We start from the raw sequence: 72,089 nt of genomic DNA, 5'->3' as shown, positions 1-72,089 counted from the left end.
ATAGCCATTATAGAGTTTGATGCTCTCAAAAATTCCCCTCCTACACAAAGTATAATATCACCACACCAGTAAGTATGATGCCTCCGCAACCATCGCTCAGTATGATACCCCCCACAGCCCACCCACACAGTATCATTGCTCCAATCATCCACAATGCTTCAGCTGCCCCTCGGTATGATGTCCCCACAGTCACCAATCAGTATGACCATCCCTATCGGTATGATACCCCGCACACTATCATGATCTCCACAAATACATATAATATATATAAATTAAAGGGAACTGAACCACCATAAAGCAACTTTGTAATAGAAAAAATACCATACAATGAAAAACAAAAAAATCACTGAATGTTTTTCAATAACTCAGCAGATGCAAAATGTGTTGGTCACTGCCTGTGTCTTATAAATTACAGCTTGTTTAGAGACACAGTTTTCTTCTTTTCAACCACCCTGGTGTTGCATAAAGGACAGCGGTATCAAACTTTTAGGAGTCATCCAGTCTCACACATCCCAGAAATATCAGTGTATAGTAAGTGCAGAAAAAAAACATGATAGTTAAGCTCTGCTAATCACTAAAGCATTGAGTTCTTACAGATTTACACTGAAAAGAAAGCCGTGAAAAACACACTCTTATTTATTTTAATGTTTGCTGTGTTCGATATAACTTAGAATTGTGAAAGTGGAGGCTCATTCACAGGAACACATGATTGTTTTGCTGGTCATTTTCTGGACATTAATATTCCACTAAAAGGTAGTATACTGTACATTGTTTGGTGATGTAACACAGATTCTATGGATAATGTAAAAAAAAATAGGAAAATGTGAGTTTGATCATCCTTCACTGCTGCAGTCATCCACAAGAAAATAATAAGAAACCAGAAGAAATCAATGTGAAAATTATCTAAGCTTGTAGCAGAAAAACATGACAACAAGTAGTAAAGGCTTGACCTCTTGCAATACACCTACCTGATGAAGGGTGGTTGAATATAATTGAGTGTGAAAAGGTAGTGGCACACAAAAAATTCACACAAGCTGCATCATAGCCATTTCATGATGTAAAAGTTGGCATCTGGTGCACAGCTATGGGTACACGGATTGTGAGTCCAATATTCTTTGATAAAAATGTAAACACAGCCTTGTACATGGATATTTTGAAAAGTTCTATGCACAGTTAAAGGTTTATTCCCATCTTGATTGATGTGTATTGTTTGATAGGGCTTGTAAAACTTTTCCCACCATTTCTCAGATAATTTCAATTTGTTTTGTTGTTTGCAGCCTTTTGTCTAGGTTACCAGTCACCTCTGCAGTCTAAGGGTACGCTCACACATAACATTTTTGAAAAATGCATAATTTTATTGTCTCGGCAAAGTGATTGAGATTTCTGAAATCTCATGCACATGTTGCTCATATTTTCTTGCAGATTTGAAGCAGTTTCAAATTTGCAGCATGTGAATTATTTCTGCGTTTTTGCAGCATTTTTCACCCATTCTAATATATTAGGAAAAACACATAAAATAAGCATGAAAAATGCATGCAAGAATGTGCATTTTTTGCACAATGTTTTTCTTGCGAAGGGACATGTTTTGATGCAGAAATGTCTGCAGCAAATGACTCACTCCCTGGGCCGTGGAGCACGCGGATCCGGGCAATAGGGAGACGCTGGGAGTAGTAGTGGAGGCCCGGCCCCGCGGCTCAGTGTGGTCAGACCAATGGTAGTCTGTTATGCACTATTGATAATGTCCGACTACGCCACCCGTGGATTGTGGTTATTAGGAACCGCCGCTGCATGCAGACCGCTGGGGCTGATGAGGTGTGCAGCTAGGGTAGTGTGACTCGCCACGGGAAGAGTGCGGCCCCAGGGCAGTATAATGGATGGTGGGAGTGATGGTGGTGAGAGTCCCAGTACCGGTAGTGCTGGAGGCGCGAAGGGGCACACATACAACAGGTTGCAGTCCAGGGTCTTTACTAAAACAGATAAACTGACCCATAAACAGTCCCGGCTAGGAGGGGTCCTGGATGTCTGAGAGCAATTGGGAGATTGGCCCTGGTCAGGGTGAGGGTGTAGGCCTACCGTGCTTTCTGCGCTCCTTCTGGCTATCTCCTCCTTATAGGATAACATCCCACGTTTCCGAGCTCTCCGTCTACTCTCGCCTGTATGGCCTGCAACGTGGGTTCCTTTCTGCTCCCGGCCTGGTACGGCTTTCCTGGTCCCTTCTGTTGTGGCAGGGCCTTCAGGCTTCTTAGGCCAAGGAATATACAGTCCCCTGCGGACTGGTTATCTGCTGGAGAATGTGGAATCCTCCCAGCCTCAGACACCAAAGTCTGGTAAATTAAGTCCTTTATCTGCCAAGACAGGCTCACTTCGCCTCTTGTCTCTGGCTTGTGGCTCTCCTCCTGCCACACTTCCTCTTAGGAGCAATACAACTTTCTGTCCCTGCTCTGCTCTGGGACACGTCTCAGTCCTGAGACAGGTCATCTGGTTCTCCCTAACCCTGCCCCCAGTACCAGCTTTTATAGGGGCAGCCAGCTCCCCCTACTGGCCTGAGACAGGAGGCATTGCATGCTAATGTTCCCCTGACTAGAGAACCTCCCCTTTGCTCTCAGACACAGCTTTATTACACTTGTGGCATCCAGGCCAGGGTGACACATTCCCCCCTAGTATAATTTTAGTACTCCGGGACTAAACAATAAACAAAGACAATATACATGACTATAAAACATTAACAGACAGCCGGCGCACAGATTGAGTTCTTAAGGTCACAGTGTGGTCTGTGACCGGGTGTCCATATCACCAACCCAATGGGGAGCCTTAACCAGGTGGGGGGTCTGTCCTACCCCAAGTTCCTGGGTTAGGCTCCAAACGCAGTCCATGCAAGGTCCCGGATATAAAAAGTCCATAACCTTTGAGTCCTTACGGTAGCTGCAAGAAACTGAAACATAGAATTACCAAACATGCGTGTAACTTGGCAAACATTTCAACATTTGGCAACAGGGTTATTTGCAATTTTAGTACACTCTATATTTTCCAGCGAGCGGGAATCTGCCCTTTTGTTCTCCTGGTTGATCTCCTTAACCCACTGTCTGGTGGTGGAATGACTTGGCTTTCCCCACTAGCGTTAGGGGTGCATCTACCAGCTGGGTGTACAGGTAGGGCAGCTGTCTGCGGGTCCTTTGGCTTACCGCAGGCATGGCAGGCTCACTGTCAGCAGAGGGTTGACTCTCCTGGGCTGCTGGTACAGGCTCTTCTGCCTCTGGAACCGCTTGCTCCTCTTCACCTTTCGGCTCTGGTGTTGGTTGTTGCTGTGCCGGTTGCAGGAAATGCAGGACGGGTACCACTATGGCATCATTTATGCGAGTCCAGGACTGAGGGAACTCTCCAAGAATGGTTTCTTCCTTGTCCTCTGCGGGTTCAAGGTCACTCTGATCCTCTTCTGCACTACGGAGTTGCTCGGGGCATCTTTTGAGGTGGTCTCTGGAGACGGTGCTAGTGGTTTCTCCTCCGTCCTTGGTGATTACGCACACCTTTGGGTTGTCGTGGTCAGACTGCAGTACGGTGTAGGGTTCCCTTTCCCACTGGTCGTCCAACTTATGTAGCCTTCTCTTCCGCTTCAGGACCTGCTCACCTGGTTCTAGGGGACCCGCAGGGGCGTGTTGGTTGAAGAGTCTTTCTTACCTCTCTCTCACCTGGGCCAGGCTCTTCTCCACACTCTCCTGTACATTCTTGTACTGCAGTTGCCTTTCAGTATCCCAGTCCGCATCCGGGGAGGTGTCCTCAGGCGTCAGGACTCCCATCTCCAGGTCTACGGGCAGCTTACCTGGTCTGGCTCGCATCAAGTAAGCCGGGGTGCAGTTGGTAGCATTCACCGGGATATGATTGTATAAGTCTATCAGGTCCGGCAGTTTTTCTGGCCACAGGCTGCGTTCCTCCAGGGGCAACGTCTTCAGGAGATCAATAACTATATTGTTCATCTTCTCACACATCCCGTTGGTTTGTGGGTGGTAAGGCGTTGTCCGAATCTTCTTACAGCCATAGAGGTTGCAGAACTCCTGGAAGATTTCAGCCTCGAATGCTGGATCCTGGTCTGTCAGGACCTGTTCCGGATACCCGTGTGGACGGCAGAAGTATTGCTGGAAGGCTCTGGCCGCTGTTTGGGCTGTCAAATCCTTTACCGGGACCACCACTAGAAAACGGGAATAGTGGTCCACGATTGTCAGGGCATAGATGTATCCTGACCGGCTGGGAGCCAATTTGACATGGTCCAGAGCTACCAGCTCAAGAGGCTGCGTGGTGACGATGGGCCTCAAGGGTGTCTTCTGGCTGGCAGGCTCCTCCTTCCTCCTTAGGTGACAAGGGCCACAGTCTCTGCACCATTTTTCTACAGCTCCTCTCATGCCGACCCAAAAGAACCTTCCCCTTAGCAGGAACTCCAGTTTCTTCCAACCGAAGTGCCCCGCTCTGTCATGGTAAGCCCCCAGGACCATAGCTGTATCCCGCCTTGGGACCACCACTTGCCAGGTCAGCTCGTGCGTCCGGTGGTTGACAATCCTTCTGCACAACTTGCCTTCGCAGAGGAACAGCTTGCTCTTCTCCTTCCATAGCTGCTTGGCTTCCTCTGGGGCATCCATATCCATGCGGGTGTCTTCCTGGGTCAACAGATCTTTCACCAGGTGGATGGCAGGGTCACTATCTTGGGTCTCGGCCCAGCTGTGGTGAGGTAGGGGATTGATCATCATGGTTGTTAGATCCTCCTCCTTCACGCGGTGGGAGTATTGAGTGGCTCCATACCGGTGAAACACGGGGAGTTCTACCTCCTCCAGCTCTTCTGGGTCTTCGTCACCTTCAGGTAAGTGAGGCATTCTTGATAGGGCGTCCGCGTTGGCATTGGTTTTGCCTGCCCGGTACTTGATCACGAAGTCATAATTCAAGAGTCGCGCCATCCACCGCTGTTCCAGGGCACCCAGCCTTGCATTGTCCAGGTGTGTCAACGGGTTGTTGTCCGTGTACACGGTGAACTTTGCGGAGGTCAGGTAATGCTTGAAGCATTCCGTCACGGCCCACACCACCGCCAAGAATTCTAGCTTGAAGGAGCTGTAATTCTCCGGGTTCCTCTCGGTGGGCCTCAGCTTCCGGCTGGCATACGCGATCACCCGTTCTCTGCCCTGTTGGTTTTGGGACAGTACGGCTCCCAGTCCCACATTACTGGCGTCCGTGTGGAGAATAAAAGGCTGGCCATAATCAGGGTAGGCCAGGATCTCATCCCCCGTGAGTGCCATCTTCAACTGGCGGAAGGACTCCTCTTCCGGTTTATCCCACTTGAAGGGTGGCTTTTGACTCCTGGACTTAGACTGTCCGATCAGGAGGTCCTGCATAGGAGCTGCCATCTTAGTGAACCCGGGGATGAACCTTCGGTAGTAGCCTACCAACCCGAGAAACTGTCTCGCCTCTTTGATGTTCGAGGGGCTTGGCCAGCTCTTGATTGCCGTGACCTTGTCAGGGTCGGGGGCTACTCCTTCCGTGCTTACCACGTGCCCTAGGTACTGGACCTTTGGTTTCAACAGGTGACACTTCGATGGTTTCACCTTCAGGCCATAGCCTGCCAGGGCTTCGAACACCTCGGCCAGGTGCTTTAGGTGGTCCTCGTAGGTCTTCGAATAGACGATCACGTCGTCCAGGTAAAGGAGGACCGTCTCGAAGTTTCGGTGCCCTAGACAGCATTCCATCAGCCGCTGGAAGGTCCCTGGTGCATTGCAGAGCCCGAAAGGCATGCAGTTGAATTCGCTCAGTCCCATCGGGGTGGTGAACTCGGTCTTCTCCTTGTCAGCCTCTGCCACAGGAACCTGCCAGTACCCGCTAGTAAGGTCCAAAGTAGAAAAGAAGTTAGCTGATTTTAGCGCTGCTAAAGACTCTTCTATTCTAGGCAGTGGATATGCGTCTTCGTGGGTGATACGGTTGGTTTGTCTATAGTCTACGCACATTCTCATGGTGCCGTCTTTCTTTTTCACCAGAACCAACGGGGCTGCCCAGGGGCTACAGCTATCTCGAATTACCCCAGCTTCTTTCATTTCTCTTAGCATGCCCTTTGCGTTCTTATAATGTGCAGGGGGTACAGGTCTGTGTCTCTCTTTTATTGGTGGGTGGTTTCCTGTGGGGATGTGTTGTTCTATCCCTTTTACTCTGCTGAAGTCTAGCGGATGCTTACTAAAGACTCTCTCGTACTCCTGTACCACCTGGTAGACTCCTTGTTTTTGGTGCAGGGGAGTGGAGTCAGCACCCATGTGGAGTTTCTGGCACCAGTCCTCCTTTTGTTTCTGGGAGCCATTACCCTCCGCCTGTGGAGATGGAGGCAAGGGTTCCACGGCCCTGATAGCTTTGTGTTCAACAACAAACAGTTTGGCGAGTGTAGCGTACCTGGGTAAGTGTATCTCCCTCTCCCCAATGTTGAGAATGCGAACGGGCACCCTCCCATGACGGACATCAACCACCCCCCGGGCTGTCAAAATGGTGGGCCTGCTGTCCGAGTACACGGGTTCTACCATGGCTTGGTAGTCTCTACCTCTCAACCCGATTGCAGTCTGACACCAGATCATCATTTCACTTATGGGAGGCATGGAAATGGGGAATGGTTCACTCTGTCTTACGCTACCGATCTCACCACCAGACAGTTCTACCTGCTGCCGTCTCAACAGGGCTTTTATCTCCTTGTTGAGGACTCTGTTGGCTGGAACTAGCATTCACCGCCACCTGTTGTAGAATTACAATTACCTCTGAAAGACAATTTTCAATTACGTTAGTACCCACAGTTATTTTAGGGTGACTTTCATGACGGTCAATGTCCACAATAATTACTCCCTGTGCCGGTAGTTCAACTTTACCAATTTTAATGGTCATCTCCTTGAACCCCATCTGCGGCACGGGTAAGCCATTACTGGCGATGATGCTCAAGTTACTGTCTGGATACCGTGTGATATCAGCATCAGTCCAATACTGCTTAAAAAGTACATAAGGGATAGTGGTTACTTGCTACCCAGTATCCAGCAAGGCGCTCATGGGGATACCGTCCAGCACCACGGGTAAAACCGGGCGCCCCCCAAAGTACTTATCACACCAATTATAAGGGCCTGGTGATCTTATGCCTGGGGTTTGGCCCTCTGCCCCAGGTTGGACCCTTTTAAATTACAGTACCTGGAAATGTGTCCGGGCTGGTTGCATCGACGGCAAATGGGCTGTCCATCCTCTGCGTAGCTGTCTGTGGGCCTCCCTCGGAACGACGGGATCCTCCTCTGTCGACGCCACGGGACATCCTCCGGACTTGAAGCCAACTCGATGGGTCTTGACGGGTCCACTTGTAACGCCTGGACGGTCCTGGTCAACGCCGCGACGCTCCAGGTCAGCTCCTGGACTTGGTGGTGCAGATCTTTCGATGGGGCTTGGTTCAGGGCCTGTGCATCAGCCCCCACGGGGTCCATAGAGGAGGGCGCCGCCTCCTGGTGGTAGGTGAGAGCAGGGCGCCGGGGTCTTTATAGCGCCTCTGGTTGCAGGTTCACGGAGCACCCTTTTGGCGCTGTCCTTAAATTGGGCGAAGGTCAGATCAGGGTTCTGAAAGAACATGAGGCGCAGTTGGGCCCTGTGGGTGCTAGACAGCAGACCTTCTATGAATTGTTCTGCTAGCAGCTTATCCGTTTCCTGCACACTGCCAGGGTCAGTTTGTTGGATAGCCCTTAGGGCTAACTGCAAATTTAGGGCATAGTCTCTGATGCTGTCCTGTGCCCGCTGCTTACATCCATAGAACCTCATTTTAATCTCAGTGGAGGTACGTGTGTCAAAGGTACCCCGCAGCCGGGCCAGAATACCCTTCACAGTCCTTTTCTCCTCAGTGGGCCATGATTTTACCTCCCTTTGGGCTGCGCCAGTTAACTGCCCTGTTAGTATGCTGACCTTCTGTTCCTCTGTCAGGGGGTAGACTTGGAACAAACTGTACAGCCTTTCCTTAAAGTCAGTTAGGGCATGGGGCTCCCCTGAGTACTTGGGCAGCCAGGCCGCTCCAGGGATGTAGGGCAGGGAAAAGGGCATCACCGCTGCTGCAGCTGCGTTGGTGGTAGTGGGCGCCTCTGTGTCCGACATCTTCCTCCCCCCTAGTTAAGCGTGGCCTACCTTCCGACGATCCTCTTCTGTAGGCCGCGGCTCCGCTGCTGCTGCTCTGGACGAGGACCTTGCGTCGCGTCCTGATGACGTCAGCGTCGCTCTCTCTCCCTTCCAGGACCTTGCGCAGCGTCGGTGCGTGGGGCGGAGCTTCGGATCTCGTGCTTTTTGGACGTCCACACCCCTCTTCTTCCCGAGCGGCATCCTGAAGATGGCGTCCGATGGCGGGAAAGCGGCTGAAGATGGCGGGAACCGATGGAAGATGGCGGGAGACAGCTGGAAATGGCTCCGGATGGCGGGAAACCTCTTTTCAGGTAAGTGCAAAGTCTTTTCTAGGCACGCAATACCCGTTTGTGGCGCGTTGGTTGCAATCCTGCCGACTACGCCAAAGCTGACTCGCCCCCTGGGCCGTGGGGCACGCGGATCCGGGCAATAGGGAGACGCTGGGAGTAGTAGTGGAGGCCCAGTCCCACGGCTCAGGGTGGTCAGACCAATGGTAGTCTGCTATGCACTATTGATAATGTCCGACTACGCCACCCGTGGATTGCGGTTATTTGGAACCGCCGCTGCATGCAGACCGCTGGGGCTGATGAGGTGTGCAGCTAGGGTAGTGTGACTCCCCACGGGAAGAGTGCGGCCCCAGGGCAGTATAATGGATGGTGGGAGTGATGGTGGTGAGAGTCCCAGTACCGGTAGTGCTGGAGGCGCGAAGGGGCACACATACAACAGGTTGCAGTCCAGGGTCTTTACTAAAACAGATAAACTGACCCATAAACAGTCCCGGCTAGGAGGGGTCCTGGATGTCTGAGAGCAATTAGGAGATTGGCCCTGGTCAGGGTGAGGGTGTAGGCCTACCGTGCTTTCTGTGCTCCTTCTGGCTATCTCCTCCTTATAGGGTAACAGCCCACGTTTCCGAGCTCTCCGTCTACTCTCGCCTGTATGGCCTGCAACGTGGGTTCCTTTCTGCTCCCGGCCTGGTACGGCTTTCCTGGTCCCTTCTGTTGTGGCAGGGCCTTCAGGCTTCTTAGGCCAAGGAATATACAGTCCCCTGCGGACTGGTTATCTGCTGGAGAATGTGGAATCCTCCCAGCCTCAGACACCAAAGTCTGGTAAATTAAGTCCTTTATCTGCCAAGACAGGCTCACTTCGCCTCTTGTCTCTGGCTTGTGGCTCTCCTCCTGCCACACTTCCTCTTAGGTGCAATACAACTTTCTGTCCCTGCTCTGCTCTGGGATACGTCTCAGTCCTGAGACAGGTCATCTGGTTCTCCCTAACCCTGCCACCAGTACCAGCTTTTATAGGGGCAGCCAGCTCCCCCTACTGGCCTGAGACAGGAGGCATTGCATGCTAATGTTCCCCTGACTAGAGAACCTCCCCCTTGCTCTCAGACACAGCTTTATTACACTTGTGGCTTCCAGGCCAGGGTGACACACAAACACTTAGCATGTGCACATCTCCTAACAGCAATTGTCAAACATGCCCAGTGCTAACAAGCTCTTTCTTTTCTATTGAACTTGTGTAACGTGGCGCAAGGCAGTAGCTATGGGCAACGTCCATGTCTCTTGCACCCTGGCAAGTTACATGACGGTGTGGGTCCTCGCTGAGCATGTGGACTAGTGCTGTGAGGGCGCTATGCCTGTGCAGGCCGCATGTGACCGATGACACTGGTTTGCCAGGACCAGATGTTAACCAGTTTATGAAAGGAGACCACCAGTTCTTAGCAAACGATGCTTTACAAAACCGCCATTGTGTGGCAACTATGTACACAGGATAGCAGGTTCATAACTTAGAGCATCTCAATACACAGTCTTGTTACTTCCTCGGCCTCACACATCGCTGCTTCCACTGGTATCATATCCTTCACCACCACCCAGTTTAGCACGACAGTCCGTGAAAGTAATTTCCTCTCCCCTAGGTTCTGTTTCTGATTGTCATAATAGAGGAGATGATTTGCCAATATGGCTGGACTCCGCTTAAAGCTCTCTGACGCCTAGAGAACTCATGAACGGGGCACTCACTTTGTCTCATGTTCCAATTCATCCTGGCTAGTGTTGAGCGAACATGCTCGACACTGCTCGGCACTCGCCCGAGCATCACGCTACTCGGGATGTTCGGCGAGCACCGAGCATTTCCGGGTTACTCGGGCGGGAGCTCGGGTCTCCGCCCTGCATGTTTGGCGCTCTTTACAGAGCCAATGCACATGCAGGGATTGCCAGCCAGTCACTGTAATGCTGCAGCCATGTTTGTGGGCATTACAGTGATTGGCTGGCCGCACAGCGTCACCTCGAGTATTTAAAACCGGGCGCCGCCATCTTGGACACAGTCGCTCCGGATCAGACAGTGTAGGGACAGCGCTGCTGATTTAGGGAGAGATATATCCTGCAAAATAGTTAGTGTAGGGTCTGTAAAGGCTGCCAGATCAAACAAACAGTCCTTCTCAGGACTAATATCCATCCCAGGTATATCAGGCAGGCAGGCAGGCAGGCTGTATAGGAGACGCAGTGGTTATACTAGCAAACGCTGCATTACAGTCCTGTGTGCTGCTCCTGTTGCTGAAATTGCTGGACTTAGCTCCAGGTCCCGGGGGCCAGGAAAAATCCTTTTTTTTTATCGAAATCCTCTTTTTTTTTTTCCTCCTTCACAATGTACAAATACCCATCTTATTAACCTTTTGTTGCCCCCCCCCCCCCAAAAAAAAAGAAAAAAAAGTGTGCCTCTGATTTTTCAGACACAAATATATCTGTTGAAAATAGTCTGGTGTAGGCCAGAGAAATAGAAGTGTGGTTTTGCAGTTCTATGGGCCATTTGTATCTAAAAAAAACAGTTTGAGTGTGTCGCTCACTGTTCAGCCGCAAATATATATATATATATTTTAAAAAGCCTGGTATACACCAGAAAATTATAACTGTGGTTTTGCTGTTCCACGGTAAAAAATCTCTATTATTCAGGTTTTGGTAGTTTTTTCCATAAAGAAAAACAGTAGTGTCTCCTGACTGTTGTGACACAAAAATATATCTGTTGAAAATAGTCTTGTGTAGGCCCGACATCCCAGTGTGGTTTCGCAGTTCCACGGGTCAAATCGCTGTACTATCCAGTTTTGGGCCTTTGGTATCTAAAAAAAAAAGCAGTTTGAGTGTGTCGCTCACTGTTCAGCCGCAAATATCTCTATTTAAAAAAGTGTGGTATACCCCAGTAAACAATAACTGTGGTTTTCCTCTTACACGGTTCTCATCTACTCTTTATTACCCTTTTTCCATTGATAGTGCAAGTGTAAGCTATTTTACTTCATTTACAATGGGCAAGGCGCGTGGCAAGGGACGTGGAAGCGGACGTTCTGGTGATGGTTCGTGCAGAGGATGGGGCCGTGGCCAAGGTGAAAATGTGCCACAACCAACAGCCACATCTTCTCGCTCCCACTTCTTGACCGAATTACTAGGGAAGCACAGAACAACACCAGTATTGAGAACTGATCAGTGTGAACAGGTTATTAATTGGATAGCAGACAATACTTCCAGTTACCTGGGCACCACCACCTCCGGTCTGTCTTCCACACGGTCAACTCTTAGTAGCCGTGAGTTTCGACCGCATACTCCTCCTCACCCTGATGCTCCTTCCTCCCACCATGCCGAGTGTCGTCAGACAGCAAGTGATCCCACACTTGGACACTCTGAAGAGCTGTTCACTGGTCCATTTCCATATTTGGGCCCCTCGCCTGATACGCTTGAAGTGGTGGAAGAGGAGATCCCATGTTGCGATGCCCAAATATTTGAACAGCCACAGGAAGTCGACGTTGGCAATCTGTCACAAGAGGTGGACGATGACGAGACACAATTGCCAGGAAGTGAGGAGGAGGATCGTGGTGCGCAAGTGGAAGAGGAGGAGGTGGTGGATGATCTAGTAACTGACCCAACGTGGAAGGAGGACATGCAGAGTGAGGCCAGCAGCACACAGGGGGAGGGAGGAAGAGTACCCCAACAGGCAGGAAGAAGCAGTGTGGCGGCCGCAGACAGAAGGCAGGCAACCGTTCCCCGTAACACCAACACGAGGGACGTTGCCAGTACAAGCGGTAGGTCTTCCAGAGTCTGGAATTTTTTTAAAGACTCTGCTGATAACCCCAAAAAGGCCATATGTTCCACCTGCCATGCCAGCATCAGCAGGGGTGACAAAACTACCAGCCTGACCACCACCAGCATGATCAGGCACATGCCAGCAAAGCACCCGACTTTGTGGGGCGAAACCCAGGGTCCACGACCAGTGTCAGCGGGTGTCACCACTGCTTCTTCCACTGTTGTGCGTGCAATAGAACCCCCTGTTGTGTGTGCAAGGCAATCCCCTGTCCATAATGCATGTAAAGATGCCCCCTCCTCTCAGTCTTCACTTGTTATGTCAGTTTCTCAAGAAACAGCATCAACGTCCACGTCCACGTCCCACCGCAGCATTCAATTGTCCATATCCCAGACCTTTGAACGAAAGCGGAAATTCGAAGCCAACGCCCCACAGGCCACAGTCCTAAATTCGCACATTTCACGACTGCTTGCATTGGAAATGCTGCCTTTTAGGCTGGTGGAGACGGAATCCTTCCGCAATCTTATGGCCATCCCTCGGTACTCGGTCCCCAGCCGACACTATTTTGCCCGGTGTGCCATCCCCGCACTACACAAGCACGTGTCCCAAAGCATCTGCCGTGGCCTCAACAACGCAGTTACTGGGAGAGTCCACCTGACAACGGACACGTGGACAAGTGCTTGTGGCCAGGGACGGTACATCTCTCTGACGGCACACTGGGTAAACATAGTGGAAGCCGGGACCCAGTCGGACCTTGGGACGGAACACATCCTCCCCACACCGAGGATTGCGGGCCCTATGTCAGTCAGAGTTGCCCCCACAGTGTACAGCTCCTGCGCATCCTCCTCCTCCTCCTCCTTCTCATGTTCAGCCTCCATCTCAGATATCACCACATCAGTTACAAGCTGGAAGCATTGCAGTACTGCCTCCGCCAAGCGGCAACAGGCTGTGCTGAAACTCATAAGCTTAGGTGATAAACCTCACACTGCTTGTGAGTTGTGGACAGCTGTGAAAGAGCAGGCAGATCTGTGGCTGAGACTGCTGAACCTACATCCCGGCATGGTCGTGTGTGACAATGGCCGTAACCTGGTGGCGGCTCTGAGGCGAGGTGAGATCACACACGTACCATGCCTGGCTCATGTGCTTAACCTCGTGGTTCAGCGGTTTCTTAAATCGTACCCCGAGTTGCCAGATCTGCTCATGAAAGTACTCCGCCTGTCAGCTCATTTTCGCAAGTCGGCTACAGCTTCCGCCGCCCTTGCTGTGTTGCAGCAGCATTTGCAGCTTCCGGCACACCGACTGGTGTGTGATGTCCCCACACGTTGGATCTCTACCCTCCACATGTTGCAAAGGATTTGTGAGCAGAAGAGAGCAGTTGTGGAGTACCAGCTGCAACAAGGCCGTCGATATTCAGGTCAGACTCCACACATAAGACCTCAGGAGTGGACCTGGATGTCTGACATATGTACCATCCTGACAAACTTTGAGGAGGCCACCAAGATGGTGAGTGGCGATGACGCCATCATTAGTGTCAGCATCCCACTTGTCTGTCTTTTGCAACGCTCTCTGCAGAGAATTAAAGAGGAGGCATTGCAGCCAGAGTATGATGAGATGGATCAAGAAGCCATAGCGGGCGATTACACACAGCCCAGCCTCATCTCATCCCAACGTGCATTGGGGGACAATGAGGGAGAGGAGGAGGAAGAACAGGAGCTGCTATCATGCGTGGTAGACGATAGTACCTGTACAAGTGTCATACCGTCGGTTCAGCATGGGTGGCCTGAGGACAGGGGGGAGGAGGAAGAGGAGGAGGAGGAGGAGAGCATGGTCTGTCGTCATCTTGGTGAGGACACGGAAATCTTGCCCGTTACCAGTCTGGCACGCATGGCTGACTTTATGTTACGCTGCCTTAACCGTGACCCTCGCGTTGTCAAAATGTTGGGTGACAGTCATTACTAGTTGGTGACACTTGTAGACCCCCGCTACAAGGAGAACTTTCTCTTATTCCTGAGGTGGAGAGGTCTACAAAAATGGGGCAATACCAGAAGACCCTTGCTGCAGAACTCTTAAAAAAATTCCCATCTGAACATGCTAGCGGCAGAGGTCACAGTTCGTTTCCCAACCAAGGCGTACAGGCGAGAGAGATGCAACTCCAATCCAGCAGAGGCAGGGAAACACTGTCAACGTTCTGGGACAGTTTTCTGACACCCGCCAAGCTTACAGGCCCTGAAGCGCGGGGTACTCTCACAAGGAGTGGAAAGTTTCAAAAGATGGTGAGGGGGTACCTTGCCGATCGTACCAGCATCCTCCGTGATTCCTCTGTGCCTTGTAATTATTGGGTATCCAAGCTGGACACTTGGAATGAACTCGCTCTGTACGCCTTGGAGGTCCTGGCCTGCCCTGCCGCTAGCGTGTTATCGGAGCGTGTTTTTAGTGCCGCTGGGGGAATTATAACTGATAAGCACACTCGCCTGTCAACTGACAATGCTGACAAGCTGACCCTTATCAAAATGAACAAGGGCTGGATTGGGCCAGACTTCTCATCACCACCAAATGACAGCAGAGTAACATAAAGTCAAATCCACTGTGTTATTTTGGGAGGTGTATTCACATGCACCGCTTCACACCCACACATGGGTATACGCTTCCTCGTTTCGGCTGTTTAATCTTCTTCTCCTTATCCTCAGCCTCCACCACCACTATACCACCAGGGTGCCAGCATTGCAAGTTCCTCTGTCCTAATTTTTGGCAGCTTTTGCTGGGAAAGCGTAAGCAAATACCATGGGACACCCACTCCCCAATAATGGGACTTATGTTTGTAGTATGCTGTACTGCATGGCTCTTGTAAGGGGCATTGCAAGTAGCTCCGTCCTAATTTTTGGCAGCTTTTGCTTGCAAGGCATAAGCAAATACTATGGGACACCCACTCCCCAATAATGGGACTTAAGTTTGTAATATGCTGTACTGCATGTGACGCGCCCCCTGGGCCGTGTGTACACGTGTGTGGGATACCTGGTGCCAGGTCTCTGGGGTCTGTAGTCTCCGTGGCGGTGACCCGGTCCCGTGGCTCAGGCTGGTTAAACCAGTGGCAATCTTTCTTAGGTTTTGAGGTTAATTGTCCGACTGCGCCACCCGTGGATTGCGGTCAGGGAATACCACCGCTGTGAGGCAGACTGCTGAGGCTGGTGTTGTGTGCGCAGCATAAAATGGGATATCTCCCCTCCGGAGGAGTATAGCCTTAGGGCAGTGAGTGTGGATGATGGGGGTGATGTTGCACGAGCGCAGCAGGAATGACTCAGAGTCTTTGCAGTGCAGTTCAGGGTCTTTACTGATGATTATAAGGTAGACCCTCCCGGGAGTACTGGCTAGCATAAGAGGCCTGGTCAGTCTGTGAGCAAGCAGGAGTTCCCCTGGCCAGGTGGAGTTGTAGGCCTCCCCGTCTGTCTGCACTCTTCCTGGCTACCTTGCTGTAAGCGGGTAGAAGTAGCCCACGTCCCTGAGTGTACCGTGTAGTGCTCACCCGTATTTCTGGTGACTTGGGGCCTTCTGTTAGCCTCCGCTCCACGACGGCGGTGCTGGTCCCTTGCTTGTGACTTAGCCTCCGGGCTTCTATGGCCAGAGGACCTGAAATCCCCTGCCGGCTGGTTTCTGCTGCTGGATATATAAGTCCTCACAGCTTCGGACTCCTGTGTCCGGCTCCTATTGTCTTCTGCCAGGGCGAGCTCTGCTCAGCTTCCAGCTCCTGGTCTTTAGCTCCTAGCTCCTACAGAGCTCCTTGCTGATACTTTCCCTTACTCTCACTCTGACACTGACTGTTCTCTGACTCACTCAACCCCGCCCCAGATCCAGTTTATTGGGGCAGAATTCTCCCCTCCCAGGACTGGGGCAGGAGGATGTTGCATGTTTAAGGGATCCTGACTAGGAAACCTCCCACTTGCTCTCCGACGTAATATCTCTATTACTGTGGTGACCAGACCCCTGGGGTGCCACACATGGCTCTTGTAAGGGGCATTGCAGTTCCTCATAATTTTTGGAAAGCCTTCCATTCACTGCTTAGGCCAACAGTGCACGGGAGACCCAGTTGCTATAAATCGAAAAAAAGGTTTAGTTAACGCCCTCTGACCTCCATGTCATTTCCAAGGGGCATTGGAGTGGCTCGAAATTTTTGGTAGGCATTGCACTCACTGTATGCCCTATAACTGTGTAACCGAACCGCTCCTTTTGTTACAGAAACCTATCCTACAAGACATATCTGGTTGACTGGCCTGATATTGATGTGAATGGTCCCTGTTCCTCCTGCTCTTTCTCCTTTGCCACCACCTCATCCATCATTTATCACCTGAAGCTTTGTTTTAACGGGAGTCATAGAACTGGGATAGTAGCAGGAAAACATCCAGCAATCCTCGGAGGAGGTAGGATATGCGCCAAAAACGCGGACCACCTCAGGCCTAGCCGCTACTACATACATGCGCTTGCATTCCAAGAAAACAAAGCAGATGCTAGCTTCTATCATCATCATCATGCTCCTCACCTAGGCACTCTCAACTCCCCTGATGGAGAAGCCAGGGCCCACCGAGGAGTCTCGTTCTCTGGTGGGCTCGTCCAATGCTGCCCTAAAGCAGGCCCGGCTAAGAAAAATGTGGGGGAAGGTGACAGGAGAAATCAGGGCGGCTGGGGACCGAGTATGGACACCTGGCCGCCACCTGGCGGCTGGGGACCGAGCGTGGACACCCGGCCGCCGGGCGGCTGAGGACAGAGTATGGATACCTCGCTGCCGAAGCAGCCATGAGGTAGTGGCCAGCTTCGGCCTCCTCCAAACTAAAAGGCCCCATTTCAAGTGAAAGCTAACAGTATGGTATTGCAGCCTGCGGGTGGGTGGGTGGTTGGCTGCATATTTTCGCTTGCATTGCAAGGAATGGGGGAGGTACAATTGAACACTGCAAGTGGGTGGGTGGTTGGCTGCATATTTTCGCTTGCATTGCAAGTGCAAGGGGAGGTACAATTGAACACGGGGATAGTTGCAAGTCTGCATCTTCTGATGCGGCAAGGATCACTTCTGATGGGCACACTTTTAGACTGTGACCTGGGGGTCAGAGATGCTTCCAGGGGTCTTCCCCATGCTGATCCCTTGTCTTTTCAGCACTGTATGCATGTGTCACACAGCACATGGCCAGATAAGGTTGTAAAATGTTAAAATGACATTTCCCGGTGAACGCATTTGTCACGGTTGAAAGCAATACAAAAGTACAAAAACGCATGAAAAACGCTACTTGTGAACATAGCCCAAGGTGTGGAGGAGTATTTTTGTTTTTGGTTATTTATTTTACCTTATACACAAGTTTTTACCCTGGAAAGGAAATTCCTTAACATATTTCACAGGAAAACCGTTTCAGTTTCGTTTATGAACGTTTTATTGTGAGCCCTCAAAAGTGGCTTAATACCTCTGACCACGTTGTTGACAGCAGTGACCTGGGGGTCAGAAATGCTTCCAGGGGCGATCCCCATGCTGCCCCCATGTCTTTTGAGCACTGTCACTATCGTTTTGGGCACTTTTTAGGCTTTCTACAGACTGCCGGGGGTGCTGCCGCAAAAATGCTCGGGTCTCTCATAGACTAACATTGGGCTCGTTGCTCGGGTCGAGCACCCGAGTATCACGGTAAGCTTGGCCTGAGCTTCGAGCACCCGAGCATTTTAGTGATTGCTCAACACTATCAGTCGTCATCTTGGTGAGGACCCGGAAGTCTTGCCCGTTACCAGTCTGGCACCCATGGCTGACTTTATGTTACGCTGCCTTAACCGTGACCCTCGCATTGTCAAAATGTTGGGTGACAGTCATTACTGGTTGATGACACTTTTAGACCCCCTCTACAAGGAGAACTTTCACTCTCTTATTCCTCAGTTGGAGAGGTCTACAAAAATGGGGCAGTACCAGAAGTCCCTTGCTGCAGAACTATTAAAAAAATTCCCATCTGAACACGGTAGCGGCAGAGGTCACAGTTCGCTGCCCAACTAAGGCATACAGGCGAGAGAGACGCAACTCCAATCCAGCAGAGGCAGGGGAACACTGTCAATGTTCTAGGACAGTTTTCTGAGACCTGCCCAGCTTACAGATCCTGAGGCGCAGAGTACTCTCACAAGGAGTGGAAAGTTTCAATAGATGGTGAGGGAGTACCAGCGTCCTCCGTGATTCCTCTGTGCCTTTTAATTATTGGGTATCCAAGCTGGACACTTGCAATGAACTCACTCTGTATGCCTTGGAGGTCCTGGCCTGCCCTGCCGCTAGCGTGTTGTCGGAGCGTGTTTTTAGTGCCGCGGGGGGAATTATAACTGATAAGCGCACTCGCCTGTCAACTGACAATGCTGACAAGCTGACCCTTATCAAAATGAACAAGGGCTGGATTGGGCCAGACTTATCATCACCACCAAATGACAGCAGAGTAACATAAAGTCAAATCCACTGTGTTATTTCGGGAGGTGTATTCCCATGCATCGCTTCACACCCACACATGGGTATACGCTTCCTCATTTCGGCTGTTTTTGCTCTTCTCCTTATCCTCAGCCTCCACGACCACTATACCACCAGAGTGACCGTGGTCCATGTTGCCAGCATTGCAAGTTCCTCTGTCCTAATTTTTGGCAGCTTTTGCTTGGAAGGCATAGGCAAAGACTATGGGAGACCCACTCCCCAATAATGGGAATAATGTTTTTAATATGCTGTACTGCATGGCTCTTGTAAGGGACATTGCAAGTTCCCCCTTCCTAATTTTTGGCAGCTTTTGCTTGGAAGGCATAGGCAAAGACTATGGGAGACCCACTCCCCAATAATGGGAATAATGTTTTTAATATGCTGTACTGCATGGCTCTTGTAAGGGGCATTAAAATCGTCTTGTTAAGCTACTGTGACCTCCACGTCTCTTCCAAGGGTCGTTAATATTGTCTTTTTATTCCACTGCGACCTCCACCACTCTTCCAAGGGGCATTAAAAGCGTCTTGTTAAGCTACTGTGACCTCCACGTCTCTTCCACAGGGCGTTGATATTGTCTTTTTATTCCACTGTAACCTCCACCACTCTTCCAAGGGGCATTGATATTGTCTTTTTATTCCACTGCGACCTCCTGCACTCTTCCAAGGGGCATTAAAACCATCTTGTTAAGCTACTGTGACCTCCACGTCTCTTCCACGGGGCATTGATATTGTCTTTTTATTCCACTGTAACCTCCACCACTCTTCCAAGGGGCATTAAAACTGTCTTGTTAAACCACTCTGAACTCCACAGCTCTTCCAAGGGGCATTGACATGTTGTTTTCAATTACCTCTAACCTCCACGACTCTTGCAACGGGCATTGCATTTCCTCCTAATTTTTGTCAGCTTTTGCTTTTCAATGCATAGGCGAACACTAAGGGAGACCCACTCCCCAATAATGGGTAGAAGGTTTTTAATACGCTGTAATCCACGTCTGTTTCAAGGGGCATTGCAGTGCCTAATAATTTTTGGAAAGCCTTCCACTCCCTGCTTAGGCCAACAGTGTACAGGAGACCCAGTTGCTATAAATGGAAAAAACTGTTTAGTTAAGACCATCTGACCTCCATGTCACTTCCAAGGGGCATTGGAGTGCCTCGAAATTTTTGGTAGGCATTGCATTCACTGTATGCCTTATAACTGTGTAGCTGAACCGCTCCTTTTGGTACAGAATCATATCCTACAAGACATGTGTGGTTGGCTGGCCTGATATTGATGTGAATGGTCCCTGTTCCTCCTGCTCTTTCTCCTTTGCCACCACCTCATCCATCATTCATCACCTGAAGCTTTGTTTTAACAGGAGTCATAGAACTGGGATAGTAGCAGGAAAACATCCAGCAATCCTCGAAGGAGGTAGAATTTGCGCCAAAACGCTGACCACCTCAGGCCTAGCTGCTACTACATACATGCGCTTGCATTCCAAGGAACAGAAAGCTAAGGAGGTGGATGGCCTCATGATCATGAATAATTTACTCGTTGTGTAGGAGGCCGACCACTGCTGCTGTCTACCTTCTGAACTTTGTGTTGAAGCCTGATTGACCCAGGACCCGCAATCCTCTATGTCTGGAGGACGTGTTGCATCCCAGTGTCCAACTGTGTCCCGGCTTCCACAATATTAACCCAGTGTGAAGGTGTCAGTGAGATGGACCATTCCTGGCCACATTCACTTGTCCACGTGTTTGTGGTTAGGCTGTCCTTCCCACTAAATGCACTGGGGAGGGCACAGGTAATGTTTTGGTATGCGCGCTTGTGTATAAGGCGCACCGGGACAAATAGGGGCGGCTGGGGACCGTTTATGGACACCCGGCCACCCCTACGTGGCTGGGGACTGAGTATGGACACCCAGCCGCCCCCTGGTGGCTGGGGACCAAGCGTGGACACCCGGCCGCCGGGCGGCTGGGGACTGAGTATGAATACCAGGCTACCGACGCAGCCATGACGTGGTGGTCAGATTCCACCTCCACATGCCTAAAAGGCCCAATTTCAAGTGCAAGGAAGCTAGCAGTATGGTATTGCAGCCTGGGGGTGGGTGGGTGGCAGGCTGCATACTTGCGCTTGTATTGCAAGTTATGGGGGAGGTACAATTGAACACTGCCCTGGTACAAGGACTTGCACGGGGATAGTTGCAAGTCTGCATCTTCTGATGCGGCAAGGATCACTTCTGATGGGCACACTTTTAGGCAGTGACCTGGGTGTCAGAGATGCTTCCAGGGGTCTTCCCCATGCTGTTCCCATGTCTTTTTAGCACTGTATGCATGTGTCACACAGCACATGGCCAGATAAGGTTGTAAAATGTTAAAATGACATTTCCCGGTGAATGCGGTTAAAAGCAATACAAACGTGCAAAAACGCATAAAAAATGCTACTTGTGAACATAGCCCAAGGTGTGGAGGAGTATTTTTGTTTTTGGTTATTTATTTTACCTTATACACAAGTCTTTACCCTGGAAAGGATGTTCCTTAACCCCTTTCCGACCTGGTCAGTAATAGTACGCACCAGGTCGGGAAGGCCGGTTCAGCGGGGGCTCCGGCGGTGAGCCCGCACTGAAGCGAGCACATGTCAGCTGATTATTGGAATCGCAATCCACCCGCGGCTGTTAAAATGTTAAATCTCTGACAGTGGCATTTAACTCGCGCTTCCGGGAGTCCTAAGCCCCGCCCATCAGTGACCCCGTCACGTGATCGCGGGTCACCAATGGGTGGGCATGACAACTCAGGGTCTGCAGCAGACGCCTATGGTTGTCATGTCTCAATTGCTATGAGAACCACCTAGTGGTCAGCGCTCATAGCAAGTGAGCATTTCTCCTGCATACAAGCGATCTGCTTATCGCTTGTATGCAGTAGAAGCAATCAGACAACTGCTGCTTCTAGTCTCCTCTGGAGACTATAGAAGCAAGCAGAAAGTGTAAAAAAAAAAAAGTTTTTAAAAAAATTAAAAAAATAAAAAATATATAAAAGTTTAAGTCACCCCCCTTTCGCCCCATTCAAAATAAAATATATATATATATATATATATAAAAAAAAAAACACATGCACATATTTGGTATCGCCGCATTCAGAATCGCCCGATCTATCAATATAAAAGAAGAATTAATACAATCAGTAAACGGCGTAACGAGAAAAAAAATTTAAAAGCCAGAATTAAGTTTTTTTTGGTCGCTACAACTTTGCAATAAAATGCAATAACGGGCGATCAAAACATAGGATCTACACCAAAATGGTATCAATAAAATCGTCAGCCCGGCACGCAAAAAATAAGCCCTCACCTGGCCCCAGATCCCGAAAAATGGAGAAGCTAAGAGTCTCGGAAAATAGCGGCATTTTTTTTTGTTTTTTTTAGCAAGCTTTGGATTTTTTTTTCACCACTTAAATAAAAAAGAACCTATACATGTTTGGTGTCTATGAACTCGTAACGACCTGGAAAATAATGATGGCAGGTCAGTTTTAGCAATCTGTGAACGTGGTAAAAAAAGGACCCAAAAAACAACTGTGGAATTGCATTTTTTTTGCAGTTTCACTGCACTTGGAATTTTTTTCCCATTTTCCAGCAAACGATATGGTAAAACCAGTGAAGGTGTTTAAAAGTACAACTCGTCCTGCAAAAAATAAGCCCTCACATGGCCATATTGAATGAAAATTAAAAAAGTTCTGGCTCTGGGAAGAAGGTGAGCAAAAAAGGAAAACACAAAAACAGAAAGACCCATGGTCGTTAAGGGGTTAACATATTTCACAGGAAAGCACTTTCACTTTCGTTTTTGAACGTTTTATTGTGAGCCTGTAAAAGTGGCTTAATACCTCTGACCATGTTGTTGACAGCAGTGACCTGGGGGTCAGAAATGCTTCCAGGGGCGATCCCCATGCTGTCCCCATGTCATTTGAGCACTGTCACTATCGTTTTGGGCACTTTTTAGGCTTTCTACAGACTGCCGGGGGTGCCGCCGCAAAAATGTTCGGGTCTCCCATAGACTAACATTGGGCTCGTTGCTTGGGTCGAGCACCCGAGTATCACAGTGAGCTTGGCCCGAGCTTCGAGCACCCGAGCATTTTAGTGCTCGCTCAACACTAATCCTGGCCCATTACCTTTAAGAGTTATAAGCTACTCAGGGCCATGCTGCTTGGCGTACCTTCTCCAGACCCTTCTGCTCTCTGGTCAGTCCTCTGAGCTGGCACTGTCAATCTCTGCAACTCTGTAACTCTCTCTGAGTCTCAGTCTGTTCCTTAGGATTACTCTATGTCTGTCACAGTCTTTTTTTGCTCTTGCCACAGAACAACTACTGCATGCGGCCCTGCTGAGCACTCAAACCAAATGTCTACTCCAGCTGCAAACCCTGTCTGAGTTTCTAGAAAGAAATAATCACTGTGCCTTGCACTATCCCCTCACATTATGGGCTAGTCCCAAACATTATCTCTAAATGTCCCTACCCACTGTCTGTTGCTGGGCAGAGCTCAGCTTCCTCACAGTGCAGTGCAAAATATTACAATACATCACCATTGCAATTCACGTTGCACATCTACATCGCAATAATGCATGGCATTACACATTACATTATAACAACAACATTGATGTCTTCAAGGGGGAACAGGGCAATATGTTCATCTCCTTACACTTAAATATACATACTCAATACGATCTGTAAATTATGTCCTGTGGACAATAGTCAACGGGCACATAAAAATTCCAACCATAGGACAACCAAACACAAAACGAAAAAGGAGAGAAAGTGTGCAATTAAGATATTTAACTTTGTTTGGTACAGCTTCTTATTGAAACCAGAGGCAGGTGCAAAGGAGGGGGAAATCATTACATGGCACATACAGTTATGTAATAGAGATGAGCGTTGTTCGAATCGAACTGTTCCCCAATCTCAAATTCGAGCTGTTTTGGGCGGTGTTCGAGCCGCTCGGCGAACACGAACGATTTGAAAAAAATTCGGCTGTTCGAGGTTATGTTCAATAACTGTTCGTGCACCAAAATCATAACTGGATTTTTTCTCAGTAATGCTGAAAATTAATGTTAATACGCAGTTTGAGTGTACAGCGGGGTGGGGGAAGGGGCAGGGGATGGATCTCTGCAGGAATAATGAAGATCTCCATTTTTTTTTCTCTTTCCCGCATTTACAGTGGGGAGGTGCAGTCTATCAGTAGTGCACACACGGAGCGAAGTGCTTTTTTTCACACAAGCAAGGGCATGTGTCATTGGCAGTGTATGTCACATGTCCTTGCCCTATAAGACCCAGCCATTTTCCCTGTCGCCACCATTTTCTCACTGCTGCAGCCGCGTGTTAGATGGCACCGCTGTTGCTGTGTGCGCTATACCTTGTTAATTTAAAGCCAATTTTCGCACAAATCTACAGATAGCTTGGGAGTAGGGAATAGTTGTGATTGCAGTCCTTTTAAGGACTAAGTTAGATCAGTTCCTATCAGTTTTTGCCAGGCAGGTCTGTACCAGTGCTGTGCAAGTTTTTTTCACAGCATTTGGCTAAATCTAGCAAAGCTAATCCTTTTTGGCCTATTGCAGAGTGTGTTAGTCAGTGGAGTAGCCTATCTGTGTTGCAAGCTACACCACCTGTGTATAGAATACCAATTTTTTTACTGCACCTAGTGAGGTAAAACCTTTTGGGATTAGCATCATTCTATTAGTCCATCTATACAGACCTCCATCAGGTTGCAAAGTAAAAATAATTATTATCTGCATCTAGGTCTGAAAAAATATTTGGCCTTCTAGCAGTGTGTGGGACTTGTTCTATTAGTCCATCTATACTGACCTCCATCAGGTTGCAAATTGAATATAATTTTTATCTGCATCTAGCTCTGAAAAAATATTTGGCCTTCTAGCAGTGTGTGGGACTTGTTCTATTAGTCCATCTATACTGACCTCCATCAGGTTGCAAATTGAATATAATTTTTATCTGCATCTAGCTCTGAAAAAAGATTTGGCCTTCTAGCAGTGTGTGGGACTTGTTCTATTAGTCCATCTATACTGACCTCCATCAGGTTGCAAATTGAATATAATTTTTATCTGCATCTAGCTCTGAAAAAAGATTTGGCCTTCTAGCAGTGTGTGGGACTTGTTCTATTAGTCCATCTATACTGACCTCCATCAGCTTGCAAATTGAATATAATTTTTATCTGCATCTATGTCTGAAAAAATATTTGGCCTTCTAGCAGTGTGTGGGACTTGTTCTCTTAGTCCATCTATACTGACCTCCATCAGGTTGCAAATGGAATATAATTTTTATCTGCATCTAGGTCTGAAAAAATATTTGGCCTTCTAGCAGTGTGTGGGACTTGTTCTATTAGTCCATCTATACTGACCTCCATCAGGTTGCAAATTGAATATAATTTTTATCTGCATCTAGGTCTGAAAAAAGATTTGGCCTTCTAGCAGTGTGTGGGACTTGTTCTATTAGTCCATCTATACTGACCTCCATCAGGTTGCAAATTGAATATAATTTTTATCTGCATCTAGCTCTGAAAAAAGATTTGGTCTTCTAGCAGTGTGTGGGACTTGTTCTATTAGTCCATCTATACTGACCTCCATCAGGTTGCAAATTGAATATAATTTTTATCTGCATCTAGCTCTGAAAAAAGATTTGGCCTTCTAGCAGTGTGTGGGACTTGTTCTATTAGTCCATCTATACTGACCTCCATCAGGTTGCAAATTGAATATAATTTTTATCTGTATCTAGCTTTGAAAAAATATTTGGCCTTCTAGCAGTGTGTGGGACTTGTTCTATTAGTCCATCTATACTGACCTCCATCAGGTTGCAAATTAAAAATAATTTTTATCTGCATCTAGCTCTGAAAAAATATTTGGCCTTCTAGCAGTGTGTGGGACTTGTTCTATTAGTCCATCTATACTGACCTCCATCAGGTTGCAAATTGAATATAATTTTTATCTGCATCTAGCTCTGAAAAAATATTTGGCCTTCTAGCAGTGTGTGGGACTTGTTCTATTATTCCATCTATACTGACCTCCATCAGGTTGCAAATTAAAAATAATTTTTATCTGCATCTAGCTCTGAAAAAATATTTGGCCTTCTAGCAGTGTGTGGGACTTGTTCTATTAGTCCATCTATACTGACCTCCATCAGGTTGCAAATTAAAAATAATTTTTATCTGCATCTAGCTCTGAAAAAATCTTTGGCCTTCTAGCAGTGTGTGGGAATTGTTCTATTAGTTCATCTATACTGACCTCCATCAGGTTGCAAATTAAAAATAATTTTTATCTGCATCTAGCTCTGAAAAAATATTTGGCCTTCTAGCAGTGTGTGGGACTTGTTCTATTAGTCCATCTATACTGACCTCCATCAGGTTACAAATTAAAAATAATTTTTATCTGCATCTAGCTCTGAAAAAATATTTGGCCTTCTAGCAGTGTGTGGGACTTGTTCTATTAGTCCATCTATACTGACCTCCATCAGGTTGCAAATTGAATATAATTTTTTTCTGCATCTAACCCAGACAATAGTTTTGGCCTAATACCACAGTTTGGCCACTCAGCTCTGCTCGGTTCCCATCCATTGTTTTTTTGTGCAAACAACTCCAGAGTTGTGAATTAGTTAACCACCAAAATGAGTGGAAAAAGGCCTGCTGCTGGTGGAAAGGGGAATAGGCGTGTTGGGAAGGGGAAGAAAGGTTGTGTCCGTGGGGTAGGTGTTAAAGCAACAGTAACATCTGCAGAAGAAAGACCATCTTCCAGCCAAACTAAAATGTCTACTTCTTTTAGCGGACAATGTGATAAGATCCCTTTCTTACGGCCACGCCAATTGCTACAAATTCCAGATGAGGCACAAAAACAGCAGGTGCTTCAACGGATATCAAGTGCTCCTTTAAGTGTGCTCTCCTCCACATCAACTTCAACATCACAAATACTCCAGTCCTCAGAGGTGTAACCCCAATCGCACTTGCTTCCTCACAGCTCCCAAATCTCCAGCTGCCCGTCTGAGTATGAGGTAGAACAGATGGTTGAGTCTGCAGAGCTGTTTACTCATACTATAGCCTGGGAATCAGAAGTCGGCTCCCGCGCTTCTGTGAATCCAGATGAGGAAATGATCTGCACTGATGCCCAGAATCTTTGAGTCGGATCGAGGACCAGACGCAGAAGGTTCTGACCATAATGTAGACCCTCATTCCCAAACTGTAACTCCTGTTGGTGGAGACACTGAGGAAGACGATGATGAGACTCAAATACCTGATTGGAGCGACAACTTTAGTTTTTTGTCAGGGCAGGTAACAGGTTGGCTCTGAGGACGACGGGTGTGATAACACACAGGGTGATGATGATGAGGTTGGAGATCCCACTTACTGTCAACCCACAGTCAGCCAAGAGATGAGGTCAGCAGAGGAGGTGGATGAGGATGCTAGTGACGACGAGGTCAGGTTGCGCCTTCCTGGACAGAGACGTAGTACTGAAAGCACGTCAACAACTGCATCCTCAAACACAACTCTGCCTCTCACCACAAGTCGTGGTGGCTCTTCAGGTCGCATGGGTGCTAAGCCTTGCATAGCCTGGGCATTTTTTCAGATCGATAAAGATGACCCAACTCGTGTTATCTGTAACATTTGTCAACAAAAGCTAAGTAGAGGCCAAAAAATACATAGTTTGAGTACTTCATGCATGAACCGGCACATGGACATGAAGCATAAGTTGCAGTGGGAAGCTCATTGTGCTACAATGCGGCCTAGCCGGCCGGGCCAACCACCGTCTTCCCCATCTTGTGCATCTGCGGCCTCTTCATCCTCTGTGACTGGGGGGACAGCAGTCACACCTGTTTTGGGACGCAGACCTGCCACCTCTTTACCCGCAACAGCCAGCGTGATTGGCAGGTCATCATTTTCTTTGGAGGTGGTAACACCAGCTGGTGTTGAGCACTGTCCGACATCGATAGCACCACCTTTAGATCAAGGCAACCTAACATGTCCGCCTGCATCTTCCTCACAGACCGGCAGTTTGCCGGGGACACCCTTATCAACCCCGTCTAAACACAACAGCCAGCCCTCGGTCTCTCAGATGTGGACAAGTAAAAGACCATTTCCTCCTAGCCATGAGAAAGCTAAGAGGTTGAATTTCACCATCTGCAAGCTCTTGGCTACAGAAATGCTGCCTTTCCGCCTGGTGGACACAGAGGATTTTCGAGACCTTATGTTCGTCGCAGTGCCCCAGTACCAGATGCCCAGTCGGCACCACTTCTCAAAGAAAGGTGTGCCTGCGCTGCACCAGCATGTCGCACACAACATCACCGCGTGGACAGGGGCGTTACATGTCGCTGACTGGGCACTGGGTAACTATGGTGACTGCAGGACAAGGGGCTGCTGTCCAAGTCTTGCCGTCCCCACGAGTTGTGCGTCAATCCTCTTTATCTCAAAGTTCCTCCACTGCTTCTGCCTCCTCAACCACCTCTCGGTCCTCCACCTGCACCCAAAGCCTGTCAGGTCATGCCACAAGCTTTCTAACTGCGCAGAAGGAATCCTGCACACCTCCTTACTATGTTGGCAGTAGGGCTCAACGTCATCAGGCGGTTTTTACTTTGAAATGTCTGGAAAATGTGAGTCACACAGCTGAGGAGTTGTGGTCAGCTCTGGAGAACCAATTTCATGAATGGTTGTCTCCACTGGACCTGAAACCAGGGAAGGCTGTGTGCGACAATGCTGCAAACCTGGGTGCGGCCCTTCGCCGGGGCAATGTCACACACGTGCCTTGTATGGCTCCCGTGTTGAACCTGGTTGTCCAGCAATTTTTAGCCCACTATCCCGGACTAGATGGCCTTCTGCAGAGGGCAAGGTCGCTGTGTGCTCACTTCCACCGTTCACATCCCGCAGCTCAGCGACTTACATCTCTACAGAAGTCGTTGGGCCTGCCACTTCACCGGCTAAAATGCGATGTGCCTACCCGGTGGAATTCAACTCTGCACATGTTGCAGCGACTGAGGCAGCACCGACAAGCCCTGCTGCAATATGTTCTTATGTATAGCCTGGGTCAACGAGATCCAGAGGTGGGGCAAATCACGCTGGAGGAGTAGTCTCAGATCAGGGACCTATGCACCCTTCTGCACAGTTTTGAAATGTGTGTTCAGCGCTGCTGGTGGTGTGCTGACAGATAAGCGCACGCGGCTCTCCACTGATAATGTAGACAGACTCACGTTCATAAAGATGAACAAATCATGGATCCGAAATGACTTTTCTACCCCTGTGTCATCCTGGGGAGAGTAAAAGCTTGATGATTGGTTAAAATCACCTCACCAACCGTTTTAAGCTTTCAAATTACTAATCATGTTTATCTATATCTTGGCTGGAAAATAATTTGGGCTTTGTAGCAGTGTGCAGTACTGATTCTGTTAGGCCATCTATACTAAGCTCTACTAGATTTAAAATTAATAATAATTTTTAGCTGCATCTAGCCCGGAAAATAATTTTGGGCCTCCGAGATGCGCAAGACACATAAGTGCCTTCTTGCTGCACTACCTGCAACATGACCCTCATATTGTCAGAATTCGAAGTAATCCTGACTACTGGGTTGCCACACTCTTAGATCCCCCACACTCTTCGATCAACCTTTTCATTTTAATAAAAGAAACTGAAATCAAACAGTTTTCAACTCAAAACTTTATTCTATGTTATGTTACATTTGCACATAGGACCCCTTGTTCGAAAAGAGCTTCTGAACTCTCTCGTCCATTGAATTTGTCAAGTTTTGGATGGTTTCTGCTTCAATTGTTTTGCATGAGGACAGAATACCCTCCCAGAGCTGTTGCTTAGATGTGAACTGCCTCCCGCCATCATAGACACTCCTTTTGATGATGCTCCAGAGGTTCTGAATGGGGTAGAGGTCAGGGGAGCATGGGGGTCCCCTTTTATGCCCATATCAGCCAGAGATGCAGATGTGTTATGTGCAGCATGAGACAGTGCATTATCATGCATGAAAATGATGTTGCTGTGGAATACACGGTTCTTCTTCTTGAACCATGGCAGGAAGTGCTGTTTGAGAAACTCCACATACATTATGGAGTTCATCTTTACCCCTTCAGGGATCCTAAAGGGGCCGACAATCTCTCTCCCCTTGATTCCAGCCCAAAACATTACTCCACCTCCTCCTTGTTGGCGCTGTAGCCGTGTTTGCGTGGGGTGTCCATCAACCAGCCATACTCCACTCCATCCATCTGGACCATCGAGCTTTGCACGGCACTCATCCATGAACAAAACCGTTTTGAAGTCAGTCTTCATGTATTGTTTGGCCCACTGGAGCCATTTCTGCTTGTGTGAAGTGGATAGAGGAGGTTGACAGGATGGCGTACGCACAGCTGCAAACCTCTGAAGGACCCTGCATCTTGTTGTTCGGGGAACGTTGGAGGCACCAGCAGCTTCAAAAACTTGTCTGCTGCTATGACAAGGCTTTTTTGCCGCTGCTCTTTTAACCTGACGTAATTGCCTGTAGGAAAGAGTCCTCAATTTGTCCTTATCAGCACGCACACGTGTGTACTGTGAATCAGCTGCATACTTCTTGATTGCCAAGACACTTCATCCTGATCATCGCACAATGTTGATTGTAGTCATGCCTTGACCTAAACACTCCACAATTTGTTGCTTCTCAGCAGCCGACACATCCTTTTTCTTTCCCATTTTGGCAGAAAATGTAGGCTGCTTAATAATGTGGGACAGCCTTCTTAAGTAGGTTTGCCTTTCATTGGACACACCTGCCAAACTAATTAGCACAAGTGTCTGCAATTACTTACTGTGATATAAAGAGCCCTGACACACATCACCATCAATGAGTTTAACTGACAAACAAACAAATTCTTCCCTTATCGCTCCTAAACACTTTTTGCATAATAATTTGGAACACAGTGTACAAGTGCTTTTCCACAATACACCAGTGGTTCACGTAGTGAATCTTACAGTTCTAACTTGCCAACCGTGGTCTGTATGGAGATGTTAAATAAAGGGCCCAAAATTAAGATAACATAGACGGGAGAGGTCTCTATGAATAGGAATTCCTAAGTATTTGATACCCTGTGAGGGCCAGGCAAAGGGAAAGTTGGACTGGATGGAATCCTGTATGGATTTGGGGAGGGAGACATCGAGGGCCTCAGACTTCGCTGCATTGATTTTAAAATTTGACCATGTAACAAAGTGATCTATTTCAGCCATAACAGGAGGGATGGATATATGTGATTGAGTGATATATACTAGGACATCATCAGCAAATAGAGAGCACTTGTATTCGGTGCCTCCCACCTCAATCCACCTAATATTGGGGTTATGGCGAATTGATGAGAGCAGGTGCTCCATCACTAGGATGTATGAGAGAGGGGACAGAGGACATCCCTGCCTTGTCCCATTGGTGATTATGAAAGGTGATGAAAATGTTATGACGCGCCCCCTGGGCCTTGAGACACCTGGAGCCGGACCCTTTTTGGTGGATGCTGGTGGTTGTAGTCTCCGTGGCGGAAACCGAGTTCCGTGGCTCAGGGCGGTCAAACCAGTGGAGGGACTATTTATGTGGTTTTGATGTTTAAATGTCCGACTACGCCACCCGTGGATTGCGGTCAGAGTGAACCGCCGTTGCAGGGCAGACCGCTGAGGCTGGTGTTGTGGGTGCAGCAGAGCGTAGCATAACTCCCCACGGGAGGAGTATAGCCTCAGGGCAGTGTATGCGGAGGATAGGGGTGATGGTGCAGGGCAGCAGCAGTAACGACACGGAGTCAGTGATGCAGTCCAGGGCCGTTACTCACAGTTCCTATTATCCAGACCACTTCTGCAGGTAACGGCTGCCCACGTCGTACTGTGCTCACCAGGTGAGGGGCTCAGACAACTCCCAGATAACTTTGGAGCGCTTCATAGGACCCCCTTTGTGTGTCCTTTGTCTGGCCTTTCTTACCAACCCTTCTGTCCGGCTGCCTCGGGCCTCCTCTTGGTAAACTTGGCGCCAGTTTCCCTGACCCTATGTGGTGCCTTCCTAGCGGGTGTAGGGAGGGGCTGCGCCACAAAAAATGTCACAGCCTCCGGTTTCTAGCTGAGGGTCGTTTCCCGCCTCCACTAGTTTCGGGGACCGGTCTCCCCTTTTGGCCTGACCACTCCACGCAGGTGGATTCGGGCGTGCGGTGGGGACTCGCCCGTCCGCACCAATGGGATCCCTTCGTTCCTCATTCCTGGAGCCTTCTCCGCTCCTCTTCCTTCCTTCTCCCTCTTCCAGGCCTGGGCCTCTGTTACTAGGCCCGCCTCCGGAGCAGAGCTCATGCAGAGCCCCTGCTCCCTGTCACTTCTGCTCAGACTTCTCTGCACTGAACTAAGATGGTGCCCACCTTTTATACTCCCTTCTCAATGCACCCAGGATCTGCTTCCTCCCTGCTCCTGCACTACAGGGTTCCCCTTCCTCAGTGTTCCCTCCCCCCGCTCCAGACAGGGAAAAGGACTGTCGTGCCCATCTCAGGGGCATATTGATCGCCCTGCCCCACGGCAATGTGGTGTAATGCATGCAGGTGTTGGGTCCTGATCCACACTCCATCCTTACCTGAGAGTGAGATATCACACCTCTGGGTGAGGTGCAATACGTCTGTAGCAACCGAGCCCTCAGGGAGCTACAGTTCCATTTATCTTCAGCCTAGGTGACGTATTGCTATACAGGGCCGTGTTTTTGGCTATAAAAGGGTCCCCTAGACCCCTACCCCAAGCTTTTTAAGAGAATAATATATGGCGTGCCAGGAGACTCTATGGAATGCTTTCTCAGCATCCAACAAGAGTATCTAATTACAAATTTTTAACTGCATCTATCCCATGAAATACTTTGTGCCTAGTAGCAGTGTCTGCTAGTCAGCGAAATATCCCGGCTGTTAAGCAAGCTACACCACCTGTAGTTTGGACACTTAATTTTTTCAAAGTAAATGCTTCGGGACCACGGTGTTAGAACTCTCCTGTTAGGTTTTTTTTAGTTTGCTGGTCACATGACCATTTTTGCCTATTTAATCCGGCTCCGCCTTCCTGGTCTTGCTGGACTTCATTGTATTTACTACTCTTGAGCTAGCTTGGTGCTCTGTTGCCGTTCTCTGTTAGTTTTGCTAGGTCTTCTGACCTCTATGCTTTTTGTTTTGTGTTTGTCTTTGACTGCTACTATTTCTGCTAGGAGGTGTCCAACTTATCCCAGTCCCTAGTTCTTGTAGGGATCCCTCCCTCACATCTATAGGTCTTCGTTCAGACTAGCCGAGGACTTTAGCGGGTCTGATCGCAGGATCAGGTTCCCCGTTACATCGTAGGGATCTTGTTTAGTTCTATTGTAGGGACAGTTCTCCTGTCTTTCCTTAGCCCCTGTAGCAGATCACAACAGTAAGTCCAGCCTTAGATGAAAAAAAAAAAATAAAATTTTTTCTAAGGAAAGACATCCAGTTTTCCATCATCATCTCGGTTCAAGATTTGGCTCAACGATTGCAGGGACTCTCTCTGGAGGTGGCCAAGCTCCAACAACACGTGAGTAGCTGTTCTGGAGCACATTTTGTGGAACCAAAGGTACGTCTGCCTGATTTATTTTTTGGCGAACAACAAGAATTTTTTTCTTTTAAAAATGCTTGTTTATTGTATTTTCGTTTGAGACCCGGATCCTCTGGTGATGAATCACAGCGCATAGGGTTCATAATGTCACTTTTGCGCAAAGATCCTCAGGGATGGGCCTTCTCTCTCCAACCTAGTGATCCGTGCTTTAGATCAGTAGATAGTTTTTTTTCTGCTTTGGGTTTGTTGTATGATGATCCTGATCGTGTCTCATCTGCTGAGTCTGAATTGAGACGTTTGAGGCAGGGATCAGGTAATGTGGAAAAATATTGTTCTCACTTCCGTCGGTGGTCTGCCCAGGTGGGGTGGAACGATTCAGCTTTGAAAAGCTTGTTTCTTGCAGGGCTAGGTGAAAGGGTTAAGGATTTACTGATTGCTTATCCCACACCTGGAAACTTGCAGGAGGCTATGCAATTAGCTATACGGGTGGACAGGAGACTGCGTGCAAGGGTTAATGAGAGCAAATCCTCTGCTATGTCAGCTCCGAGTCTTGAGAGGGTCTGTGCTGACAATGGAGAGCCGATGGAGATTGGGGCGATAGCACCCCGCTCTCAGGAAAAAGATCGCAGGCTTTCTGAAGGCTTGTGCTTCTATTGCGGAAATTCTGGTCATTTTATTAAGAACTGTGTGCTTTGTATGAAGAAAGAAAAAAAAAATGGTCAGTTATGCCCGTATTGCCTGTTTAAATTCTAAGGGAGTATTCCTACCTGCCACTACTGCTGCTCAGGATGAATTAATTGAATTTCGGGTATTTGTGGATTGTGGTTCTACTCTGAATGTGATTGATGGGGGATTCTTGGAAAAACTTAGATTAGAAACTAACACTTTGTCATCCCCTATTGCTGTGGTTTCTGTTGATGGCTCTCCCTTGAAGAGTGTTACTCATAAGGTCTGTGAATTTCCCCTCACTATTAATGGTATTCACCAAGAAAATTTGGATTTGGTGGTATTGGATAATTTGCCTTCTCCAGTAATATTGGGGTTACCCTGGTTAAAATTGCACAATCCTGTACTGGATTGGTCTACCAATGAAATTAAGTCCTGGAGCCCTAAGTGTTATGACAAGTGTTGTAACGGACTTATTGCTGCTGTGGATAAAGGGGAATTGCCTGTACCTATTCAGGATTTTTGGAGAGTTTTTTCTGAGGAGGAGTCACAAATTTTGCCTCCCCATAGAACCTATGATTGTACCATTGAATTTGTCCCTGGAGCGACTCTCCCTAAAAGTCGTTTATTTATACTTACTATTCCTGAGAGAAAGGCTTTGGAGGAATACATACAGACAAGCTTGGCCGCCGGTCACATTAGGCCTTCCAAGTCTCCTGTGGCTGTTGGATTTTTTTTTTTTTTTTAAAAAAGATGGCGGTTTACGTCCTTGTCTGGACTTTCGTGAGATTAATAAAATTACTGTACGCAATCCTTACCCACTGCCATTGATTCCTGATTTATTTAACCAGTTAGTGGGGGCCAAGTGGTTCTCTAAAATTGATCTCTGGGGGGCATACAATTTGTTGCGCATGAAGGAGGGTGATGAATGGAAGACTGCTTTTAACACTCCTGTGGGTCATTTTAAGAATCTGGTTATGCCTTTTGGTCTTACCAATGCTCCAGCATTTTTTCAGAATCTTATTAATGACATCCTTAGACCTTTAATCGGCAAAAATGTGGTTGTGTATTTGGATGACATTCTGATTTTTTCGCCTGATCTGGAGTCTCATTGGCGGAGCGTACGTGAGGTATTACAGTTATTAATGGACAATTCGCTTTTTGCTAAGCTGGAGAAATGTGAGTTCGCAGTACAGAGAATTAGTTTTTTTGGGCTACATTATCTCCAGTGAAGGTTTTGAGATGGACCCGGTTAAAGTTCAAGCTGTGCAGGAATGGCCTAGGCCTATTGGTTTGAAATCGATACAGAGGTTTTTGGGTTTCGCCAATTATTACAGAAAATTCATAAAAAAAATTTCTATTATTGTCAAACCTCTGACCGATCTCACCAGGAAAGGTGCTAATGCGGTTCAGTGGACTTCTGAGGCCATTGAAGCTTTTGTGTTTCTAAAGGAGAGGTTCACCTCTGCTCCCATCCTTATGCAGCCTGATGTGACTAAGCCGTTTTTGGTTGAGGTTGATGCTTCTTCGGTGGGGGTCGGTGCGGTGTTGTCTCAGGAAAACAAGGATGGAGTACATCCCTGTGCCTTTTTTCAAAAAAATTTTCTGAGACTGAACTTAATTACGATATTGGTAATCGGGAATTGCTGGCGATTAAACTCGCATTTGAACACTGGCGTCACCTCTTGGAAGGTGCTGAATTTCCCATTCAGGTTTTCACTGATCATAAAAATCTGATCTATCTTGATGCTGCCAAGGGCTTGAATGCCCGTCAGGCTAGGTGGGCACTTTTTTTCTCGCGGTTTAATTTTTCCGTTACTTACATCCCGGGTACCAAGAATGTTAAAGCGGATGCTTTGTCTCGCAGCTTTTCTCCCATGGTTGGTGTTGAGGAGGAAGAAGAGAGCATTTTACAAGAAGGTGTTGTGATTGCTGCTTTGGACTCCGTTTTGGAGGATGAGATTCTTAAAGCTCAGGAGAATGCCCCATCTAACACTCCCCATGGGAGGTTGTTTGTGCCTAGGAGCTTTAGGAGAGATTTGTTTGTTGAGTGTCATGAGTCTCGGTTGGCAGGTCATCCAGGAATTTCTGAGACCAAGAGACTTGTGGGTCGCAGTTTTTGGTGGCCTGGATGGCAGAAGGAAGTCATTAAGTGGGTGCGCCAATGTACTGTGTGTGCTAGATCCAAGTCTTCGCATGCTCCTGCTGCGGGGTTGCTTTGCCCTCTGGAGGTTCCTAGTGCACCTTGGACACATCTGGCTATGGACTTTATTACTGACCTTCCCCCCTCTGAAGGTTTCACGGTCATCTAGGTGGTCGTGGACCGTTTTAGCAAGATGTGTCACTTGGTTCCTTTCATCAAACTGCCTTACGCTAAGACTCTCGCTAAGGCCTTTGTCAAGGAAATTGTCAGACTACATGGTGTTCCTACTGACATTGTTTCTGATAGGGGACCTCAGTTCGTGGCTGGTTTTTGGCGTGCCTTTTGTGACAGGTTGGGAGTTCATTTGTCTTTTTCATCTGGATATCATCCTGAGTCTAATGGCCAGACAGAAAGGAAGAACCAGGATGTTGAGCAGTTCTTGCGTTGTTTTGTGACAGACAATCAAGAGGGGTGGTCTGAGTTTCTGCCACTTGCTGAATTTGCTCTTAACAACCATACATCCTCTTCTGCTGGGTGTCCGCCTTTTTTTTGTTGTTCTGGGAGACATCCGTCTTTTGGGTCATTCTCCAAATTGGTTTCGGCTGTGCCTGAGGAGGAGAGTTTTTCCGGTGATTTGGAGAGAGTTTGGACGGATGTGCGTGGTAATCTTCAGGAGGCTAACAAAAAATCTAAGAGGTACTTTGATAGGAAACGGCAAGAGGTTTTGTTTGCTGTTGGTGACATGGTTTGGTTGTCCTCTAAGAATCTGCGATTGAGGATTCCTTCTAAAAATTTGGGTCCCAAGTTCGTAGGGCCCTTTAAGGTGCTTCAGATAGTTAACCAATCTGCTGTTAGGTTGGAGGTTCCTACGTCCTGGAAGATTAACCCGGTGTTTCATGTTTCTCTGTTGAAAAAAGCTGATGTGTCTGATGGTGACGCCTCTGCCACTGTTCCTCCGGTGGTGGAGGACGGGGAATATGAAATTTCCCGCATTCTAAATTCTAGACGGTATAGAGGGAGTTTGCAGTATCTCGTCGCTTGGAAGGGTTTCGGACCTGAGGATAACTCATGGGTGAGGGCGGATGATGTTTCTGCTTCCAGACTTGTCAGAGCGTTTCACAGGAGGTTTCCTGGTAAGCCTGGGCCTAGGGGATCCGGAGGATCCTCTTAGAAGAGGGGGTACTGTTAGAACTCTCCTGTTAGGTTTTTTTAGTTTGCTGGTCCCATGACCATTTTTGCCTATTTAATCCGGCTCCGCCCTCCTGGTCTTGCTGGACTTCATTGTATTTACTACTCTTGAGCTAGCTTGGTGCTCTGTTGCCGTTCTCTGTTAGTTTTGCTAGGTCTTCTGACCTCTATGCTTTTTGTTGTGTGTTTGTCTTTGACTGCTACTATTTCTGCTAGGAGGTGTCCAACTTATCCCAGTCCCTAGTTCTTGTAGGGATCCCTCCCTCACATCTGTAGGTCTTCGTTCAGAATAGCCGAGGACTTTAGCGGGTCTGATCGCAGGATCAGGTTCCCCGTTACATCGTCGGGATCTAGTTTAGTTCTATTGTAGGGACAGTTCTCCTGTCTTTCCTTAGTCCCTGCAGCAGATCATAACACACGGGATACTCAGTGAAGAGCATCAGAAGGCACCCCAAGGCATAGGGGCTGGGACTGGCGGTAGGACGCCTTGCGGTGGACAGCTGAGCTTGATCCTTATAAAAGCTTTTTAACTGCAGCAGCTTTAGTGGACGCTACTGGAGCTGGAATTACGCAGCTGCTGGCATGAGACTTGCCCTCCAATAGATCCTTGTAAAAGGATTTAAAGTGTATTCATTCAAATTAGAGAGACAATTTAAATTAAAAAGCTTAGAGCTGCCTCCACCACAGGGGGGCTCGCTCGACCCACCAGAGGACAGGCACCAGTATTGGGAGAGGGGGGCTGGCCGTCAGGGTCCACCGCGGCTCTGGCACAAACCCGGCGACACGGAGGTGGCACGAGCAGGAACGAACTGGCCATGTCGGCTTCTCACTTTTTGGATTTTAGAAGGGCATGACATGCCTATATCTGTGTCTCCCCCTCCTTTTACTCCTCCACCTCTTTTCTTTTCGCATGACTATAAGTACTTGTCACTTTTCCATGTATTAGTTATGTCTTCTGAGCAGTTTGTCAACTTTTGGACACCTTTGAAGGTGTTTTCTATGTGTTTCTATGTGTTTTTGTTTGCCTGCCATTGGTTTTAACGGTGTTCAAAGGTGTTCGACGAACAGTTCGGCGAACACACGGGTGTTCGACGAACCGAACCGAACTCGAACACTACGGGGGTGGCTCAACACTATTATGTAACCCCGGGATGCACCCATGAACCCGTACCTCGATTGTAACATACAATGATGCATTCAACAAAGAAATATTAGTATATCAAGACTAAATAATTAACAGAATATCAAAATGTTAACAGTCCACATTAATATATAAAGTAGTAATAACAAGTGGATATGTATGACTACATGTCACAAAAGTGGCGAAACATCATGCTGAGGGAAGGGACCAAGAGCAAACAATCACAAGAGGGGTAAAATGTATTGTTGAAAAAATGCATATTATAATGCAAAAGGTATCAAGTCCATCAGAGACCTAATTTGGTGCCATGCAAGACCCCCACAGTGGAAAAATCCCCCGCTTACAAAGCTCAACGCACGTTTCTTCTTTAAATTATAGCTTCATCAGGGGGAATATGATGTGTCCCAGACCGCGACCTCTTTATATATCCCATGGTGTTTGTATATTTCCCCCTCCTTTGCACCTGCCTCTGGTTTCAATGAGAAGCTGTACCAAAGCAAAGTTATCTCATTTGATTAAATATCTTAATTGCACACTTTTTCTCCTTTTTCGTTTTGTGTTTGTGTCTCGCCCAGGGGAATATAGGGGACTCGGTACCCGGGCCTTTTACCATGTTTAGGATGTCACGGCAGTCGGCTCCCGGGCCCGTACTCTGGGGTCTCTCTTGAAAAAGGGGTTTTTGGTCGGTAACAGTTTTTGTCTTGTGACGCCACCTGTGGTTTCTGGTAATGGATACCAGCGCTGCTGCAGACCTCCGGGGCAGGTGTTAGGGCAGCTGAGTTGGTGCAGCTCTCCACAGGTAGAGCACAGCCCCAGGGCAGTGTTGGTGCAGATGGTGATGCTGGGCGTTGTAGTGCAGAAGAGATGGCGCAGCAGGAGTAACTGACAGAGACAGGAGATTCACTTCAGTACCTTTACTGGTGCAGATGTCAGGTACGGTCCAGGGTACTCGGTAGGAAGGGTGCACCTCTGGACTCTCCTCAGTGAGCAGGTATAAGGCCTCCTGGTCCATTTCTCCCTCTCTCTAAGCTCCTGGCCAGCCTGCAACTGGGCCTAGCTTCTGTGTTGTGTTGTTCTCCCACCTGTCGCTTGGTAGTAGGACCTTTCTCTGGCCACCACTATCCCTGGACGCTGGGGCCTTCGTGGTTCCTAGTCCTGTAAAAGGTTTAGCTTCAGGTCCACCAGGGATCTGTAATCCTCCTGGTATGCCGGTAATACCTACTGGGTGTAGAGGACCCTGTAGGCGTGGACCCGGTGTCCGGTTTGTATTTTGGGGTGAGCCTGTGATGCTCCTCTGCCCCCTTAACTCATTTCTCCTCTCCTCTTTGCCTCCAGCCACACTCGGGGCCCTCAAAACACAGCAGCAGACGTGCTGCTCCTTCACTGGTCTCAGCGCCAGCACGTTTTCTGACTTTCTGACTGCCTAACGCCACCCTCCATTATATATATCCCCAACGGGGCTCCCTCTGGTGGTATGAGGTGGAAGGGTGGAGGTGTTTGCTTGTAGTGAGGGCCTCTTGTGGAGAAGTCCGTCCATGCACCCTTTTTGGGTCCTGTGGTACCTGTTGTTTGAATCTCCTTACACTTGTAAGCACTGCACTGAAGCTGGCTTAGATCACTGAATCAAACTGTTAGCTGCAGATCTTAGCCAGCTTTATTGGTACTGAGCTCTTTTTATGCTGCAGAGGTGAGGCTGCTTCATATTGCCGCATCAGAGTGCAGTTCGAGCCAGCAGTGCAGAAATGCCACTGATCCGAACTATCATTAAAGCAGGAGTACCAGCCCCCCAGCAATCAGGAAGTCAGCTGGCTGTAGAGTGGCACAATGCTAAAAAATCTGGATAGGACTAACCCTTTACTTGATGGCAAATGTATAGTTTCCTATTGCAGGAAACTAGTTTTTTTTAAGGCAGATCATGGATATACTGTACTGTTATGTATAAAGGTAGTTTAATTTTTTTTTCATACATATTTGTATACATGGTAGTTTACTATTTTGCTTTATACACTTATAATGTTTGTACTTTTTCTGCTATGTAATTAGCACATTGTATCACGGCCTAGCTTTAGAAAATTCTCCATCCACAATGATATTATGAGAAATATTCCGGTGTGAAAAGACAGTTTGAAAAGACACCTGCCGAGATATAACACATATTGTTCTATGCAGTTGACATCTCTTTTAAAATGTCTTTGCACTTTCAATTCTTATTAAATATACAGGGCTGAAGTATTACAAACATAATTTTGCATTACTGAAAATATATGATAATATCTCGCTGAGAAATCTTATTACAAGCAAATTGTACATTGTGCGATCAGTACAATCCACTATAGTACATGAATATAATAAATAATGTGGATCTTTCCCATTGAACATCTTAGCAGAATAATGAAATGGAAGAGAAAGATATTTCAACAATTTCTAAGGCTTTCATCTTTTGAAAGGGAGCAGAAATGATGCATGACTATATTACTCCAGCTCCACTACGACACATTATATATGAAATTATCAAGGACAGAGACATAATACAAGTCTATAGTTCCTTTTGTCAGCGTATTATTTAAATAATATATATGATAAAAACTTTCAAACTGTCAGAAAAGACGAGGGCTGAAAGTAATCACATTATGTGCGAGGATGATGAAATGTAAAGAAAAAGTATAAGTAAAAGATGAAGTTCATAATCTTGTCTTTGAAAATCATCAAAGTCGCTTAAATTAAACATATCATTCTTTCTTCTTATTTCAGTTATCCTAATTTCTTATATTGTATAACTTTAGTTTGGCAACAGGGGAATCATATTTAATTTAAGCGCCATCTTAAAGAGGTTATATGAAATGTTTTTGTATTGCAGTTGAGAATTTTGTATTGCAATGTAGAACTGTTCACTTAAAGGGACCATTTCATGGGAAATAAAGCTATTAACCTGCAGATATGAGGTTAATCTGCAGGTTAATAGTGTTCTGAAGTCACGCAGCCAGCACATGGAAATCTCAGCTGCTAGGAGGAAATTAACTTTATTCCTCCTGGCAGCCTCGGGCTTTCAGTCATAGAGGCACAGCTTCAGTCACCGTTCTGTACATAGTGAGCAGCAGCTGGAACCACTCCCCAGCATTAACCCCTTTCTGACGTGTGACCTAATAGTATGTCATGGTGACCTGGGCCGATTAGATCAATGATGTACTATTAGGTCATATGGCAATCACGCCCTCACACAAGCGGTGCGGGGCGATCGCCGCCGGGTGTCAGCTGATTGTCAAAGCTGACATCCGGGACTATGTGCAGGGAGTGGTCCCGCACTACTCCCGGCACATTAACCCCCTCAATGCTGTGATCAAAGTCGATCGCAGCATTGCGGGGGCATGGGGACGTGATCGCAAAACTCACCTCCTCTCCTGGCCTCCAGCGCTGTCTGCCGCTGCTTCCCGGATGTTGCCATGATGACCCGATGTCGTCATGACAACATCCGGGTCACCAGACAGCAGGAAGATATTTTGGTCATGCGCAGTGCATATTAGAACTCTCCTGTTAGTTCTTTTCTATCTTGCTGGTCACATGACCTTTTTTGCCTATTTAATCCTGCTCCGCCCTCCTGGCCTTGCTATACTTCATTGTAATTTCTACTCTTAAGTTAGCCTGGTGCTTAGTTACCTTTCTCAGTCAGTTTAGCTAGGTCTTCGGACCTTTATGTTCTATGTTGTGTGTTTGTCTTTTACTGCTACAATTTCTGCTAGGAGGTGTCCAATTTTATCCCAGTCCCTAGTTCTTGTAGAGATCCCTCCCTTGCATCTATAGGTCTTCGTACAGACTAGCCGAGGACTTTAGCGGGTCTGATCGCAGGATCAGTTTCCCCGTTACATCGTAGGGATCTAGCTTAGTTCTATTGTAGGGACAGATCTCCTTTCTTTCCTTAGTGCTTGTAGCAGATCATATCAGTAAGTACAGCCAAAAAATATCTCTAAGGAATGACTTCCAGTTTCCATCATGGTGTCGGTTCAGGATTTGGCTCAACGTCTGCAGGGACTCTCTCTGGAGGTGGCCGAGCTCCAACAACACGTGAGTAGCTGTTCTGGAGCACATTTTGTGGAGCCAAAAGTACGTTTGCCTGATTTATTTTTTGGTGATCAAGAAGAATTTTTTTCCTTTAAAAATGCTTGTTTATTGTATTTTCGTTTGAGACCCAGATCCTCTGGTGATGAATCACAGCGCATAGGGTTCATAATGTCACTTTTGCGCAAAGAACCTCAGGGATGGGCCTTTTCTCTCCAACCTAGTGATCCATGCTTTAGATCAGTGGATAGTTTTTTTTCTTCTTTGGGTTTGTTGTATGATGATCCTGATCGTGTCTCATCAGCTGAGACTGAATTGAGACGTTTGAGGCAGGGATCAAGTAATGTGGAAAAATATTGTTCTCACTTCCATCGGTGGTCTGCCCAGGTGGGGTGGAACGATTCAGCTTTGAAAAGTTTGTATCTTGCGGGACTAGGTGAAAGGGTTAAGGATTTGCTGATTGCTTATCCCACACCTGGAAACTTGCAGTAGGCAATGCAATTAGCTATACGGGTGGACAGGAGACTGCGTGCAAGGGTTAATGAGAGTAAATCCTCTGCCATGTCAGCTCCGAGTCCTGAGAGGGTCTGTACTGACATTGGAGAGCCGATGGAGATTGGGGCGAAGGCACCCCGCTCTCAGGCAAAAGACCGCAGATCTTCTGAAGGTTTGTGCTTTTATTGTGGGAAATCTGACCATTTTATTAAGAACTGTGTGCTTCATATGAACAAAGAAAAAAAAAAAAGGTCAGTTACGCCCGTATTGCCTGTTTAAATACTATGGGTGTATTTATTTCTGCTACTACTGCTGCTCAGGAAGAATTAATTGAATTTCGGATATTTGTAGATTGTGGTTCTACTCTGAATGTGATTGATGGGGGATTCTTGGAAAAACTTAAATTAAAACCCAAACCTTTGTCATCCCCTATTGCTGTGGTTTGTCGATGGCTCCCCCTTGAAGAGTGTTACTCACAAGGTCCGTGAATTTCCCCTCACTATTAATGGTATTCACCAAGAAAATTTGGATTTGGTGGTATTAAATAATTTGCCTTCTCCAGTAATTTTGGGGTTACCCTGGTTAAAATTGCACAATCCTGTACCGGATTGGTATACCAATGAAATTAGGTCCTGGAGCCCTAAGTGTTATGACAAGTGTTGTAATGGATGTATTGCTGCGGTGGAAAAAGGGGAATTACCTGTACCTATTCAGGATTTTTGGAGAGTTTTTTTCTAAGGAGGAGTCACAAATGTTGCCTCCCCATAGAGACTATGATTGTACCATTGAATTTGTCCCTGGAGCGACTCTTCCTAAAAGTCGTTTATTTAATCTTACTATTCCGGAGAGAAAGGCTTTGGAGGAATACATACAGACAAGCTTGGACGCCGGTCACATTAGGCCATCCAAGTCTCCTGTGGCTGTTGGATTTTTTTTTGTTAAAAAAAAGGACGGCGGTTTACGTCCTTGTCTGGATTTTCGTGAGATTAATAAAATTACTGTACGCAATCCTTACCCACTGCCATTGATTCCTGATTTGTTTAACCAGTTAGTGGGGCCAAGTGGTTCTCTAAAATTGATCTCCGGGGGGCATACAATTTGTTGCGCATGAAGGAGGGTGATGAATGGAAGACTGCTTTTAACACTCCTGTGGGTCATTTTAAGAACCTGGTTATGCCTTTTGGTCTTACCAATGCTCCAGCATTTTTTCAGAATCTTATTAATGACATCCTTAGACCTTTGATCGGCAAAAATGTGGTTGTGTATTTGGGTGACATTTTGATTTATTCACTGGATCTGGAGTCTCATTGGCGGAGCGTACGTGAGGTATTACAGTTATTAATTGACAATTCGCTTTTTGCTAAGCTGGAGAAATGTGAGTTCGCTGTACAGAGAATTAGTTTTTTGGGCTACATTATCTCCAGCGAGGGCTTTGAGATGGACCCTGTGAAGATTCAGGAATGGCCTAGGCCTATTGGTTTGAAATCGATACAGAGGTTTTTGGGTTTCGCCAATTATTACAGAAAATTCATTAAAAATTTTTCTATTATTGTCAAACCACTGACCGATCTCACCAGGAAAGGTGCTAATGCGGTTCAGTGGACTACTGAGGCCATTGAAGCTTTTGTGTTTCTAAAGGAGAGGTTCAGCTCTGCTCCCATCCTTATGCAGCCTGATGTGACTAAGCCGTTTTTGGTTGAGGTTGATGCTTCTTCGGTGGGGGTCGGTGCGGTGTTGTCTCAGAAAAACAAGGATGGAGTACATCCCTATGCTTTGTTTTCAAAAAAATTTTCTGAGACTGAACTTAATTACGATATTGGTAATTGGGAATTGCTGGCTATTAAACTCGCATTTGAACACTGGCGTCATCTCTTGGAAGGTGCTGAATTTCCCATTCAGTTTTTCACTGATCATAAAAATCTGATCTATCTTGATGCTGCCAAGCGCTTGAATGCCCGTCAGGCTAGGTGGGCACTTTTTTTCTCGCGGTTTAATTTTTCCGTTACTTACATCCCGGGTACCAAGAATGTTAAAGCTGATGCTTTGTCTCGCAGCTTTTCTCCCATGGTCGGTGCTGAGGAGGAGGGGAGCATTTTACAAGAAGGTGTTGTGATTGCTGCATTGGACTCCGTTTTGGAAGATGAGATTCTTAAAGCACAGGAGAATGCCCCGTCTAACACTCCCCATGGGAGGTTGTTTGTGCCTAGGACCTTTAGGAGAGATTTGTTTGTTGAGTGTCATTAGTCTCGGTTGGCAGGTCATCCAGGAATTTCTGAGACCAAGAGACTTGTGGGTCGCAGTTTTTGGTTGCCTGGATGGCAGAAGGAAGTCATTAAGTGGGTGCGTCAATGTACGGTGTGTGCTAGATCTAAGTCTTCACATACTCCTGCAGCGGGGTTGCTTTGCCCTCTGGAGGTTCCTAGTTCACCTTGGACACATCTGGCTATGGACTTTATTACTGACCTTCCCCCCTCTGAGGGTTTCACAGTCATCTGGGTGGTCGTGGACCGTTTTAGCAAGATGTGTCACTTGGTTCCTTTCATCAAACTGCCCTGCGCTAAGACACTCGTTAAGGCCTTTGTCAAGGAAATTGTCAGACTACATGGCGTTCCTACTGACATTGTTTCGGATAGGGGACCTCAGTTCGTGGCTCGTTTTTGGCGTGCTTTTTGTGACAGGTTGGGAGTTCATTTGTCGTTTTCATCCGGATATCATCCTGAGTCTAATGGCCAGACAGAAAGGAAGAATCAGGATGTTGAGCAGTTATTGCGTTGTTTTGTGGCAGACAATCAGGCGGGGTGGTCTGAGTTTCTGCCACTTGCTGAGTTTGCTCTTTACAGCCATACATCCTCTTCTGCTGGTTGTTCACCTTTTTTTTGTTGTTCTGGGAGACATCCGTCTTTTGGGTCATTCTCCAAATTGGTATCGGCTGTGCCTGAGGAGGAGAGTTTTTCCGGTGATTTGGAGAGAGTTTGGACGGATGTGCGTGGTAATCTTCAGGAGGCTAACAAAAAATCTAAGAGGTACTTTGATAGGAAATGGCAAGAGGTTTTGTTTGCTATTGGTGACATGGTTTGGTTGTCCTCTAAGAATCTGCGGTTGAGGATTCCTTCTAAAAAATTGGGTCCCAAGTTTGTAGGGCCCTTTAAGGTGCTTCAGGTAGTTAACCAATCTGCTGTTAGGTTGGAGGTTCCTACCTCCTGGAAGATTAATCCGGTGTTTCATGTTTCTCTGTTGAAAAGAGCTTATGTGTCGGATGGAGACGCCTCTGCCACTGTTCCTCCGGTTGTGGAGGACGGGGAATACGAAATTTCCCGCATCCTAAATTCTAGACGGTATAGAGGGAGTTTGCAGTATCTCGTCGCTTGGAAGGGTTTCGGACCCGAGGATAACTCATGGGTGAGGGCGGATGATGTTTCTGCTTCCAGACTTGTCAGAGCGTTTCACAAGAGGTTTCCTGATAAGCCTGGGCCTAGGGGATCCGGAGGATCCTCATAGAAGAGGGGGTACTGTTAGAACTCTCCTGTTAGTTTTTTTCTATCTTGCTGGTCACATGACCTTTTTTGCCTATTTAATCCTGCTCCGCCCTCCTGGCCTTGCTGGACTTCATTGTAATTTCTACTCTTAAGTTAGCCTGGTTCTTAGTTACCTTTCTCAGTCAGTTTAGCTAGGTCTTTGGACCTTTTTGTTCTATGTTGTGTGTTTGTCTTTTACTGCTACAATTTCTGCTAGGAGGTGTCCAACTTTATCCCAGTACCTAGTTCTTGTAGAGATCCCTCCCTTGCATCTATAGGTCTTCGTACAGACTAGCCGAGGACTTTAGCGGGTCTGATCGCAGGATCAGTTTCCCCGTTACATCGTAGGGATCTAGCTTAGTTCTATTGTAGGGACAGATCTCCTTTCTTTCCTTAGTGCTTGTAGCAGATCATAACAGTGCATGACCAAAGTATCTTATGTCTCTTCAGCACTGACAGCTTGCATAGCACAGGGATGGTGCTCCATCCCTGTGCTACACAGGCGATCAGAATAAAAAAAAGTGAAAGTCCCATAGAGGGATACAGAAAAAAAGTCCAAAAACTGTTAAAAAAATGAAAAAAAAAATTGTAAAAATAGAAAAAAAAAAATAGAAAAAAAAGAATCCACCAGAAATAAAAATATAATATACCCATCAATAAATATTATTATGAAAAAATAAAAAAAATAAAAGTACACATATTTGGTATCGCCGCGTCCGGAACGACTTGACCTATAAAACTGTCCCACTGGTTTACCCGTTTAGTAAACATGGTAAAAAAAAATAAAATAAAAAACGAAGCAAAAAATAATTCTTTATCAACATACAGGGGCTCTCCAAACGCGACATGGTGTCCCCTCTCAAGTCCAGACAATTTTGCGTTCAAAAAGTCACACAGTGCTCCTTCCCTTATGAACTCTGCCGTGTGCACAAAACACTGTTTTTTCCCCACATATGGGGTATTGTCACACTCAGGAGAAATTGCACAACAGTTTTTGGGGTCCATTTTCTCATCTTACCCTTGTGAAAATAAAAAATTGGGGCTAAAACATCATTTTTGTGGAAAAAGTTTGTTTTTTTATTTTCACGGCTCCATGTTCTAAATGTCTGTAAAGCACTTGGGGGTCACCACACATCTAGATAAGTTCCCTGAGGGGTCTAGTTTCCAAAATGGTGTCACTTGTGGGGGTTTTACACTGTTAGGCACATCAGGGGCACATCCTCTAATTATTCAAGCAAATTTTACATTCAAAAATTCAAATGGCGCTCCTTCCTTTCCGAACCCTGCCGTGCACCAAAACAGTGCTTTTCCACCACATATGGGGTATCTGCTTACTCATGAGAAATTGCACAACAAACTGTATGGTGCAATTTCTCCTGTTGCCCTCATGAAAAAGCAAAATTGGAGGCTGAAAAACATTTTTGTGGAAAAAATGTGAAAATTTTATTTTTACGGCTCAATGTTCTAAACTTCTGTGAAGCACCTGGGGGTTCAAGGTGCTCACCACACATCTAGATAAGTTCCCTGAGGGGTCTAGTTTCCAAAATGGTGTCACTTGTGGGGAGTTTCCACTGTTTAGGCACATCAGGGGCTCTCCAAATGCAACATGGCGTCCGCTAATTATTCAAGCAAATTTTACATTCACATAGTCAAATGGCGCTCCTTTCCTTCCGAACCCTGCCGTGCACCCAAACAGTGGTTTTCCCCCATATATCGGGTATCGGCTTACTCAGGAGAAATTGCATAACAAATTGCATGGAGCAATTTCTCCTGTTACTCTTATGAAAATGCAAAATTGGGGGATGAAAAACTTTTTTGTGGAAAAAATGTGAAAATTTTATTTTTATGGCTCAATGTTCTAAACTTCTGTGAAGCACCTTGGGGTTCAAGGTGCTAACCACACATCTAGATAAGTTCCCTGAGGGGTCTAGTTTCCTAAATGGTGTCACTTGTGGGTGTTTCCACTGTTTAGGCACATCAGGGGCTCTCCAAAATCAACATGGCGTTTGCTAATTTTTCAAGCAAATTTTACATACAAAAAGTCAAATGGCACTCCTTCTCTTCCGAGCCCTGCTATGCACTCAAACAGTGTTTTTTTCCCACGTATGGGGTATCTTCATGCTCAGGGGAAATTGCAAAACAAATTTTGGTGTCCATTTTTTCCTGTTACCCCTGCAAAAATAAAAAAAATGTGTCTACAGTAACATTTTTGTGAAAAAAGTTAAATGTTAATTATTTTCTTCCACATTCCAAAAATTTCTGTGAAGCACCTGAAGGGTTAATAAACTTATTGAATGTGGTTTTGAGCACCTTGAGGGGTGCAGTTTTTAGAATGGTGTCACTTTTGGGTATTTTCTGTCATAAAGACCCCTCAAAGTGACTTCAAATATGATGTGTTCACTAAAAGAATGGTTTTGTAAATTTTGTAGCAAAAATGAGAAATCGCTGGTCATCTTTTAACCCTTATAGGTCCCTAAAAAAAAAAAAATTTGGTTCCAAAATTGTGCTGATGTAAAGTAGACATGTGGGAAATGTTATTTATATTTTGTGTGACATATCTCTCTGATTTAAGGGCATAAAAATTCAAATTTTGAAAATTGGAAAATTTTCAAAATTTTTGCCAAATTTCTGTTTTTTTCAAAAATAAACGCAAGTGATATCGAAGAAATGTTACCACAATCATGAAGTACAATATGTCCTGAAAAAACATTCTCAGAATCAGGGGGATCCATTGAAGCGTTCCAGAGTAATTACCTTATAAAGTGACAGTGGTCAGAATTGTAAAAATTGGCCCCTTCATTAACGTGCTAACCGCCCTCGGGGCTAAAGGGGTTAAGTGACAGCTGGCTCAGCAGTGCATCGGTGCTAAGCCGACAGTCAGTGTCAGGGGCACGGTTACTGATGCCACTCATTAATTTCTGAGTGTTGACTGAAGCCGCGCAAGCTGCACCTCTATGACTGAAAGCTGCCAAGAGGAGTAAGGTTAATTTCATTTCCTCCTGGTAGATGATCTTTCAGTGCGACATCCCCACAACTTCAGAGCACTATAAGCCTGCAGATTAACCCCATATCTGTAGGTTAATATCGTTTTTCATATGACAGGTTCCCTGTAAATGGAGTTAGGCAAAGAGACCTGATACAGCCTAGATGTGCTGTGTAAGTAAAAAATCAAACCTTTTTCTCAATTTCCCATAAAGGGGTATTCTAGTTGTGAAAATTTATTACAAATGTTCACCTATTCACTGGACAGCTTACTGCTACCATGAAATGAGATGGCCAAGGTCTGTACTTGATTTCTTTGAACAGTTCCTTATACAGTAAATGGAATACTAGCAGACTTGCTGAGAAGCTTCAGGACCTCCAATCATAGCAATAGTTTGTTCCTAGTTCCTAATGATCTTTTAGGTATCAATTCTCCAGTGGATAAGTGAAAATTGGTAAAATATCTTTACAATCAGAATACCCCCTAAGCATGGGCAAAGAAGAGCCTAAAACAATAACCACTGTATACTTGTTTTGGCTCCATTGCCTAATTCTATCTTTGTATTGGCTATGTAAAACTGAAATGGACTTCAACTATGTTGTGAAATTGCCTTTAAATAGCTATTTGCAAATCACTATTAAAATAAAGTGGCGACCAAAAGTTTTGCATTTTTTTTAAAGTGTGATTACCTCTGTCTGGTTGTTGTGATGCCATTTTCCTAGTGATGAATTGAAAGTACATGAAGTTGTCATCATGTAAGACCTTAATTTTAACCAAAATGCTTTTGAATATAGGTATGGTCATTTAAAGAAAACTGATTGCCAAAAGTTTTGCATATACTATTTATTGATGACAACATAGAGAGTAATTCATTGTTTACAATGTCATAACTTAGTAGTATTTTGTTGCAAAACCTTTTGCTTTAATTACTGCACCACACTGACGGGGCATTGAAGCCACTAGAGTATTCAAGACATCAAGACATCTTGAGGGATTCCATTCCATTTGCAAATCTGCAAACAATTCATCTTCATTGCTTTGGGGACGGGCCCCAACTCGTCACCCCAACTCATCCCAAAGGTGCTCTAGAAGGTTAAAATCAGATGATTGGCTTGGCCATTGCAACAGGTGAAAATTTTTCTTTGCTCACCATTTTTTGACTACATTGGATGTGTGCTTAGGATCGTTGTCTTGCTGGAATTTCAATCCCCTGCCTACTTTGGTTTTACCATGTGGCAGCATTATATTCTCCAGTATATCCTTGATCATGGTAGCATTCATATTTCTATCAATTCTATGCAGAGGGCCATTGACAGATGCAGAAAAGCAACCCAAAACCATGACATTGCCACCACCATGTTTCACTGTAGGTGTTTGGTACCTTACATCATTACATTTTCCAATTGTGTGGTATATATAGTGCTTTCCATCACTACCAAACAGACTGAACTTGGATTCATCTGACCACAATACCTTAGACCAGTGGTTCTCAACTCCAGTCCTCAAGACACACCAACAGATCATGTTTTCAGGATTTTCTTAGTATTGCACAGGTGATGGAATTATTACCTGTGCAATACTAAGGAAATCCTGAAAACATGATCTGTTGGTGGGTCTTGAAGGACTGGAGTTGAGAATCACTGCCTTAGACCAATCTGTCTCTTTCCTTTTGGTTGTGCTCTTTCACAAACCCAAGTCAGACCTTCAAGTTCTTTGTAGAAATGAAAGGCTTCTTGACTGGAACTTGTGCATTCAATCCTACTGCTCTCAGACATCATACCACAGTTTGGCGCCTAACTTTGACCCCATATTCTTCATTCATGTTGTGCAAAATCTGTACAGCACTTTTATGAACATCAGATACTGACTTTTTCTTAAAATATGATCAACTCTGGAGGAAGTTTTCCGGGGTCGTCCACTTCTATTTTTGTCAGCTGTTCCATAACCTTCTTTTTCTTTCTTTAATATACGTGACACTTGACTTTGAGAACAGTTGAATTCCATAGCTACCTCTTTTTTGGCTTTTGCCTGATTTCACTCTCAGAATAATAAGCTTCCTGACATCTGGTGATAAATTTGTCTTTGTCTTTGTGCCTTTTTAAGCTAAAAACACACACATATAAAATTAGGGAAAACTTGACTACCCATGGCAAAATATGCAAAACATTTGGCCCAGCAAATGTTGAAAACTAACACATATAGGGATAAAACAATGTGAAGCACAATTTTCGTCCTTTTAGCTGACCACCAACTGCTTCCGGTTTACTAAAATCACCAGGAAAATGGCATCACAACAACCATTAAAAAAATGCAAAACTTTTGGTCACCCCTGTACATTCATTAAAACCTTATATTAAAAATATATATATGGTATTAAAGGGTTGTCCACTACTCAGTCAACCCTTCTCAATACTATATTCCCCTTGTAAAACAAAAACAGCCAGCTCTCACCTCCTGTGAAGGCGTTGTTCCAGCGACATTGGCGTCGGGTGTCCTAAGGCTCACATGAAGTTATGTCACATGAGCCCTGAAGCCACTCAGTGAGCGTTAATAGACCGCTTCACTCTCACTTCCTTCAGTAGAAACTGACATCAAGAAGAAGTAATGGCTTCTGATTCTCTCTGACGTCATGTTTAAGGGAAGTGTAAGTGAAACGGTTCATAAGCGACCATTGATTGACTGCTAGGTTCACATGTTGTAACTATGTCATGTGAGCATCAGGAGACACGGCGACGCCGTCTCTAGAAGGGAAGGCACCAGTTCCAGAGTTGAATACAGGTGCTTTTATTTTACCTGAGGGAATATAGAAATTGAGTAGTACTTGTCCGAGTAGTGGACAGCCCCTTTCATTTTAATGTACAATTTTGCTCTCTACTGAAGTCTATCAAACAATTTTCACTTTATCAGTCATCACTTGTCCCCTTAATCCTTTCCTACGCTAATGTACTTGAACTATACTTTTATCCATCTGTGCATTGGCATATTTCTTTAACCCATTCCTAACTGCTGTCTTCCTGTCTTACACAACTTAAAACAACTCCAATCTCGTCATCAGTCTTACAGATCATGACCAGATGTTCTTTTTCCACTTAAAAAAAATGCACAAAGTGGTTTCCCATCTCTATTGTAACATCACTTTCAGGGGATCATACACAAATTATAGTTGTCCACTCCTGACAAAATTGTCAAGTTTATCCTACTTAGCTCTAATGTATTTTGCAAGTTTTTACTGAGAAACATGGTTCAATCTTGCAAAACTTTTATCTCCATTCATTGGCTTTGGCCAATTCATCAGTCTATTTGCCTGTAATCTGCTAATGTCCAGAAATGAGCAATTTAAATCGTGTTGCACTGTTCTGGGGTCCTGTCTGTTTTCTCCATGGCCATTACATCCTTGACTCGGCATCCTAGATGCTTCTGACGCGAAGCCTCATGATGTCATTGGGTCTAGTAGGCATAAGACCATACAATGATCTGCATGATATATTGCTTCCTGAAGATTGATACGTACAAGAAAATAATCATTATTTTTTGATCCATTAATCTGTACATCTCCGTTGATAATATGGCACTAATTCCTGATTTACAAAATAGTTGCATAAGAGAAACATTTGACATCTGATTTCCACAAACTTACCAACCAATTTCCAGCATTATTCCAACCCATGAGACCTTAATGGTTTCACAATAAGCGTGAGAATGTGCTACTGGAGTCTATTTTCTCCTCTAATGTATTCACACAGCTCCTCACATCAATAAATAACAATATAAATTGATTATGTGATTCATAAATACAAATCTCTAGAAAATTGATCTGTAATGTGTTTTATCTTCTCACCTATAACCATGACCCAAGCAGATACCTTGTGTTTATTTCTTTCCAGACCACAGACTCTAGGCGTCACCTCCATAAAATTAAACTGCCTTCATTTAGGATAATTGCAATCATTCTGACGCTTTCATCATTTTTATTGGACATGTGGCTCTAACAACGTGTTGATCTTCAGAAAATGACTGGATTGCTTTGCAGTTGTGCCTGATCAGTTAATTTCTCAATGGAAACACTAAACTTTAAGGAAAAGTAGGTAAATTGCAAAAAATCCTTACAATATCAGATTTTGATAATTTTTTTTTCTGATCTGATGACTCATGCATATTAGTTTTCTAGTCATTTTTGAACACTATTACGTCCCAACCTATCCAACAATGAAAAAATGTTATTTCTGGTGAATTTTCTGAGTTTGCAATGTATGAACATGGCAACATTCCCCAATGTTCTCCTCTGTAGACATGACAGCTGCCTAATGTTTTGAAATTATTACAGAGATTTTACACTAAAATCACCTACATTGCTATAGAATGATAGAATAACAGGTACTAAATGATTAGTTCAGCAGGAGAGTCGGTCTGTGTATACATGCACAATATGTGAAGGTCGACTATCCCCTTCTTCCATCCTTTCTTTTTATTACACATTCTTTAGCTCAGCTCTGTGTAATATGACAAGCTGTATTCTGACTCCATAACTAGGGTGCAATTGTTGGGCTCTTGAGCCAGCGTTTCTATGGATGTCTATATTGAGCCGGTACTCACACCAAGAACTTCATCAGTTAGCATCAACTCGACTGCAGAGGCATGTATAAAGAATCCAGAAGTTTATTCTAAGGCTGATTTTTTTGTATTATGCACAATTGTAACAGCAATAGCTTCAACAGTGGCAACAGTAAAAAAGATAATTCTAAACCAGAGATGTTCAAAGATGAACCTTGAATGATGGCTGACAAACACTGTCTGGGAAAGAAGGGAGGGGTTACATAGATCTGTATAAAGCACAAACTTCTAAAGGAAAACCTGATTGCATAGCAGGATAACAGGAATAATGCAATGATAATACAAGACTGTATGATTCCCAAGTTGTAGGACATGAAAAGCTCGGACTTAGTAGTATTATAATTATGCTAGTTTCTTATGAGAAGAAATTCGGAACAATTACAGACATTCAATATCCAGATATAACTGAAGAAAGAAGAGTTATCTTTATAGTGATGAAAGGTTCTTCTGAAATTAGAATTCATCAGCTTTGCCAAATGAAAAAAAATCGAATTTCAGCAATGGCAAACAATGGAGAGGCCAAGGTGGAGCAGCAGGTGCTTTAACTAAATTTTGGATGAGCTCTGAAATGCTGAGTAAAATTTTTATGTGCCATATTTTCTTGTTTTTATGATTTTGAAGTAAAGAGCTGGACTAGCACTGTTATAGCATATAGCATCAATATGACAGACCACGTTAAAGTAGAGTATCTGTGTTTTTAACTACAACTTAGTGCATTTACTTAATAATTTATGTAAATTTCTTAAACACACTGTGCTAAAAAGGAGATGAAAAAAGAACGTTCTTGTTCTTTGAGGTCACATAATCAATCTGACCCAGTCAGCAGCTTTAATAGTATAGATTATTACATTTAGAGTATACTTGTATGTATAACTCAAGCTTTTAAGCTATTATTAAAAAATACAGAATAAAATTATGCATGTTTAGTTATATCATGTCATCACAATAGGGCTAATAATAATTCACATTATTTGCATCCGCAGATGTCTCCCTGCTACCTCCTGCACTGTGGTGCATTTTGAGGATGTATTTTTATTAAGGCATCCTTCACGTAGTAAACAGGAAGATGTATTGGATTACAATTAGAGATTAGCACATCTTTTGAAAATCAAATTCGCTGACTTTGCCAAATTTACCAAATAATGACTATAATCAAAACACGGGAGAGAGTCAGCTCACCGTTGAAAGGATCCCAAGCAGGGAAAACTGTAGTGCTCCAGAGTAAATCGAAAATAGACGAAAAAAATCCAGCATTCCAGGTCTTCCATAAAAAATTCACACTTTATTAATATATAAGTTTAAAATTCATACAGAAAGTGTTTAAATGGAATAAAGTCGCAACCCCTTATCAAGGGATTAGATACACTGGCAAACGCGTTTCGGAATAGGTTCCTTAATCATTGCAATGTATGCAATCCCTTGATATGGGGTTGCGACTATATACCATTTAAATACTTTCTGTATATATTAATAAAGTGTGGATTTTTTATGGAAGATCTGGATGCTGGATTTTTTCATCTAGTTTCATATTAAATAATCACTAGTGTTGAGCCACCCCCGTAGTGTTCGAGTTCGGTTCGGTTCGTCGAACACCCGTGTGTTCGCCGAACTGTTCGTCGAACTGTTCGTCGAACACCTTCGAACACCGTTAAAACCAATGGCAGGCAAACAAAAACACATAGAAACACATAGAAAACACCTTCAAAGGTGTCCAAAAGCTGACAAACTGCTCAGAAGACACAACTAACACATGGAAAAGTGACAAGTACATATAGTCATGAGAAAAGAAAAGAGGTGGAGGAGTAAAAGGAGGGGGAGACACAGATGTAGGCATGTCATGCCCTTCTAAAATCCAAAAAGTGAGAAGCCGACACGTTCAGTCCGCTCCTGCCCGTGCCACCTCCGTGTCGCCGGGTTTGTGCCAGAGCCGCGGTGAACCCTGACGGCCAGCCCCCCTCTCCCAATACTGGTGCCTGTCCGCTGGTGGGTCGAGCGAGCCCCCCTGTGGTGGAGGCAGCTCTAAGTTTTTTAATTTAAATTGTCTCTCTAATTTGAATGAATACACTTTAAATCCATTTAGAAGGATCTATTGGAGGGCAAGTCTCATGCCAGCAGCCGCGTAATTCCAGCTCCAGTAGCGTCCACTAAAGCTGCTGCAGTTAAAAAGCTTTTATAAGGATCGAGCTCGGCTGTCCACCGCAAGGCATCCTACTGCCAGTCCCAGCCCCTATGCCTTGGGGTGCCTCCTGATGCTCTTCACTGAGTATCCCGTGGTCCCGAAGCATTTCCTTTGAAAAAATTAAGTGTCCAAACTACAGGTGGTGTAGCTTGCTTAACAGCTGGGATAATCCGCTGACTTGCAGACACTGCTACTAGGCACAAAGTATTTCCTGGGCTAGATGCAGTTAAAAATTTGTAAGTAGATACTCTCGTTGGATGCTGAGAAAGCATTCCATAGAGTCTCCTGGCATGCCATATATGATTCTCTTAAAAAGCTTGGGGTAGGGGTCTAGGGGACCCTTTTATAGCCAAAATCACGGCCCTGTATCACAATACGTCACCTAGGCTGAAGATAAGTGGAACTGTAGCACCCTGAGGGCTCGGTTGCTACAGACGTATTGCACCTCACCCAGAGGTGTGATATCTCACTCTCAGGTAAGGATGGAGTGTGGATCAGGACCCGACACCTGCATGCATTACACCACATTGCCGTGGGGCAGGGCGACCAATATGCCCCTGAGATGGGCACGACAGTCCCTGTCCCTGGCTGGAGTGGGGGGAGGGAACACTGAGGAAGGGGAACCCTGTAGTGCAGCAGCAGGGAGGAAGCAGTTCCTGGGTGCATTGAGAAGGGAGTATAAAAGGTGGGCACCATCTTAGTTCAGTGCAGAGAAGTCTGAGCAGAAGTGGTAGGGAGCAGGGGCTCTGCATGAGCTCTGCTCCGGAGGCGGGCCTAGTAACAGAGGCCCAGGCCTGCAAGAGGGAGAAGGAAGGAAGAGGAGCGGAGAAGGCTCCAGGAACGAGGAATGAAGGGATCCCAGGGGTGCGGACGGGCGAGTCGCCACAGCACGCCCGAATCCACCTGCGTGGAGGGGTCAGGCCCAAGGGGGAGACCGGTCCCCGAACTAGTGGAGGCAGGAAACGACCCTCAGCTAGAAACCGGAGGCTCTGACATTTTATGTGGCGCAGCCCCTCGCTACACCCACTAGGAAGGCACCACATATGATCAGGGAAACTGGCGCCAAGTTTACCAAGAGGAGGCCCGAGGCAGCCGGACAGAAGTGTTGGTAAGAAAGGCCAGACAAAGGACACACAAAGGGGGTCCTGTGAAGCGCTCCAAAGTTATCTGGGAGTTGTCTGAGCCCCTCACCTGGTGAGCACAGTACGACGTGGGCAGCCGTTACCTGCAGACGTGGTCTGGATAATAAGAACTGTGAGTAAAGGCCCTGAACTGCATCACTGACTCCGTGTCGTTACTGCTGCTGCCCTGCACCATCACCCCCATCCTCCGCATACACTGCCCTGAGGCTATACTCCTCCCGTTGGGAGTTATGCTACGCTCTGCTGCACCCACAACACCAGCCTCAGCGGTCTGCCCTGTAGCGGCCGTTCACTCTGACCGCAATCCACGGGTGGCAGAGTCGGACATTTAAACATCAAAACCACATAAATAGTTCCGCCACTGGTTTGACCACCCTGAGCCACGGAACCGGGTCGCCGCCACGAAGACTACAACCACCAGCATCCACCAAAAAGGGTCCGGCTCCGGGTGTCCCAAGGCCCAGGGGGTGCGTCAGAACATTTTCATCACCTTTCACAATCATCAATGGGACAAGGCAGGGATGTCCTCTGTCCCCTCTCTTATACATCCTAGTGACGGAGCACCTGCTCTCATCAATTCGCCATAACCCCAATATTAGGTGGATTGAGGTGGGAGGCACCGAGTACAAGTGCTCTCTATTTGCTGATGATGTCCTAGTATATATCACTCAATCACATATATCCATCCATGCTGTTATGGCTGAAATAGATCACTTTGTTACATGGTCAAATTTTAAAATCAATGCAGCGAAGTCTGAGGCCCTCGATGTCTCCCTCCCCAAATCCATATAGGATTCCATCCAGTCCAACTTTCCCTTTGCCTGGCCCTCACAGGGTATCAAATACTTAGGAATTCCTATTCATAGAGACCTCTCCCATCTATGTTATCTTAATTTTGGGCCCTTTATTGAACAACTCCATACAGACCACGGTTGGCAAATTAGAACTGTAAGATTCACTACGTGAACCACTGGTGTTTTGTGGAAAAGCACATGTACACTGCGTTCCAAATTATTATGCAAAAAGTGTTTAGGAGTGATAAGGGAAGAATTTGTTTGTTTGTCAGTTAAACTCATTGATGGTGATGTGTGTCAGGGCTCTTTATATCACTGTAAGCAATTGCAGACACCTGTGCTAATTAGTTTGGCAGCTGTGTCCAATGAAAGGCAAGACTACTTAAGAAGGCTGTCTCACATTATTAAGCAGCCTACATTTTCTGCCAAAATGGGAAAGAAAAAGGATGTGTCGGCTGCTGAGAAGCAACAAATTGTGGAGTGTTTAGGTCAAGGCATGACTACAATCAACATTGTGCGATGATCAGGATGAAGTGTCTTGGCAATCAAGAAGTATGTAGCTGATTCACATTACACACGTGTGCGTGCTGATAAGGGCAAATTGAGGACTCTTTCCTACAGGCAATTACGTCAGGTTGAAAGAGCAGCGGCAAAAAAGCCTTGTCATAGCAGCAGACAAGTTTTTGAAGCTGCTTGAGCCGCCAACGTCCCCCGAACAACAAGATGCAGGGTCCTTCAGAGGTTTGCAGCTGTGCATACGCCATCCTGTCGACCTCCTCTATCCACTTCACACAAGCAGAAACGGCTCCAGTGGGCCAAGCATTACATGAAGACTGATTTCAAAACTGTTTTGTTCACGGATGAGTGCCGTGCAGCGCTCGATGTTCCAGATGGATGGAGTGGAGGATGGCTGGTTGATGGACAGCCCACGCAAACACGGCTACAGCGCCAACAAGGAGGAGGTGGAGTAATGTTTTGGGCTGGAATCATGGGGAGAGAGATTGTCGGCCCCTTTAGGATCCCTGAAGGCGCTAAAGATGAACTCCATAATGTATGTGGATTTTCTCAAACAGCACTTCCTGCCATGGTTCAAGAAGAAGAACCGTGTATTTCACAGCAAGATCATTTTTCTGCATGATAATGCACCATCTCATGCTGCACATAAAACATCTGCATCTCTGGCTGATATGGGCATAAAAGGGGACAAACTTATGGTGTGATCCCCATGCTCCCCTGACCTCTACCCCATTCCGAACCTTTGGAGCATCATTAAAAGGAGTGTCTATGATGGCGGGAGGCAGTTCACATCTAAGCAACAGCTCTGGGAGGGTATTCTGTCCTCATGCAAAACAATTGAAGCAGAAACCATCCAAAACCTGACAAATTCAATGGACGAGAGAGTTCAGAAGCTCCTTTCGAACAAGGGGTCCTATGTGAAAATGTAACATCACCTAGAATAAAGTTTTGAGTTGAAAACTGTTTGATTTCAGTTTCTAACAACCTGCTAATGCTTATAATTTCAAAAATGACCATTTTTTTGGTCTTTATTAAAATGAAAAGGTTGATCGAAAAGTTTGGGGGATCTAAGAGTGTGGCAACCCAGTAGTCATGATTACTTCGAATTCTGACAATATGAGGGTCATGCTGCAGGTAGTGCAGCAAGAAGGCACTTATGTGTCTTGCGCATCTCAGAGCCCCAAAATTATTTTCCGGGCTAGATGCAGCTAAAAATTATTATTAATTTTAAATCTGGTGAAGCTTTAGTATAGATGGCCTAATAGGATCAGTGCTGCACACTGCTACAAAGCCCAAATTATTTTCCAGTCAAGATACAGATAAACATGATTAGTAATTTTAAATCTGGTGGAGCTTATTATAGATGGCCTAATAGAATCAGTGCTGCACACTGCTACAAAGCCCAAATTATTTTCCAGCCAAGATACAGATAAACATGATTAGTAATTTGAAAGCTTAAAACGGTTGGTAGGGTGATTTTAACCAATCATCAAGCTTTTACTCTCCCCAAGATGACACAGGGGTAGAAAAGTCGTTTCGGATCCATGATTTGTTCATCTTTATGAACGTGAGTCTGTCTACATTATCAGTGGAGAGCCGCGTGCGCTTATCTGTCAGCACACCACCAGCAGCGCTGAACACACGTTCAGACAGAACGCTGGCTGCGGGGCATGACAAGATCTCCAAGGCGTAAGTGGCTAGCTCCGGCCATTTATCCAGATTGGAAGCCCAAAAAGAGAAAGGGTCCAGTGACACAGTCGTGGCTTCAATGTTTACTTGGAGATACTCCTGTACCATCGTCTCTAGGCATTGACTATGTGTCAGACTTCTTGTCTCCTGTGGCCTTGCAAAGGATGGGCTAAAAAAGTGGTGAAATGATTCCGCAAAATTGATGTTACCAGCAGATACTGTGGTTCTGTTACGGTTTGAGTGCTGAAAACTTGACGGTCCCACGGTTGGCAAGTTGGAACTGTGAGATTCACTACGTGCACCACTGGTATTTTGTGGAAAAGCACATGTAAGATTCTGCAACAGTCTCTGCTGATACTCCTGCATGCGTGCATCCCTTTCTATGGCAGGAATAATTTCTACAAATTTACTTTTGTACCGGGATCTAACAATGTGGCAACCCAGTAGTCAGGATTATTTCTAATTCTCACAATTCGAGGGTCATGTTGCAGGTAGTGCAGCAAGAAGGCACTCATGTGTGTTGCGCATCCAGGAGCACCAAGTCCCTGTTGTGTTGGTGGTGAGGTAACAATCATGCTTACTTCCTCTGTCCTCTCCCCCCAACTTCGCACAACAGAAATGTGATCAAGGTCTCCCTCTTCTGATGAGTCTTCCATCAGTTCGTCCTCCACTTCTTCCTGGGCTCCTGCACCTTCCTCACTAGTTTGGCTGCTACCATGCGCCCTGGTAAAACCATCTCCCCCACCCTCACATGCCTGCCGCCTTGGTGCTGCCGACCGTCTGGACCTTGCAGATGTTAGCCCTTCCGCATACAACTCCTCCTCCTCTACTTCCTCCACCTCCACTTGTGCCACCACCTGACTCCGAATTCTGTTTAACATGTGCTCCAGCATGTAAATCACCGGAATAGTCATGCTGATAATGGCATCGTCAGCACTAAACATCTTCGTCGCCATTTCAAAACTGTGCAGAAGGGTGCATAGGTCCCTGATCTGAGACCACTCCTCCAGCGTGATTTGCCCCACCTCTGAATCTCGTTGGCCCAGGCTATACGTCAGAACGTATTGCACCAGGGCTTGTCGGTGCTGCCACAGTCGCTGCAACATGTGCAGAGTTGAATTCCACCGGGTAGGCACATCGCATTTTAGCCGGTGAAGTGGCAGGCCCAACGACTTCTGTAGAGATGTAAGTCGCAGAGCTGCGGGATGCGAACGGCGGAAGTGAGCACACAGCGACCGTGCCCTCTGCAGAAGGCCATCTAGTTTGGGATAGTGGGCTAAAAATTGCTGGACAACCAGGTTCAACACGTGAGCCATACAAGGCACGTGTGTAACATTGCCCCGGCGAAGGGCCGCACCCAGGTTTGCAGCATTGTCGCACACGGCCTTCCCTGGTTTCAGGTCCAGTGGAGACAACCATTCATGAAATTGGTTCTCCAGAGCTGACCACAACTCCTCAGCTGTGTGACTCACATTTCCCAGACATTTCAATGTAAAAACCGCATGATGACGTTGAGCCCTACTGCCAGCATAGTAAGGAGGTGTGCAGGATCCCTTCTGCGCAGTTAGAAAGCTTGTGGCATGACCAGACAGGCTTTGGGTGCAGGTGGAGGACCGAGAGGAGGTTGAGGAGGCAGAAGCAGTGGAGGAACTTTGACATAAAGAGGATTGACGCACATCTCGTGGGGACGGCAAGACTTGGACAGCAGCCCCTTGTCCTGCTGTCACCATAGCTACCCAGTGCCCAGTCAGCGACATGTAACGCCCCTGTCCATGCCTACTCGTCCAAGTGTCTGTGGTGAAATGCACCCTGTCACACACAGAGTTTCTCAAAGAAGCGGTGATGTTGTGTGCGACATGCTGGTGGAGCGCAGGCACACCTTTCTTTGAGAAGTAGTGCCGACTGGGCATCTGGTACTGGGGCACTGCGACGGACATAAGGTCTCGAAAATCCTCTGTGTCCACCAGGCGGAAAGGCAGCATTTCTGTAGCCAAGAGCTTGCAGATGGTGAAATTCAACCTCTTAGCTCTCTCATGGCTAGGAGGAAATGGTCTTTTACTTGTCCACATCTGAGGGACCGAGGGCTGGCTATTGTGCTTAGACGGGGTTGATAAGGGTGTCCCCGGCAAACTGCCGGTCTGTGAGGAAGATGCAGGCGGACATGTTAGGTTGCCTTGATCCAAAGGTGGTGCTATCGATGTCGGACAGCGCTCAACACCAGCTGGTGTTACCACCTCCAAAGAAAATGATGACCTGCCAATCACGCTGGCTGTTGCGGGTAAAGAGGTGGCAGGTCTGCGCCCGAAAACAGGTGTGACTGCTGTCCCCCCAGTCACAGAGGATGAAGAGGCCGCGGATGCACAAGATATGGCAGACGGTGGTTGGCCCGGCCTGCTAGGCCGCATTGTAGCACACTGAGCTTCCCACTGCAACTTATGCTTCATGTCCATGTGCCGGTTCATGCATGAAGTACTCAAACTATGTATTTTTTGGCCTCTACTTTGCTTTTGCTGACAAATGTTACAGATAACACGAGTTGGGTCATCTTTATCGATTTGAAAAAATGCCCAGGCTATGCAAGGCTTAGCACCCATGTGACCTGAAGAGCCACCACGACTTGTGGTGAGAGGCAGAGTTGTGTTTGAGGATGCAGTTGTTGACGTGCTTCCAGTACTACGTCTCTGTCCAGGAAGGCGCAACCTGACCTCGTCGTCACTAGCATCTTCCTCCACCTCCTCTGCTGACCTCATCTCTTGGCTGACTGTGGGTTGACAGTAAGTGGGATCTCCAACCTCATCATCATCACCCTGTGCGTTATCACACCCGTCGTCCTCAGAGCCAACCTGTTCCTGCCCTGACAAAAAACTAAAGTTGTCGCTCCAATCAGGTATTTGAGTCTTATCATCGTCTTCCTCATTGTCTCCACCAACAGGAGTTACAGTTTGGGAATGAGGGTCTACATTATGGTCAGAACCTTCTGCGTCTGGTCCTGGATCCGACTCATAAAGATTCTGGGCATCAGTGCAGATCATTTCCTCGTCTGGATTCACAGAAGCGCTGGAGTCGACCTCTGATTCCCAGGCTATAGTATGAGTAAACAGCTCTGCAGACTCAACCATCTGTTCTACCTCATACTCAGACGGGCAGCTGGAGATTTGGGAGCTGTGAGGAAGCAAGTGCGATTGGGGTGACACCTTTGAGGACTGGAGTATTTGTGATGTTGGTGTTGATGTGGAGGAGAGCCCACTTAAAGGAGCACTTGATATCCGTTGAAGCACCTGCTGTTTTTGTGCCTCATCTGGAATTTGTAGCGATTGGCGTGGCCGTAAGAAAGGGATCTTATCACATTGTCCGCTAAAAGAAGTAGACATTTTAGTTTGGCTGGAAGATGGTCTTTCTTCTGCAGATGTTACTGTTGCTTTAACACCTACCCCACGGACACAACCTTTTTTCCCCTTCCCAACACGCCTATTCCCCTTTCCACCAGCAGCAGGACTTTTTCCACTCATTTTGGTGGTTAACTAATTCACAACTCTGGAGTTGTTTGCACAAAAAAACAATGGATGGGAACCGAGCAGAGCTGAGTGGCCAAACTGTGGTATTAGGCCAAAACTATTGGCTGGGTTAGATGCAGAAAAAAATTATATTCAATTTGCAACCTGATGGAGGTCTGTATAGATGGACTAATACAACAAGTGCCACACATAGCTAGAAGCCCAATATTTTTTCAGAGGTAGATGCAGAAAAAAATATATTCAGTTTGCAACCTTATGGAGGTCAGTATAGATGGACTAATAGAACAAGTCCCACACACAGCTAGAAGGCCAAATATTTTTTCAGAGGTAGATGCAGAAAAAAATTATATTCAGTTTGCAACCTTATGGAGGTCAGTATAGATGCACTAATAGAACAAGTCCCACACACAGCTAGAAGGCCAAATATTTTTTCAGAGGTAGATGCAGAAAAAAATTATATTCAGTTTGCAACCTTATGGAGGTCAGTATAGATGGACTAATAGAACAAGTCCCACACACAGCTAGAAGGCCAAATATTTTTTCAGAGGTAGATGCAGAAAAAAATTATATTCAGTTTGCAACCTTATGGAGGTCAGTATAGATGGACTAATAGAACAAGTCCCACACACAGCTAGACGGCCAAATATTTTGTCAGAGGTAGATGCAGAAAAAAATTATATTCAGTTTGCAACCTTATGGAGGTCAGTATAGATGGACTAATACAACGAGTCCCACACACAGCTAGAAGCCCAATATTTTTTCAGAGGTAGATGCAGAAAAAAATATATTCAGTTTGCAACCTGATGGAGGTCTGTATAGATGGATTAATAGAACAAGTCCCACACACAGCTAGAAGCCCAATATTTTTTCAGAGGTAGATGCAGAAAAAAATATATTCAGTTTGCAACCTGATGGAGGTCTGTATAGATGGATTAATAGAACAAGTCCCAAACACAGCTAGAAGCCCAATATTTTTTCAGAGGTAGATGAAGAAAAAAATATATGCAGTTTGCAACCTGATGGAGGTCAGTATAGATGGACTAGTACAACAAGTCCCACACACAGCTAGAAGCCCAATATTTTTTCAGAGGTAGATGAAGAAAAAAATATATTCAGTTTGCAACCTGATGGAGGTCTGTATAGATGGATTAATAGAACAAGTTCCACACACAGCTAGAAGCCCAATATTTTTTCAGAGCTAGATGCAGAAAAAAATTATATTCAATTTGCAACCTGATGGAGGTCAGTATAGATGGACTAATAGAACAAGTCCCACACACAGCTAGAAGGCCAAATATTTTTTCAGAGCTAGATGCAGAAAAAAATTATATTCAGTTTGCAACCTGATGGAGGTCAGTATAGATGGACTAATAGAACAAGTCCCACACACAGCTAGAAGGCCAAATATTTTTTCAGAGGTAGATGCAGAAAAAAATTATATTCAGTTTGCAACCTTATGGAGGTCAGTATAGATGGACTAATAGAACAAGTCCCACACACAGCTAGAAGGCCAAATATTTTTTCAGAGGTAGATGCAGAAAAAAATTATATTCAGTTTGCAACCTTATGGAGGTCAGTATAGATGGACTAATAGAACAAGTCCCACACACAGCTAGAAGGCCAAATATTTTTTCAGAGGTAGATGCAGAAAAAAATATATTCAGTTTGCAACCTGATGGAGGTCTGTATAGATGGATTAATAGAACAAGTCCCACACACAGCTAGAAGGCCAAATATTTTTTCAGAGGTAGATGCAGAAAAAAATATATGCAGTTTGCAACCTGATGGAGGTCAGTATAGATGGACTAGTACAACAAGTCCCACACACAGCTAGAAGCCCAATATTTTTTCAGAGCTAGATGCAGAAAAAAATTATATTCAATTTGCAACCTGATGGAGGTCAGTATAGATGGACTAATAGAACAAGTCCCACACACAGCTAGAAGGCCAAATATTTTTTCAGAGGTAGATGCAGAAAAAAATTATATTAGTTTGCAACCTTATGGAGGTCAGTATAGATGGACTAATAGAACAAGTCTCACACACAGCTAGAAGGCCAAATATTTTTTCAGAGCTAGATGCAGAAAAAAATTATATTCAATTTGCAACCTGATGGAGGTCAGTATAGATGGACTAATAGAATGATGCTATGCCCAAAAGATTTTACTTCACTAGGTGCAGTAAAAAAATTGGTATTCTATACACAGGTGGTATATCTTGCAACACAGATAGGCTACTCCACTGACTAACACACTCTGCAATAGGCCAAAAAGGATTAGCTTTGCTAGATTCAGCCAAATGCTGTGAAAAAAACTTGCACAGCACTGGCACAGACCTGCCTGGCAAAAACTGATAGGAACTGATGTAACCTAGTCCTGAAAAGGACTCCAATTACAATTAGTCTTTACTCCCACAATCTATCTATTTAAGAGCACAGACCTGCCTGATAAAAGTCGTAGGAAATGCTGTAACCTAGTCCTTAAAAGGACTGCAATCACAACTATTCCCTACTCCCAAGCTATCTGTAGATTTGTTCGAAAATTGGCTTGAAATTAACAAGGTATAGCGCACACAGCAACAGCGGTGCCGTCTAACACGCAGCTGCAGCAGTGAGAAAATGGTGGCGACGGGGAAAATGGCTTGGTCTTATAGGGCAAGGACATGTGACATACACTGCCAATGACACATGCCCTTGCTTGTGTGAAAAAAAGCACTTCGCTCCGTGTGTGCGCTGCTGATAGGCTGACAGATTGCACCTCCCCACTGCAAATGCGGGAAAGAGAAAAAAAAATGGAGATCTTCATTGTTCCTGCAGAGATCCATCCCCTGCCCCTCCCCCCACCCCGCTGTACACTCAAACTGCGTATTAACATTAATTTTCATCATTACTGAGAAAAAATCCAGTTATGATTTTGGTGCACGAACAGTTATCGAACATAACCTCGAACAGCCGAATTTTTCTCAAATTGTTCGTGTTCGCCGAACGGCTCGAACACCGCCCAAAACAGCTCGAATTTGAGATTGGCGAACAGTTCGAGTAGAACAACGCTCATCTCTAATAATCACATAATTAAAGTCTCTAATTGTCTGGAAAATATGTGTAGAATACTGTGAGTACCCCTTGAAGTCAATTGAAAATGTTTTGAGCTCTGTAATGCAAACACAGCCTTTTTATTCTCCAAATAACTTCCAGCTATCTGGCTTTTGGTGTGTGTATGTGTGGGGGGGTCATGTGAACGGAGGAGGGCAGATTCATGCACTGCGGTTTTTAATAAACTGGTAGTTCAAATGGAAGAAGCCATGGCATTTACATATGATTGGGTGAAACAATTATCCCTATTTGGGGAGTAGAAAGAGCTTTGCACTTTGCTAGTTGAAGAAGCAATACGTTTTTTATAAGCTATCCAAAAATTATCTATTTAATAGAGAGACAAAACAGGAGTACTGTACTGTTTTGAATGTAAAGAAGTAGTGGCCTCTGAACCAGATGTGACATTTTTTTTTTTGTGGTCTGCAACTGGCTTGCTAATCACAAAATCATTAGACAATTACAAATACTTTTTATCAAGCTGCCCAAAAATGTTCCCTTTACTTCTGAACAAAATGGTACTGTTTTGAACATTAAGAAGATTTGACTTGTTGTCAAAAAGCCCTTTAAAATATTTTCAGACCTGTTTCTTGAGGGTACAAAAATAAGAGCATACATTTCCCAGAAACAGGAGTACAGTCAAGCACTATGAAACACACCTCAGCACGACTGAGAGCCCAGTTGTTTTATTATTGTAACACCATTGTGACAGTTGGTTTTCATGGCCAGCATTGTAGCCATCGTCATTTTCACTCTGACTGCCTCATCACCTGTCTGCACCAAGTTTATGTCTTCTTCCACTTTCACCTTCTCCTCCTCCTCCTCATAATCCTGCAGCATGTTACATGGACCTTGTGGGTCCCCAACAGACACAGGGCAGCACTGATCAAGTGCAAATTGGGTTCTTCCATCATTCCCTCTTGGTCATTATTTTTTACAAGATAATTATCTGGATTCCACATGTTTCCCTATTGACAAATTTTCTTGCCTTTTTAAAGGGCTTTGATAGGTGATGTGCATCCCTTATTAGCTATCAATGTTGGATCTCAAAGTAATCCATGCTCCAGGTTGACTGCTGCATGAAGTAGTTCATAACTGCTTTATGCTGTTCGTACAAATGCTGCAACATGTACAGCATAAAATTCCTGGGGTTTGCGACGTCGCAAACCAGATGCTGTCGGGAAACCCTTTTTTTTGTAAAGCCAGGAGGGCATGAATTGCAATATAAGACCTATTGAAATGGATTCACACTTTTCTGGCCAAAGCCACCACCTTTCTCCTGCATGTATATTTGCAAAATAAATCTTCCACTATTAAATTCAGGACGTAGGCCATGGATGGAGAGTGGCTTATTTTACCTGACCATAAGACAATTTCAAGTTGCAGTTGACAAGGAGCCCATCAACAGGTGAAAGAGCAAAAACATTGAGGGCAGTGTGTGGAATTAACGATGTGCCCTGTGCTTGTAAGGGACGAGGTCATGTCAGCTGAGCAGGATTTGGAGTAGGTTTAGAAGGAGACAGACAACCACTGCCTGGCAGTGGAGAACAACATATTTTCCAGTCACAGAGGCCTCACCACCTGTTCCAGATGCAGTAGTGCATTACTGCTGCTGAAAAAATGCACCCTGTGAGCTGTGAAACTCAGGTATTTTACCAGGCCATAGTTACTACTCTAGGTATCTAGAGTGCAGAGTCCTTTGGAGTTCAAAGACAAATTCAGAGAGCAGCCTAAGTTGTTCTGCATGTAAAAACAGAAAGCTGCTATCTGTGAAAAATAATGGCAGCTTGGTATCTTCCAGCGACGTTGAGCGCACATCATCAGTTCTCGAAAGGTAGCAGAATCCACAAGATGGTAAGGAAGTGAATACACCACCAGCAACTTGAAAAGATGCGAGTTTACTTGGCAAATTAGTGGAAAACCTACTGAAATTCCAGTTCACTACTGTTCACTAAAGTTTTATAGGCTCAGCCATTTGCTACACTCCGGGCTTTAATAATTAGTTCTCAAAATTATATGCAGAAGTTTTGTGTTTTCAATTATCCTTTGGAATTTCACAAAAGTATTGATAATAAGGTCACAACTTGATTTCTTGATTTTTTTATTTTTTATTTCTGTATGTGCAAGATTTAATATGTAGTCTTCTCCTATTTTTTTAGCTTACGTCTTGTTTAGCTGTTTTTTTTTTGCCTGGAGGGAGTAAGTAGCTAGATGTTGTATAATAAAGTCAAGGCTACCATTAGAACAGTACAACTAGTACTGCTTTATGGGGCACTATGATTTAAGAATAAAATAGGGAGCCTGGTCAAATTGTGGCATGCATGGGCCTATCTACTCGACAGGGAGGAAGTATTAAGGTCCTGCTCAATCTTAAGACCAACCGGTCTACAAAGATAAAAGCTTTGTTCTGTTGATGTATCTGCCTTGCAGTCCAAGATTGGGACAGAGGGAGGAGGAATGTGTGTATACACAGTGCTGTGCTGAGAGCAAGAGCACCATCTTGTATACATACTGACTGGCTGCTGCTATCGTACAGCTTGTGCATCGATTCCACTGTGTGCTGAAGTCCAAGGTATCGTCCATAAAAAGTAAGAGTAATTGTAATGTTTATCTGTGTCTGTGTGTAACTGTAGTGTTTGCATGTGTGTTATTTGCATATACGTATACAGGGCTGGCCAAAAGTATTGGCACTCCTGCAATTCTGTCAGATAATACTCAGTTTCTTCCTGAAAATGATTGCAATCACAAATTCTTTGGTATTACTCTCTTCATTTAATTTGTCTTCAATGAAAAAAACACAAAAAGAATTGTCCTAAAGCCAAATTGGATATAATTCCACACCAAACCTAAAAAACGGGGTGGACAAAAGTATTGGCACCCTTTGAAAAATCATGTGATGCTTCTCTAATTCGTGTAATTAACAGCACCTGTAACTTACCTGTGGCACCTAACAGGTGTTGGCAATAACTAAATCACACTTGCAGCCAGTTAACATGAATTAAAGTTGACTCAACCTCTGTCCTGTGTCCTTGTGTGTACCACATTGAGCATAGAGAAAAGAAAGAAGACCAAAGAACTGTCTGAGGACTTGAGAAACCAAATTGTGAGGAAGCATGAGCAATCTCAAGGCTACAATTCCATCTCCAAAGACCTGAATGTTCCTGTGTCTTCCGTGCGCAGTGACATCAAGAAGTTTAAAGCCCATGGCACTGTGGCTAACCTCCCTAGATGTGGACAGAAAAGAAAAATTGACGAGAGATTTCAATGCAAGATTGTGCGGATGGTGGATAAACAACCTCGACTAACATCCAAACAAGTTCAAGCTGCCCTGCAGTCCGCGGGTACAACAGTGTCAACCCGTACTATCCATCGGCATCTGAATGAAAAGGGACTGTATGGTAGGATACCCAGGAAGACGCCACTTCTTACCCCGAGACATAAAAAAGCCAGGCTGGAGTTTGCCAAAACTTACCTGAGAAAGCCTAAAACATTTTGGAAGAATGTTCTCTGGTCAGATGAGACAAAAGTAGAGCTTTTTGGGAAAAAGCATCAACATAGAGTGTACTGGAAAAAAAAAGAGGCATTCAAAGAAAAGAACACGGTCCCTACAGTCAAACATGGTGGAGGTTCCCTGATGTTTTGGGGTTGCTTTGCTGCCTCTGGCACTGGACTGCTTGACCGTGTGCATGGCATTATGAAGTCTGAAGACTACCAACAAATTTTGCAGCATAATGTAGGGCCCAGTGTGAGAAAGCTGGGTCTCCCTCAGAGGTCATGGGTCTTCCAGCAGGACAATGACCCAAAACACACTTCCAAAAGCACTATAAAATGGTTTGAGAGAAAGCACTGGAGACTTCTAAGGTGGCCAGCAATGAGTCCAGACCTGAATCCCATAGAACACCTGTGGAGAGATCTCAAAATGGCAGTTTGGGGAAGGCACCCTTCAAATATCAGGGACCTGTAGCAGTTTGCCAAAGAAGAATGGTCTACAATTCCAGCAGAGCATTGTAAGAAACTCATTGATAGTTACCTGAAGCGATTGTTCGCAGTTATTTTGGCTAAAGGTTGTGCAACCAAGTATTAGGCTGAGGGTGCCAATACTTTTCTCCGGCCCTATTTTGGAGTTTTGTGTGAAATGATCAATGATTTGATTTTTGCTTCATTCTCTTTTGTGTTTTTTTCCTTGCAAGCAAATTAAATGAAGATAATAATACCAAAGAATTTGTGATTGAAATCATTTTCAGGAAGAAACTGAGTATTATCTGACAGAATTGCAGGGGTGCCAATACTTTTGGCCAGCACTGTATGTGTGCCTGGATACTGGATAATATATATGTATATATAAACACACAGACACACACAGCGGGTGAAATTAGTATTGAACACGTTACCAATTTTCAAAGTAAATAATATGTTTCTAAAGGTGATATTGACATGAAATTCTCACCAGATGTCGGAAAAAAAGCATCCAATCCTCACAGGCAATGGAATAAAACCATTAATAATAATAATAATAATATTATTTTTAACGGCCTTCAGCTTGTTCTCGAGCAACGGAGACTTGATGGATGAACGCGTTGTAGGACCATGATGTCTTTCTCCAGTGATTGCTCTCTTCGTATGATGTGTCCAAAGTAGGCAAGTCATAGTTTGGTGAGCCTTGCTTCGAGTAACATGTCTGGCTTCATTTGTTCCAAAACTGATTTATTTGTTCTTCTTGCCATCCATGGTATTGATAGTAACCTTCTCCACCACCACATTTCCAAGGTGTTGATTCTTCATCTGTCTTGCTTCTTTATCGTCCAGGTTTCGCATCCATATGTTACTACAGAAAAAAACTGACTATGTGCGAACCTTGTCTTTGTCGCCAGTGAAATGTTCCTCGATTTGAAGACCTTGTCCAGTGACTTCATTGTTGATTTTCCCATAGCTATTCTCCTATTGACTTCCCGTGTTGTCGCTGCATCTTGAGTGATCATTGATCCAAGTAGATTGAAGTCTTTTACAACTTCCAGTTTGTCGCTGTCCATCTCAAATGTGTCCCAGCCATACCTGGCAGTAGTCAATATCTTTGTCTTCGATGTCCATGAATTAAGTTATGTGTAATAATGAGAAATTACACAGAGGAAAAAGTATTACACATGCTTACTGAAATGTATTTAAT

The sequence above is a fragment of the Phyllobates terribilis genome, unplaced genomic scaffold (assembly GCF_046119375.1).
Source record: "Phyllobates terribilis strain yellow unplaced genomic scaffold, ASM4611937v1 Scaffold_4__5_contigs__length_816908805, whole genome shotgun sequence".
Taxonomy (NCBI): Eukaryota; Metazoa; Chordata; class Amphibia; order Anura; family Dendrobatidae; genus Phyllobates; species Phyllobates terribilis.
The sequence above is the reverse complement of the archived record's forward strand: the minus strand, read 5'-3'. Positions refer to the sequence as shown.